The sequence below is a fragment of the Podarcis bocagei genome (assembly GCF_964188305.1).
Source record: "Podarcis bocagei genome assembly, chromosome: 11".
NCBI classification, from domain to species: Eukaryota; Metazoa; Chordata; class Lepidosauria; order Squamata; family Lacertidae; genus Podarcis; species Podarcis bocagei.
The window spans coordinates 44,799,008-44,871,096 of NC_138136.1; the positions used below are offsets into that span (position 1 = coordinate 44,799,008).

Here is a 72,089-nt window from a genome sequence, read left to right on the forward strand (position 1 = left end):
GCCAGCACCAGCGCAGTGCACGGAAACGTCATTGCCTTCTCGCTATAAAGCGGTCCCTATTTGTCTACTTGCACTTAGGGGTGCTTTCGAACTGCTAGGTGGGCAGGAGCTGGGACCGAACGACGGGAACTCACCCCACCGTGGGAATTCGAACCGCCAACCATACGATCGGCAAGTCCTAGGCACTGAGGTTTTACCCACAGCGCCACCTGAACCTAGAAACAAACAAAAGTCAGCCTAGACATAGAAGTTCCTTCCAACTTTATGACTGTAAAGAGAAAGCAGAAAGAAGTTGCTGGTAGCCTTTTTGAACAGATTTAAGTGATTTTGGTTTGGTTTATTAAAAGAAACTGATTTTTTTTAACCAAGGTCCTTTCAAAATGGCTGCAAAAAAACCGCAATGCAGTGGCAACATTGCCAATCAAGTCTTCTACCATCACATTCAAATTAAGACTTTTGAGTAAGCCAAATGCTAAAAGAGCAGCTTAATAATAATAATAAAAGACAGATATCCTAGTGGCAGCCAGATCTGTCTTAGTGAACCTAGATTTTTTTTAAAAAAATGCACCTGGAATTGTTGTTGTGCTGTTGTGCTTACTTTTGAGTAAGGATGCATAGGATTGGAACATAGGGAGTCTAACCACTCCCTAGTCATTCATTCATTCATAGAAAGATTCGGCGGTTCTAAACAGCTGCGCGATGGCCACACTTTCCCTTTCGCACCTGCCCGACGATTCGCTGGTTGGTTGCTCCTCTTGACGTCAGTCTCCCGTTATTAGTACAGCTCCAGGGCAACACCCTTCTCAAAGAACGAGGCGCTGCTTGCTGGAGCGGCCGGGCGGGGCGCAACAGAGCAAGCGGCCAGACCTCACTGCAGTGCTATTGAAGAAGCTTCTGCCTGCTGCAAGCAAACATGAGCGCCTCCGTGGCGTTGCACTCCGTTCGCCTCCTTCTCCTGCTGGTTGTTTGGGGTGTCTTGGACGTCGGGAGCAGCAGCAGCAGCAGCACTCCCGCAGGTAAGGATATTAATAATCGCTATGAATTTCTGCGGTGTTTTCTCCGGGCGGCTGGCGACCTAGGCAAACGTCCAGAAAAAAGGATGGTCGTTGCTGCGTTTCTCATCCCAAGGTGAGCAGTCACCTTGAAAAGGTTTGCTTCAAGGCAAAAAAATAAATAAAACGACGACTGTTATTTTCTCCAAACCGAGGGGGGGGGGTTAGATGGTTCAAGGAATTTTAATTTTAAACGTTCTCTTTATTTATTTACCCCAGCCCGAGTTTATTTGGCAGGAGGGGGTTCCTTTGGTGAAGGGATGTTCTGCCCGAATCTTCACTTTGCGGCATTCTAACCAGGCTCCCCCGCCCCCTGAAAGGTTAATTCCTACCTTATGACTATTAAGATTAAAAAGACACGCGTCTAAGGCGTTTCCAAACTGCATTCCCCTGGTTGTAGAATCCTTCATGTCCTGTTTTGTAAAAGCCATTGCCTTCCTAGTTTAATAAAAGGAGGAGGGGGGAAATAAGCAGGGGAGAGAGAAGTTAAGATTCCATCAGGTGGTAAAGTGGAGGCAGACAATAGTCTAGGACTGGAGATCCGTGTTGTTGGAGCAACATTACTCGTGGAATTAACTTAATAATGCCAGGATGATGGCCCATTGTTTCAGCTGTGAATGATCCTTGTGCTTTGTTTTGTGTCTGTTTGCTGCTCTGTGAATGATGTCTTACTTGCATGTCATTGCTCTCTGCTCCACTATAACCACCACCATGTGCGCACACACACACAGTTGTAAAGACACAAGAAGAGCCTTGCTGGATCAGGCCAATCCTGTTCTCCCAGTAGCCACCCAGATGCCTGTAGGAAGCGCCCCCCCCAGCAGGACATGAGTGCAACAGCACTCCCCCCCCCCACTTGTTGCCTCAAATATTTATTTAGACCATTCCTATACCGCTTCAGATATTAAACTGTCCCTAAGCAGTCTGCGGTCAACTGAAACATACAAAAATGCGCAATAAAGCCAGGAATGTGAATACACAGAGATGGAACTTCCATCTCAAACTGCCCCCTCCCCCCCACCCCACAAACAGCTCTCAGCATCCTGTCTCTCACTGTCATCAATGCTGGCTCTCACCCAAGACCCAACAAATTCACAGATTAGTGCAAGACTCACAACAGAAGAGGGTTCCTAGATCCTGCTGACGTTGCCCTAGGGACCCATCTGCACCATACAATTAAAGCAGTATCGTACTACTATAAACAGCCATGGCTTTCCCCCAAAGAATCCTGGGAGGTTAGGGGTGCTGTGAGTTGTTAAAAGGTAAAGGGACCCCTTACCATTAGGTCCAGTCGTGACCGACTTTGGGGTTGCGGCGCTCATCTCGCTTTATTGGCTGAGGGAGCCGGCGTACAGCTTCCGGGTCGTGGCCAGCATGACGAAACCGCTTCTGGCAAACCAGAGCAGCGCACTGAAATGCCGTTTACCTTCCCGCCAGAGCGGAACCTATTTATCTACTTGCACTTTGCTGTGCTTTCGAACTGCTAGGTGGGCAGGAACAGGGACTGAGCAACAGGAGCTCACCCCATCATGGGGATTCGAACCGCCGACCTTCTGATCGACAAGTCCTAGGCTCTGTGGTTTAACCCACAGCACCGTTCGGAGACCCTTATTCCCCTTGCAGAGCTGCAGTTCTCAGGGTGGTTTAAAAATTGGCCCCTCTTCCCAGAGAACTCTGAGAATTGAAGATCTGAGTGGAATAGGCTCCCCTTAACAGCTCTGTTTTAAATGTGCAGGTAGGACTCTAGTCTCCGTCTCCAGGTCCCCAACTTCACTACACATTTCAAACTATTTTAGCACTTTGAAGTCCTGTTTTGTGCACGCTGCATTAAAACCCTGTTTGGCACGATATCTGATGATTCTCCCCTCCCCGCAGTTTGCACCACAGTAAATGCAGAGGAAATGGTGTCTGTGCTTCCTGTTTGAAAGTTTGAGAGAGTGTTTTACCAAATCACACAGTGAGGATATGAAGTAAACCAGCGGACCTCTTTCATAGACTGAATTCCATTAGAATTCATGGGGTTTATAAAGTCATTATTGAAAAATATCCTTACCCCATGTTCCTTTTCTTAAAAATTGAAGTATAATCTCCTGTACAACAGACAGCAGTTTCCAACTAGAAAACAACCAGATTTTGAATTGCTAGGCGTAGGGCTGGATCCTCCAGAGTCCAGACTCACACACGTTACACCAAAGTCCTGTTACAATCATTGAGACTCTGGCTGTGTACAATCCATGCACATTAAAGCATTCAAAGCAGTTTGTTTTGCTCAAAGAATTCTGGGTAGTGTAGATCACCCCTAAGAGATATGTTAACAACCCTTTAAAAAACTACAGTGCTCATAATTCTTCGAGGGAGGGGGAATGTTTGAATGCAGCCTTAAGTTGATTTCAGTGGCAACTAAGTGCCACTCACTTAGTCTGGATCCAACCAATCCTCTCTTCAGGATTTCTGAGATGGGGTGGGATCACACATGCCTCTGATCTATTTACTGCTGAAGAGGCCAACAGGTTGTATCACTGTACTGCTGGGATCAGAAGGGTTAGAAAGATACTGAGTAGTTTTATCTGACATTTGTTACTTTTTGAAGTTGAAGCTGTGTTGCCCACCCTGAATGGACCTGGTTTCAGCTTCAGAATTCTTGATCGCCGCAGAGTTGAGTTTCCCCTCCAACAGCACTGATTAGTTGCTGTTAAATGTAGCCCAAAATTAAGCAAGTACCTTTGTACTTTGTAGTATCAAAGCTGTTCAGAAGCTCATCCGCAATCTATGTTTTATCTTAAACAGAGAAACAAAGGGACAATTTTAAATGGGGAGCAGGAATGGCCCTTCACTATGAGAAAAGGATTTTTAAGCATAGTGAACTTGGAGTCATCAAGTAAAACCACTTGGCTTCCAATTTAGGAGAGACAAATTACTTCACGCCATGGAGTATAATTTAATGTATGGAATTCACTGCCACACAATGGGGATGGCTGCTAACTTAGACAGGGTCCTGAAACAAAATGGTGTCGTGTGGAATGTGCCTGTCCAGGGTTCCAGCCAGCCAACAACCTAGCAACATCCTTGAGGATACTTCCATTTCATCTTCTCTTGTTTTCTGCTCCTGCAAAAGGTTGTCAGCATTTTGTATCCTCAATCCTTAGTGGACTGTTTGGATTCCTCTCCTTAGAGTTCTTCTCACTCCTGTGCCCCCTTCAAACCAAGCCTGCTGATCCGTTTGTACATGGATGTTGCAGTTTTGGCTACCTAAATTGTCCATGTGTGGAGAAAGATTTCTCAGTTAGTATGCAGAGTAGCTTTAAAAAGGAGACTAATGAATGAATGGTCTCTCGTTGGTTATGACTCACGATGGCTGTGTGGAAATTCCAGGTTTGATGTTTTGGAGTTTTGCAGATGCAGAAATGGGTCACCAGGTGGGGCAAAACCACTAGGCTTCCTAGCAAGTGGGTTACAGTTGCTTACTGGAAAGTAGAGGAGGTGAGGTGGAAGGAGATTGGCACAGTGCACATGCACTGGCAGAAATGTTGGATTGGCTCTGCCAGTGGGTTTGCACCATGTTGACATCCACACCACCTCTCCCTCTCAGTGAGCAACAGCAACACACCAGGCAATCAGGTGTGGTGAACCTTTGGCCTTCTAGTTTTGGATGAACTGCAACTCCTACCAGACCCAGCAAACATAACCCGTGTCCAGAGATGATGGAAGTTGTAGTTCAGTAACATCTGGAAGGTCAAAGATTGACCAGAACTTGCTTAGATGGAGCATCATCCCTCATGGAAATGGTGGGCCTCACTTTGGCCTTTTCTGGATTTTGTCAGTCTGCTTATCAGCTGTATAGCTTCACCGATATAAAATTGACTCAGTGAATACTTCATTTCTGTCCAATATCCTGCAGTGGTGGAGCAGGCAAATACCTCTTCCACAGCTAGCGGAGTTCTAGAACTGAGCTGTTTTGGGCAAAGTGATGCCACCCTACAGAAAGATTGCCTGAAATTTATGTGCTTAGTGCCTTCTTGGAGTCACTTCTCTGCTTGATGTGGTCAATCAGAAGATGGGCAATATAGGAAGATGCTGTATACAGTACTCAGTCAGACCATTGACCTCCATCTGGCCTGGTATTGTGCAAACTGGATGGCAACCCATGTCGCCAGGGTTGTAGACATGGATCTCTCCTGGGATCTCTCCTAGAGATAATACTGTGGAATTAAACCTGGAACTATTTGAACTTGAAGCATATCCTCAAAGGAGGAGGTCAGAATCAAGAATGGGGAAGAGCAGCAGCAGCAAAATTTTAGGCTCAGGCATTTAAAATGCTGTATATAGCTCTGGGATGATTAATGGATTTCTCTCACATGGCTGTTGTGGGGATGACTGCAAAGCAGCAGTGATATGGAAAGTAGGACTAAAAAGAGAGAATATACAACTCAGGTTCAGGGATGCCAACTTGAATAAAATATTTGGAGGCCCAGGTAAGCCCCACTCTCCAAGTGTCCCTATTTTCCAGGGACATCCCTGATTTAGAGAAGATGTCCTGGTTTCTGATTTGATCCTGGAATGTCCCATTTTTTCTTAGGATGTCCCTATTTACATTGGAGAAATGCTGAGGGTATGGAGGGTATGGAGTTAGCCAACCCCTGAGGCATCTGAAGGCAATCCTGTATAGGGAAGTTTAGAGTGCCTGGGGCAACCCAGTAAGATGCATGGGGTATAAATAGTAAAATGATCATTATGGAATGGGACGTCCCTATTTTCATCCGAGAAACGTTGGAGGGTATGCCTGCATAATGTGGTGCATGCACACCATTGTATGGCAATGCTCATCAACTTTGGGGGAGGCCCCCACAGCCCCTAGAGGTGGCTCCTATGTTCAGGTTCTTCACTCTTCATCTCTGCTTTATGTTGCACCAATCCTAACTGTCTTGCGCAGTGCAAACCTACATATGGCTTACTCCCAGGCAAGGGTCTAGAATTGCAACTTCAGACACTGTTCTGCAAGGCACTCTGTTCCCGCAAATATTACTACAGTACTGTTGCAGAGAATAAAGTCAGACTTGAGGCCTTGTATATTTTCAACTGAAGTAGTTCCATAGCTTATAGAACTTCAGTATTTTAGGTATACTTTTAATGGAACACAGTGGGTGACTGTGTGCAGATGTGTGCAACTGTGGCACACATACACCCCTCAACCATTTCCCTTCATAATGTACTATCATCAAGAAAGGGGATGTGGTTATGAAGAAAAGGGGACATGAGGACTAGTTAAGATAGGTTCGATCTATAGCAGGGGTCAGCAAGCTTTTTCAGCCGTGGACTGGTCCACCGTCCCTCAGACCATGGGGGGGGGGTGGACTATATTTTGATGCATTTTAAATAAAAGGACACATTCTACTCATGTAAAAACACGCTGATTCCTGGACCGTCCGCAGGCCAGATTTAGAAGGCAATCTGGCCCCTGGGCCTTAGGTTGCCTACCCCTGATCTACAGCATACATATACAGAGATATGTAGTACATATCTGTGGTATACCTGGGAATATCCTTGCCTGAAACCAGTGCATTTTTTCTGGGGGGACACAGGGGTACGCATACCCCTAAACATTTTGTGAATCTAAGTTTGGCCTCATTGAGGGGCAGTATTTCAATATGAGTAGGAAAATGAGAGTACCCCTAAACATTTTTTTTAGAAAAAAAGCACTGCCTGAACCCCTGGAGAGATGCTGCCAGTCTTTGTAGAGACAATACTGAACTAGATAGAGCAATAGTTTTATATTAGTAGCAGGCTTGACAGTACCTAGAAGGTGGAAAGATTTGAGACAACTTGCTATCCGAATGGCACCAGCTTGGAGAATTGCATTGATGGGGAAAAAGTGAGACACAAGGTGAAAAACAGGGGTGATTTTTAAAAGGCAAAAGGGAAGTTTCAAGTGACAAGGCATTTTTTAATAAAATACATAGTGTGGAAGGAACAGAACTGGCAACCACCAGCAATGCATGGCTTCCTGTGGAATGACTGTACAAGATGACACTGTCAACCCAAAAGGAGAATTCTGGTCATAAGAACAACAAATGCTTTACAGTAAAACAGATGCAGCCAATGCTCTGAACTATGTGTTACCCTCATGTTCTGGATGTTATACATTATTTTGTTCTTGTCACAAAAGCAAATTACTTTTTTTAAAAAAAGAATAGACTCATTTTAAGGGAGCTTCCTCTGAAAAAAGAATCCAGTCCCCAATTGATCTACAGCTAGCAGAGTCAGCCTGTTTCCTTAGAAGCAAGCAGGCATGAATCATTGCAGCAAAGAGCACCAGGCTGATTAATTTCTCAGTCCATTATTGACAAAGGCATTATTGGCGATGATGATCTCAGATAAGACACTGTCTTCCTTCCACTTGGGGGACATAACTGAAATGATCTCATTGGTCTGGCGTGGGCACAAACTGTTCTTTGCGGGTTGCTTAGGACAACAACACAGGCAGGAGACATTAAATGGAGAAGAGCCTCCATCCAAATGGCAAGAGGTGAATTGTTTCATCTACTGTGTGACTTTGCAAGGTTGATGTCTAAACCCTGTTAGCACACAGATTCCCCCTTGCAAAAACCAGTACAGTGGTACCTTGGGTTACAGACGCTTCAGGTTACAGACTCTGCTAACCCGGAAGTACTACCTCAGGTTAAGAACTTTGCTTCAGGGTGAGAACAGAAATTGTGCAGTGGTGGCGCAGCGACAGCGGGAGGCCCCATTACCTAAACTGGTACCTCAGGTTAAGAACAGTTTCAGGTTAAGAACGGAGCTCCAGAACGAATTAAGTTCTTAACCAGAGGTACCACAGTACAATGGTTTGATAGTCATTTAGCAACCAATGAGGAAACGGAAACAACACACATTTACCCTTTTCATTATACATTTTCCCCAGACCTGTCTTGTACGAAATATACCGTATTTTTCGCTCTATAACACGCACCAGACCATAACACGCACGTAGTTTTTAGAGGAGGAAAACAAGAAAAAAATATTCTAAACGAAATAGTGGATATGATTTTTGTGGTTCATGCTGTGGCCACAGACATGTGATCTGACAGTGAGTTTGGAGCAGCCCAATGCAAAAATCCTGAGGATCCATGTGGATCCATGCTTTGTAACCACGGAGGAGGGAAGGAAGGGGAACCATGGATCCTCTGCTCACGACTGCAGCAGATCCCCCCCGCCACCCGCAGGCATTCGCTCCATAACACGCACAGACATTTCCCCTTACTTTCTAGGAGGAAAAAAGTGAGTGTTATGGTGCAAAAAATACGGTATTTTAACAGCATGTCAGAAAATGACCCAAAATGAGATGGAAGAGGAGTATGAAGAGAGGTAGAACAGGGCAGGGAGTGTGGAACACCTGTTAGGTTTTGGAGGACTAAGCCCTGTGCACCTTGTCTTACCTTCTTCCCCGTCAACTAGCCCATGGGTAGGCAAACTAAGGCCTGGGGGCCAGATCCGGCCCAATTGCCTTCTAAATCTGGCCCGACGGCAGTCCAGGAATCAGCGTGTTTTTACATGAGTAGAATGTGCCCTTTTATTTAAAATGCATCTCTGGGTTATTTGTGGGGCTTGCCTGGTGTTCTTACATGAGTAGAATGTGTGCTTTTTAAAAAAATGCATCTCTGGGTTATTTGTGGGGCATAGGAATTTATTCTTTTTTCAAAATACAGTCTGGCCCCCCACAAGGTCTGAGGGACAGTGGACCGGCCCCCTGCTGAAAAAGTTTGCTGACCCCTGAGCTAGCCTGTTACCCTTGGATGTTGTAGGAAGACACTGTTTTGCTGGCAGTGTTGAAGTACGGCTATTAGTTGGTCATCTTCTCTACAGAAAGCAAAATGTATTGAAACAGCTCTAGGGTGGAAAGGTGTGCATGAATATCAAGGCATCCAAGAGGGTATCTATGTATTAACTGGGATTTGAATTTGCATCTTTCCAATCCTAGACTGACCCTGTATACTCTATGTTGGGGTAGTGAATCTGGTGCTCTTGAGAAGCTGTTGGACTGCAGTGCTTATCAGACCCAGCCACACACTGCCTGTGGTCAGGAATTATGGAAGTTCCAACATCTGGAGGGCACCATGATCCAGAGACCAATAAATTTAATAAACAACATCAACAAATTAGGGTGTCTTTTAGCTATTGAGCCTTCTAGTTGCCTGTAGAAACACAAAACCAAGTCAAGGGTGGGTGCTCATGAAGGGTGTAAGATGATGGCACCCATGCGTAGTAGTCCCAGGAAGTAGCTTGTGAACTTGATGCTGTCTGTTCAGAGATACCAATTTTTGACTTAAGGGTTGATACTCATTTCTCCATGGACAAAGTGTTATTAGTGGTAGCAGGGCATGTGCTGCATAGAAAGAAAGAAGCCTAAGAAGTTACCTGTACTCTCATCCCTCTAAAGCAAGGCACTTGTGACAGTTGTCTCCTTTTAGTACAGTCCTCAGGAAATGTAGAACTGCCCAGAAATAGTCTTTCAGTTCTGGGTTTTCTGTTGTTGTTTTTTTGGTGTATTTTTTTTTTGTACAGTCCTCAGGAAATGTAGAACTGCCCAGAAATAGTGTTTAAGTTCTGGGTTTTCTGTTTGTTTGTTTTTATGCTATGTTGTTGTTGTTGTTTAGTCGTTTAGTTGTATCCAGCTCTTCGTGACTCCATGGACCAGAGCACGCCAGGCACTCCTGTCTTCCGCTGCCTCCTGCAGTTTGGTCAAACTCATGTTCGTAGCTTCGAGAACACTGTCCAACCATCTCATCTTCTGTCGTCCCCTTCTCCTTGTGCCCTCAATCTTTCCCAACATCAGGGAGTCTTTTCCAGGGAGTCTTCTCGTCTCATGAGGTGGCCAAAGTATTGGAGCCTCAGCTTCACGGTCTGTCCTTCCAGTGAGCACTCAGGGCTGATTTCCTTAAGAATGGATCAGTTTGATCTCCTTGCAGTCCATGGGGCTCTCAAGAGTCTCCTCCAGCACTATAATTCAAAAGTATCAATTCTTTGGCAATCGGCCTTCTTCATGGTCCAGCTCTCACTTCCATACATCACTACTGGGAAAACCATAGCTTTAACTATACGGACCTTTGTTGGCAAGGTGATGTCTCTGCTTTTTAAGATGCTGTCTAGGTTTGTCATTGCTTTTCTCCCAAGAAGCAGGCGTCTTTTCATTTTGTGACTGCTGTCACCATCTGCAGTGATCATGGAGCCCAAGAAAGTAAAATATTTTTATGCTATAGACTTGATTTAACAGGGAGGAAGTCCTTCTTTATCATTTTCAGCCATAATTGCTAGTCATAACCATTAATCATTCACTTAAAGTACTTTAGCTCTTGCAAAGCGGCTTTCAAATTCCCTGGAATGAAGTTGTCAGGAAAAGCCAGCCGCAAGAAGGAATAGCAGGAGACTGACCTGTCCAGAACCCAGGATGTGTTCTGAATCAGTCAGGACTTGATATGACTTATATCTGCTTTTGAATCCACTTCCTTAATTTGTACATTCAGCCTAAGCTTCTTTCAGATTTACCCAGCAAAATTACAATAATATATATGGACCACCAAGTTCTTTGTTAGAATTTTGTAAAACTGCAATGAGTTTATTTCCTCTACACTTCCTTGAAGGACTTGGGGCTCATCCAGATTACCTTTATACCACACTTTCAGACACAGGTGTGCACTTTAAAAGTTCTGTGTCAGAGTGTGGCACTTTTCTCTGGAAAACCCAATTGCTGTTTGCTCCAATTCAATGGTAAAACACAGGTTTTCCCAGGAAAAGCACTAGGACAAAAAAGAAAAAGGGAAAACAGCCATTAAAATATAGCGGACCCACCGCTTAATACTACAAATTAATAATGCGGTGGATCCACTCCCGCTAAATGTCCCCAATTAAATATAGTGCACCCACCTCACGGTATACCAATTACATGAATTTCTACAATTTACCACAGATTATCTAGTGGGGGACTTGTGTGAGGGGGAAATGTAATGATTTAGAGTCCCAGGCAGGATCTAATCAACAAATGAGAAAAGCTTTATTAAACAAAAAAGTTTATCAAACAAGTGGGTCAGGAAATGCATCCCTAAACAGGTATTTAAAAAGGTAAAGGACCCCTGACAGTTAAGTCCAGTCGCAGACGACTCTGTGGTTGAGGTACTCATCTCGCTTCACAGATGAGCCAAGGGAGCCAGCGTTTGTCCACAGACAGTTTTCTGGGTCATGTGGCCAGCATGACTAAGCCATTTCTGGTGCAACGGAACACCGAAACCAGAGCAGCGCAGGGAAACACTGTTGACCTTCCCGCCAGAGCGGTACCTATTTATCTACTTGCACTTTGACATGCTTTCAAACTGCTAGGTTGGCAGGAGCTGGGACCGAGCAACGGGGCTCACCCCGTCATGGGGATTCGAACTGCCGACCTTCTGATCGGCAAGTCCAAGGCTCAGTGGTTTAGACCACAGTGCCACACTCATCAAAAAAAATATTATATCCAATATTCATTACCAGAGCCCCTGCCCTACCATTGGACAGAGTGTGGCCAGTAGTGTAGTGGAAATTCAGAAGACTGTTATTTCATGACAGTCACAGCCATTCCCCTTCTTAGATTATATAATCATCTTATATGACATAATAATAATAATAATATAATAATAATAATAATAGATGTATTGCAATGATCAATGCAGCTCTCCAGGTGTTGCCCTCCAACTGTAACTCCTATTTTCTGTCCACATTCATGGGCAAATGATTTGGAGTACTCCAATATCTTCTTTTGGAATGACTTAAGTTGCATTTTCCATGAGGCTTTGTTGCATGGAGGAGATGATGGAGGGCAAGGGTGTGGGAAGTCTGACCTGTGTGGTCCACATGGCCTACCCTGTGTCCCTAAGCTAGCCTGCTGCCCACAGGTGAGACGGAGGATGCTCTCCTGTCTCTGTAAGCTTTCATTTCCAGTCTGGTTTGCTTTTCCCTGTACATGGAATAAAGGCAGGTGCCCTGTTCATAACTTGTTGTCAAAGGATTCGGACATTTGCTCACTGTGTCTCGATGAAGGGTCCGCTCCATTCTCAGGATCCAGAAACATTTTTTTAAATAAATAAGATAAAAACAAGAATCTCGAAACTGTATCATAAAAAGAATAATTTTTTTTTTTACTCTTATTTTTTATTGTATGTAGCTGATACTTCGACAGCACAAAATCACAACCAGGAAACAACTTCCAGCAATGGAATTTTCTCTCGGGGAACTTCCACTTCAGGTAACAACCTATTATTATTTTCCAGTAGGGCTATTTTCTCATGTCTGCTGTTTCTACCAATAGTGATGACAGCACAAGATTAATCTTGTGCTGAGGGAGTTCGCACTCTAAAATATTCCAGTTATTGAGAGGAGGAAGATAAAGCTGAGGAACACCTTGTGTCTTACTTTTGCCCTGTAGGAGTCTTCTTGTCACTCATTCCAGGAGAAGCCTGTACCTTGTCATGTATTGATTGAGTTGCATTCTTCAGCCCGGGCAAGTGTACTTGGTAGCTCCACTGATAAGATTGTGTAGGCAAAACAGAAACAAGTGTTGCAGCCCCTTGTAACTTAAAAAGAGGCACGTAGCAAAATTCACAAGGCTGCAATTCACACATCCTTTAAGCTGGGGCTAGGCACATTCCCACCCTCTCCTCCTCCTCTCTTCATAAATGCAGAAAAACTAGATTTATTACCTGGGTTCTTGCTGGCATGGACATGAATCAGACCCCAGCTTTTGCACCTCTTACCCCCTACTAGGGAACCCAGGTGGCATCGGGGGGGGGGGCAGTTTCAGCAGCCTCAGACAACTACGGGCACATCTGCACCACACATATAAAGCACATGACTTCCCCCCAAAAGTCGTGGAGACTGCAATTTACCCACAGGTCTGCCAATCCCAGTGTTCTTAACAAACTACAGTTTCCACAATTCTTGAGGGGACTCATGTGCTTTATACATGTGTTGGTTGTGCTTGGATATATGATGCAGATCTGCGATATGCACCATACACTTAAAGTACATGATGTGCCCCCCCCCAAAAAAAAAATATTCCAGGAAGTGTAGTTTAAGGGTGCTGAGAATGATAGCTCTGCAAAGGGGTAAACTACAGTTTCCAGGATTCTTTGGGGGAAGAAATGTGCTGTAAATACACACAGTGCTTTTCTTTTAGAAAAAATGGTGTCAGTACTGTGTGCAGTGTACCTCTGGATATGAACGGGATCCGTTCCGGAGCCCCGTTCACATCCTGAAGCAAACGCAACCCATGTCTGCACGTGCGTGGGTCACGATTCACTGCTTCAGTGCATGCACATGACGTCATTTTGACCATCTGCGCAAGCGCAAGCGGCAAAACCCGGAAGTAACCCGTTCCGTTACTTCTGGGTCGCCACAGAGTGCAACCCGAAAGTGCTCAACCTGAAGCAACTTCAACCCGAGGTATGTCTGTACCATTGAGAACCCCCAGAATAAGAAGAAAAAATCACTGAGTATACAGTATGTGCAGCTTAAGTCTTGGCAGTACAGGAAACAATGTATTTAACAAAACAAAACTGGTCTGATTGAACTGGAGGCTACTCCTACCTGAGCCCATGCTTGCCTGCCTTACTTACAAGCATTCCAGAGGGTTGAACGCGGCTGAGTTAGGAGGATAGGAGCACAACTAGAACTAGTTGGCTCCACCTGTTGCTGGTTCTACCTGATGTTGGGCTCCCTGTCTTCCATCCTCCCAGTCCCAATGGACACTAGCCGCTGCCATTCGGTTCCATGTCAGATATCAAGCTGCTTCAGTTGCTTATCAGGCCAAAGGGCCCAGCCCAGGAAATGCTAGACGACCTGATTTGTGCTCATTGTGTCACCTAGCCTACGGTTACATTTAGGGAAGTTCCGCTGTTTATTTCTCAACTTCCTATACAGGTTTCCTGTAGTGGGTGTTTGGTGGGCTGCTGCCTTCTTGCACTGTTTTGTGGGCTTCTGGGAAGCATCTGATTGGCCAATGGTGGAAACAGGATGCTGGGCTGAAGTGGTCCCTTGCTCTGACCCAGCAGGGCTCTTCTTTTGATGCTCTGAAGCTCCATTCAGCAATCTTCCCCTCCAGAACCATCAGCCAAGGAGTCCCAACAAGCAGCAGCCTTTGAAACAACTCCTTAAAATAAAACACAGCCCTTGCTCCAAAACATTTTCTCTCATCCACAGGAAGGGAGGAGCTTTTAACACCCACACAGCCCTCCCCAGCAACTCGCATATTATATAAAAATGAAAAGGAGCCAGACCCCTGCAGTGTCGGAAGACTTTTTCATACTCCAAAATGTTTTGAAAGAATATTAGGGTGGTTTTGATTTTCAGCAACCTAGGCTTGGTCTCTGGAATGTATTCTTCCTAAATATCTCAGACCATGATCACAGCTATACAGGGCCAAGGAAAACATTACTTTAAAAGTGTTCCTGCACTTAATGTGCCCATTCTTCTGCAAGGGTCAAGACAATGGCAGGCAGGCAGGGGGCATTTAACCCTTTGTTGATATTCAAGAGTCGCCCCCCCCATGCTATTTGCATTGGGAGGAACAATCCTTGGGCTACACTGGGAATAAGTGCTGGAGAGAGGGGTTCCCCCTCCCCCCAGCATTGTGTGTTTATGTCTGTGTGCATGTCTGCATTAAGATCTCCCCCTTTGTTTTGCCATAGTCTTGATACTGCTTTTCCTCTTCCTCATGACAACTACTTACGTGTGCATTTTTTTTGGGGGGGGGGTTAATTGCCTGTTAAATGTGGTAATGCATTTCACCTTACTGTAATGCATGTGACTTTACATTGAGTTTGGCTGATAGTTGGTAGTTTAGTGTGGCCCATGGTTTGTAGAAGGGAAGTCAAATCTGCAGTGACAGCTTGTAAACGATTTTGTGATTAAAAATGTGCCCTTAGGGCACTGTTCACTTCAGATGAAGACTTCTTAAGAGTCAATTTCAAGACAGAGCAACTCCAGTTTACAGGAGCTGCTGATTGCAAAGGCCTCTAACTGAGACCCTGGAGAGCTGCAGGCAGAGTAGACCAATTGGGACCAGTGGCCTGCTCAGAATAAGGCAGCTTCCTATGTTCATTACTGTCAGAGCTGCTTCCAGATCCTAGCTCACAGAGGATCACGCTAGCCAGCGGTCACTTGTAAAAGTCTTTATTGAGTAACAGTTTCCATTCTCAAGCTGCTGCGCGCAGCTCTACGTCTTAAGGGTTAGACCGGCGAAGCTCCGTCTGAGTCTCCGCCCCCTGTGCACCAGCTTACTAACCTAGCCTTACTCCACCTTTTCCGCCTGACCGTTCTTCTCTGGGTCCCTCTGCCCCCCGTGGTCTCTTCCTTCCGGGATTCTTCTGACGCTGACCCCCCGGACCCTCCTGTCTCCTTGCGCCGGGCTTTAGGACCTGGCTCCCTTTCCGGGCTGCTTACTGCGCCACCTTCCTGTGCATTTGAACTTGGCGCGCGCGCCCAACCTTCCACTTTCCGCCTGACCGTTTCTTCGCTCCCCGATGGAGGTGTGGCCACTCCTGACTCGTGCCCTCCCCCCTGTTGTGAGCTGCCAGCGCTTGATCCCTGGCGCCCTTCCTCTTCCCTGCTCTCTGGCGGTGACGCTGGTCCCGATCTCCAACTGCTCTCCTCTGAGTCCCCTCTGGCTCTATCTTCCTGGGGTGTCCCCCTAGGCTCCCCCCTTGCCCTGGCCACTGGTGCTCCTTTCTGTGAATCTTCTGATTCACTGGAAAGACTCGGAGATCTCGGGTCGTCGTCATCACTCATCTTTTCTTCTGCCTCCTCCCCCTCGCTCTCTGTTTCCTCCCTTGCCCTTGCCTCTGCTCCTGAACCCCTGACAATTACAAAGTGCATTTCTCTCCTAGCCTTCCTCTAAGCATCACGGAATGGCATAAAAGATCTACCTTCCACTGAGTCTTCTTGGTCTTACTCCAACTCTGCATAACTCAGCTTGCCCCAACCTGGCATCCTCTAGATGTTTTGGATTATATCTGCAGCCAGCACAGTCATGGTCAATAGCCAATGTGTGGAGGAAAATAGATAGAGCATAAGGGTATCAGAAAATGAACTAGGAGGATAAGGAGATGCTCTGAGCACAATGCTGTTTTTAGTGGCAGCCCAATGTTCTTTATGAAATGTACTTCTGCTCCTGTGGTCCTTATACTTTTGATTCCATTAAAGAGTGTTAAAAGAGCAAATTAATCTTCTGCTGAATCTTGTCCTGCTCGATATGAAAATAAACCTAGTCTCAACTTTTCTTTTTGGCAGCTCCACGTTCCGTTACACAAGAGCCGATCCTGCCTTTCAAGAAGTATAATTTAACCATGAAGGGTATGTTTTCTCCTCTTAATCTTGAACATTGATTGGTAGTAGAGAAGTCATGCTAATTTGGTTTCTTTTGCGGGGGAGTGGGGGGCGGGGAACCACAAGTAAGATTCCAGCTGTCACGGCCATGGAGATAAATTTCAAAACATTGGATCCAAATTTTCTAGAGTAGCTAAAAGCTAGAGAACAAATTGAGGCAGGTGGGTGGAAACTGCTTGCATTTAAGGCTGGGCTGAGATGGACAGTCTTCATGATGATGCTTTATGGACTTCAGGGGCTCTTTTGGCAGCGTGTGTGGGTTACACAGCTAATAAATATTATTATTTGAATTTTTGCCATTAAATAAATTTACGTCAAAAAGTATGTGGATAGAAACCAAATATGTCTGACTATTTAAGTCCATAATACAAAGTACAGCTTATAGGCAGCTGTGCAGGAAGCTACAGTGAACCATGTGTGTCTGAGGCCCAGGAAGACTCCCTGAGTGAGTGCCTGAGGGCCCTGCTCCTTTCTGCCACTTACCATCTGGCCTGGGGCGGGGCCTGGGGCCTCATAAGGACTGCGTGCGGCTTGCTGCCTGCTGCCCAGGAAGACTCCCTGAGTGAGTGCTTGTGGGCCCTGCTTTTGCCACTTACCATCTGGCTTGGGGCGGGGCCTGGGGCCTCATAAGGACTGCGTGCTGCTTGCGGCCTGCTGCCCAGGAAGACTCCCTGAGTGAGTGCTTGTGGGCCCTGCTTTTGCCACTTACCATCTGGCCTGGGGCGGGGCCTGGGGCCTCATAAGGATTGCGTGCTGCTTGCTGCCTGCTGCCCAGGAAGACTCCCTGAGTGAGTGCTTGTGGGCCCTGCTTTTGCCACTTACCATCTGGCTTGGGGCAGGGCCTGGGGCCTCATAAGGACTGCGTGCTGCTTGCGGCCTGCTGCCCAGGAAGACTCCCTGAGTGAGTGCTTGTGGGCCCTGCTTTTGCCACTTACCATCTGGCTTGGGGCAGGGCCTGGGGCCTCATAAGGACTGCGTGCTGCTTGCGGCCTGCTGCCCAGGAAGACTCCCTGAGTGAGTGCTTGTGGGCCCTGCTTTTGCCACTTACCATCTGGCTTGGGGCGGGGCCTGGGGCCTCATAAGGACTGCGTGCTGCTTGCGGCCTGCTGCCCAGGAAGACTCCCTGAGTGAGTGCTTGTGGGCCCTGCTTTTGCCACTTACCATCTGGCTTGGGGCGGGGCCTGGGGCCTCACAAGGACTGCGTGCTGCTTGCTGCCTGCTGCCCAGGAAGACTCCCTGAGTGAGTGCTTGTGGGCCCTGCTTTTGCCACTTACCATCTGGCCTGGGGCGGGGCCTGAAGCCTCACAAGGACTGCGTGCTGCTTGCTGCCTGCTGCCCAGGAGGAGTCCCCTGAGTGAGTGCCTGAGGGCCCTGCTCCTCCCTGCCACTTACCACCTGGCCCGGGGCGGGGCCTGACAGGCCTCACTAGGACAGTTGTTACTGCCGGAGAGGCACAGAGTGTTTTTAAAATGTTTTTAAAAATTTTCTTTGGATTTTTTGTATGTGGGGGGTGGGGGTGGGATGGATGTTTGGTTGGGCTTGGGGAATTATTATTTTTTTTATTTTGATGTTTTTGTAATTTTTACATTTTTTTTTGTTTGTATTGTTTTATTGGTTTTGTTTGTTTGTTTAAGGTGTTATTTTGTTTTTAGGGGGAGGGTTCAGGGCTGCCGGGGAGTGGGCCCCAGCCCACAAAATGGCTGGGGCATGTTCCACAGGGGGGGATGCACTGGGACAACCGATCTCAGTGATCACGGGTAGGAGGAGGAGTTACGCTAAGACCAGACCATGTCATTACAGAGGAGGCAGGTTTAGTCGTTGTCTGAGGACTATCCCTGCCTCCGGGTCTGGTCCTGTCCGGATGGATACTAGAATCAGCAAGGGATACCCACGTGACCTGAAGGTGCTGCTGTGCAATGCCAGGTCAATGATTCGTAAGACCACTGCCATCCATGACTTGATCATGGATGGAGGATTTGACCTGGCATGTGTAACAGAGACTTGGTTGGATGAAGCAGATGGGCCTGTCCTTGCCGCTGCTTGTCCACCAGGTTTCTCTTACGCACAGCAACCCAGGTCACGTGGGCGGGGAGGGGGGGTTGCAGTGATTTTTAGGAAGTCATTAGTTTGCACCAGGCGTCCTATTGGGAAGACCCAGTTTTCTGAGTGCATGTTCTGGAAGTTGGGCAATAGGGGCAGTACAGGATTCCTTTTGGTGTACCGACCTCCCCGCTGCACCAAGGATTCCCTGCCCGAGCTGCTTCAGGTCGTGGCGGATGTTCTCCTGGAGACACCCAGCCTGGTCGTCCTAGGGGATTTTAACATCCATGCCGACACGACCTTACAAGGGGCCGCTCGGGACTTCGTGGAAAGCATGGCCTCCATGGGGCTGTCCCTGAATAAGTCTGGCCCAACCCATAGCCGTGGACATGCCTTGGACCTGGTGTTTACCTCTATGGATGTTGGTGATCTGACACTAAGTAAAAGCGAAATGAAAGAAGTGCCATGGTCAGATCACTTCCTGGTGCAACTGGACTTCTCTGCGACCCATCCCCTCTGCAGGGAGGTGGGACCAATTCGGATGGTCCGCCCCCGCCACTTAATGGATCCAAATGGTTTCCAGAGAGTGGTAGGGGATGCTTTATCCCATGTTGATGGCCTTTCAGCCGATTCCCTGGTGGCCCGCTGGAATGTGGAGTTAACCAGGGCTATTGACTGTTTGGCTCCGAAGCGCCCTCTCCGATTGCATGGAGCCCGGACAGCCCCGTGGTTTTCCACGGATCTGAGGGCAATGAAACAATCGTTGAGACGGCTAGAGCGCCGGTGGCGGATAACTCATTCCGAATCTGACCGGACACAGGTTAGAGCTCAACGTCGAGCCTACCAAGTGGCGATAGCGACGGCGAAGAAGAATTTCTTCACCGCCTCTATTGCATCTGCAGAAAACAGCAGCAGGAGACTTTTTCAGGTGGTTCACAATTTAGCGGAACCACCTGCAACATCGGGGCCCAGTACGGGCCACATGTTCTCCTGCAATGATTTTGCAAAGTTTTTTGCAGATAAAATCGCCCAGATTCGGGAAGAAGTAGACTCCACCGTGGGAGCAGAGCCGGGGCGGGAGAGTGCTAGAGTTCTGTCTAGTCAAGTTGAGTGGGATCAATTTCAACCTGTTACCTCCGAGGATGTGGACAGGCTGCTTGGACGAGTGAAACCAACCACCTGTCTCCTGGATCCTTGCCCATCCTGGCTTATAAAAGCTAGCCGGGAAGGACTGGGCGATGGGCTTCGTGGGGTGGTGAATGCTTCCCTCCGTGAGGGAGCCTTCCCAGACCCGCTGAAAGAGGCGGTTATTAAACCGCTTCTTAAAAAACCATCTTTAGATGCGGCCACGATGGCCAACTATCGCCCAGTCTCAAATCTTCCATTCCTGGGCAAGGTGATTGAGCGAGTGGTTGCTGAACAACTCCAGGCACGCCTGGAAGAAGCGGACCATTTGGATCCCTTCCAGTCGGGATTCAGGCCTCATCATGGGACTGAAACTGCCTTGGTCGCACTGGTTGATGATCTCCGGCGGGCTAGGGACAAAGGTGAGAGCTGTTTCCTAGTTCTGCTGGATCTCTCAGCGGCGTTTGATACCATCGACCATAGCATCCTTCTGGACCGTCTTGAGGGGCTGGGAGCTGGGGGCACTGTTATACAGTGGTTCCGCTCCTTCCTCCTGGGCCGTGTTCAGAAAGTGGTGGTGGGGGATGAGTGTTCAGACCCTTGGGCCCTCACTTGTGGGGTGCCTCAGGGTTCTGTCCTCTCCCCCATGCTTTTTAACATCTATATGAAGCCGCTGGGAGAGATCATCAGGAGGTTTGGGCTGGGTGTTCATCAGTATGCGGATGACACCCAGCTCTACCTCTCTTTTAAATCAGAACCAGTGAAGGCGGTGAAGGTCCTGTGTGAGTGTCTGGAGGCGGTTGGAGGATGGATGGCGGCTAACAGATTGAGGTTGAATCCTGACAAGACAGAAGTACTGTTTTTGGGGGACAGGAGGCGGGCAGGTGTGGAGGATTCCCTGGTCCTGAATGGGGTAACTGTGCCCCTGAAGGACCAGGTGCGCAGCCTGGGAGTCATTTTGGACTCACAGCTGTCCATGGAGGCACAGGTCAAATCTGTGTCCAGGGCAGCTGTTTACCAACTCCATCTGGTACGTAGGCTGAGACCCTATCTGCCTGCGGACTGTCTCGCCAGAGTGGTGCATGCTCTGGTTATCTCCCGCTTGGACTACTGCAATGCGCTCTACGTGGGGCTACCTTTGAAGGTGACGCGGAAACTACAACTAATCCAGAATGCGGCAGCTAGACTGGTGACTGGGAGCGGCCGCCGAGACCATATAACACCGGTCTTGAAAGACCTGCATTGGCTCCCAGTACGTTTCCGAGCACAATTCAAAGTGTTGGTGCTGACCTTTAAAGCCCTAAACGGCCTCGGTCCAGTATACCTGAAGGAGCGTCTCCACCCCCATCAGTCTGCCCGGACGCTGAGGTCCAGCGCCGAGGGCCTTCTGGCGGTTCCCTCACTGCGAGAAGCAAAGCTACAGGGAACCAGGCAGAGGGCCTTCTCGGTAGTGGCGCCCGCCCTGTGGAACGCCCTTCCAGCAGATGTCAAAGCGATAAACAACTACCTGACATTCAGGAGACATCTTAAGGCAGCCCTGTTCAGGGAAGTTTTTAACGTGTGACATTTTACTGTATTTCTGGTTTTTATGGAAGCCGCCCAGAGTGGCTGGGGAGGCCCAGCCAGATGGGCGGGGTATAAATAATAAATTATTATTATTATTATTATTATGAGGGTTACCCACAGAGTATTTCATTATTATATCAGACCAAGCCCTATGGTTTTGCTGCTACCCTTTTCTGAGTTGCTCCATAGGGATACATTCTTAAACCAGTTTGTCAAGTGTTTCCTTTTCTGTCGGAAAAAGAGACAGAGTTATTTTAGCGCTCCTTTTTGGTCATGCTGGGCATGGACCCTCTTACCAATGATATTTAAGCTGCTTGAGTAGCCTTTTTTTAGGCTGAACAGTCAGGGATAAATTGCTTCACATAAAATAAATACTGAGTTATTAGAGGTATTTCACAGAATTTATATGGAGGGAAATTAGTTGAACTTAACCCAGTGGAACTGTGATTCACTAAGAACATAAGAGCCTGATGGATTAGGCCAAAGGCCCATCCAGTCCAGAATCCTGTTCTCTCACAGTGACCCACCAGACATCTGTGGGAAGCCTACAAGCTGGTCATGATTGCCGCAGTGCTTTGCCCACCTGTGATTCCCAGAAACTGATATTTAGAGGCATACTGCTTTGTGGACTTCACACCAAAAGGCTTCTCTGTCTTAGTTGTCATGGACTGGTTGGATGCTGAGGAATGGCGGGAGGAACCAGCAGGTGAACCAAGGGAAGAAGGCTTAGAGCCCAGGGAGTAGTGGTGGGACAACAATGAGTGGTTAGAGGGAGAAGACTGGGAAGAGGAAGTGTTGGAAGCTGAAGACTTAACAGGGCTTAGTGAGCTGGGAGAGTCTGTAGCAGAGAGAAGTCCAGAATCGGAGGCAGAAGCTGAAGCAGGAGAGTGGGAGGAGGGAGGCCAAGAGTCAGAGATGAGTCAGGCTGGCAAAGAGGCATGGTTGTCTCTCCCTCCTGCTGTGACAAGCTCCCCTCCCCTCTTGTCTCCCAGAACCAGAAAGGTATGAACAGGACAGAGGAGAGGTTGGCTGCACAAAGGCACAGTCTCAGATTGCTTGGAAAAAAATCCTGGGGAGGAGGGGACTTTCAGTCACAGTAACTGATTTTCATGGAGTAAGACCACCAGGAATAAGCTGCTTTGCTCATTAATCAAGTCTGTTAAGATCGCGTTTTTGCCAATAAAGAGTTAACTTCAAATTTGGACTGTGATTACTGACTAGCACTCACCTGTGACGCTTGCTGATGCAAATGCCTGACTTATCTATGCACTGGGAGCATTTACTTCTAAGCAAGTCCCTGAAATTGATGGAAATGACAGTTTTAAGTGTGTTTGGTAGAACTGCAGAATGGTAGGGCTTTTCTAATGTCCTCATTGCAAAATTAATCTGGATTTCAACTAGTGTATGTGCAACCAATAGTCTGTTGTTTTTAAAAAAGTTACATAATTTCTTTTTATTTTCCATAGATTCCCCCAAAGATCCAGTGCTTAAAACCATCATTTTGCAGAGTCCAGTTGAGCTTGAACTGTTGTGTAGTTTGGTTCTTAAGCCTTCTATGGATGTGGAAGAAATTGAGGTTGTTTGGAAGAAGGAGAACGAAACAATAAAAAATGACAGAATCTTCAAGAATGAAAGCAAGAACAGCTGGTGCAGTCGACATGAGTGAGTGGCCTTTCTGATTTGCCTAGTGTATTACAGCGTTTGCAAGGAAGGAAGGTTTGATGCAGATAGGTGTATTGGCATTGCAACCCACCCAGTTGATGATCTTTCGCAGGGTATGAAAAATGATTCTGATATAAAACATTGCATTTGAAGTGAAGAGGAGAGCTTAACTATGACAGCCACAGGATGGCTACTGCAAAGGGCATCCTTGTGTCAAGTTTTTCCTTTCCATTCATGACGTGTAGTGGCATTTACATGGTGTCATAAAGACAGATGTGCCCCAGGTGGAAAAAGGGGCATGTGATCTACCAGGTCATGTTGGAGTTCAACTCCTATCACTGATTTGGCATGGCCAGTTGTTGGGGATGAAGAGATTTGTGGTCTAGTAACGACGTCGGAAGGGACGCGGGTGGCGCTGTGGGTTAAACCACAGAGCCTAGGACTTGCTGATCAGAAGGTCAGTGGTTCGAATCCCCACGATGGGGTGAGCTCCCGTTGCTCGGTCCCTGCTCCTGCCAACATAGCAGTTCGAAAGCACATCAAAGTGCAAGTAGATAAATAGGTACCGCTCCAGCGGGAAGGTAAACGGCGTTTCCGTGTGCTGCCCTGGTTCACCAGAAGCAGCTTAGTCATACTGGCCACATGACCCGGAAGCTGTACGCCGGCTCCCTCGGCCAATAAAGCGAGATGAGCGCCGCAACCCCAGAGTTGGTCACAACTGGACCTAATGGTCAGGGGTCCCTTTACCTTTACCTTTAACATCTTCAGAACCCATCCCTGATTTTAAATTTGAGAGGGGGAGATCTCAACACATGTCATTTTTGTTGGTGGCCACATAATGGGTAACTAAGTTTCACCTAATGGGTAAATATTCACTGTAAGTTCCACCTGTAGTATTTTATCTGTGGTGGTTTGTTCACACAAGATGCACTGCCCATCAATTGATCTGTTGCAGGTGCTACAGTTTGCAGTCTTCCATGAATCTGGAATATCCTTGTTTTAGCAAATTTGCCTTCACTCTCTAATTCTACTTCCAGTTTTTGCTTTGTGAAGTTAGTTCCAGCTTCTTATCACTCCTTTTTATTTTATTTTTTAAAAATAGTCATATAACATCAATTATATAATGCTTCTTCTGTTAAGGGTAAATGTCACAACAAGAGACCAACTTGGAAGCTATACTTGTGTTTATAAAACCAAACCTGAAGAAGTTAATTCTACATTTCATTTGCAAGGTAAGATCATGAAATGGTTGCTTCTTTTGTGATCCTATTTATTCATAGTGATTTATTCATAACCACAGGGTTTTATTGCCCAGCTATCACTTTCAATGAGCATTTGTGCTAATAGCAATAAAATCCCATGAAGCCAAATTGGGGGAGGGAGTTCAGCGTTTTCTTCTCTCCAAAATACTTGTTGGGTTTCACCCATCCCTGTTTATGATGCTTTGCTGATATAGAGTTAGCAGTAGAGAGATCTCATGGAAAGGTTCCATTGCCTTCCTGTCCAACTCTATCTTGTAATTGGACTTATAAAGCAAATGTGAATGCCTGTGGAAGTGGGCTTTGGTGCATCCTGGTGGACTGAGCATTGAAGAGCACTAGGACCATAATGGAAGGGAAAGGATGGTGGAGGCAAAACGTGAGAAGAGAGGGTATGGTATGTTGATTTACAGTGGTACCTCGGGTTACAAACTTAATATGTTCCAGAGGTCCGTTCTTAACCCGAAACCATTCTTAACCTGAGGTGCGCTTTCGCTAATGGGAGCTTCTGCCGCCGCTACGCGATTTCCATTCTCATCCTGAGGCAAAGTTTGTAACCCGAGATACTACTTCCAGGTTAGCGGAGTTTGTAACCTGAGGTGTTTGTAACCTGAGGTACCACTGTACTTATATTCAGGGTTAGCCACATTATTTTGCCCCCAAACCAAAAATATTTGTTTGTTTTCACGGGGAATTAAATGTATGCAATTCTTAGGCCCTCTCTCCCAAGGTGAAAGCAGCTTATAGTGATGTAAACTAGTTGAAATGAGAACAGCATGAGTCTTACATGCAGAAAAAGTTGCACCAGAAACTATCCGCATGCAGAACTATTGTAAAGGAAAACAGAAATGGGCTTCATTTATTGTGCTCTGCACTGGGCATTCTTTCTGTAATAGGTACCCCATCTTTCTGCCAAGGGGCTCAGGATGCATAAAGCCCTTCCATACTTTCTATCCTTGCAAACCTGGGAAATAGATTAGGCTGAGAGACAGTGACTGGCCCCATCTGCATTCCCCATTATGTGACATTGGCTCTTGACACCACTGACATACTTATACTTTTGCAGCAGTTTACAAGTCTAAAAACCAGTGACTCAAAGACACTAAACTATGAACACATGTAATTAAAATATGCAATCCAACAATAACAAGAATAGCAAGTTCTATAAGAAAGCATACCACTTGGAGCAAGCAGCATTTTAAAACGTTATCGTTTTATCTTTAAGATGCATACGTGAGTGTAGTACTGAATGTAATATTTTCAACTTTTTTATTATGTAGTTTGTGTGGGTTTGTTTTTTTGGGTGGGGGGTTGGACATAGCTTTGTGTTTTTAAATTTATATATTTGTTCCTGGAGTTGGAGTTCTATCTAATGTCCTGAGTTTTTGTTTTGTTTTTGTTTTTCACTTTGTTTCCCCTGCGCTCTCCTTCAAACCTGCCCAGGATTTGCAACAGTTTTTACTGATGCTTTCCCTTTTTACTGAAATGGGATTGTAAGAAAGGTACCTTGATGTAAGATGATATTTTACTGAAGATGCAAGTTGCTGAATTATTAACATGGGGCTAAATATAGAACGGATGGGACACAGTGATGGATGCCATTTAAATATTAATGATGTACTGCCGTTGTATATGCCATAACTATTTCAGATTTGAGAGCAAGTATGTTTTGAAGAACTTTCACTTGAGCTCTTAATAAATTAACCTTCAATTTGCTAGTTGTGTGGGTACTTGTGGGAAGGCAGCAGCCAAACCATCTTAAAAAGCAGCTGTTTCACAGGATTAGGATTTCATTATTGCAGAGTCAAGTTTTGCATTTAACTTGTGACCAAAGGACACCCATTCATTGGGTTTCAGTAATACTGTTTTTTGAAATATTTTTTCCAATGCTGCTGTAGCACCAAGGCAATTTCTGAACTAGATAATATCCAATAATGCACCCTTCATTTGCTGGGGTGGATCTAGACACAGGTTCAAAAGTGATAAATAAGTCAGAAGTTAAATTGTTACAACAAACGGGGGGGGGGGGGAGCCTATGTAACAATCCATATAAACTCCTTTTTGCTCTCTGGCACCAATTGGTGTGGATGTTTATAATGCATTCAAAACATATTGTGATGAATGTAGCGAAGTCTCTGGTCATTCCCAGAAGAAACCAGTTTACATGGTGCTGGCAGATATGGCCACTTCATGTGGAACTGGGGTACCTATCATGGTGTGCTCCAGATCTGCTGGGCTACAATTTTCATAATTCCTGGCCACGCTAGCTGTGGTTGAAGGAGTTATAGTCCAAAAACTCTGGACGGCACCATTTTGACTACCTGTGAGTCATGGAGACTGTTATGTATTCATTAGTCTGTGTGTGCCTGAGCTTGAGTCTGGACTAAGGATTCTGAGCCCCTGTGTTCTGATTTGATACATGATCTCCAATCACAGAACATTTCAGAATTTGGGCCATCGACCCTTAAACTCTGAGTTACGATTCGCAGCTTAGGAGTTTAGACAGCCAATCACGGTGGGAGTGGGAGTGGCCCAGGCCTCCAGAAATGTCTATAAGCAGTTGCTTTGCCCCTATTGTCCAGTTCTGTTAGTTCAACAAAGGTTCTTGCTGTTATCGCTGTGTCTTGCTTCATGGGAAACCACCTACACTTCAGAGGCTCTGCAGTGAGAAAAGTGATCAGGGGAGAGAGTAGAAAGCCCAATCTTTGTTCATCATTCTTATTGTGGAAGCTTTGTTTGTATCATGAGTATGGAATGTATTTCCCTATCCCATGCATTCTTCCTCAGAGGTCTGCTGTAGTCAACTGCAGCCTTAGGCTGTAATTTTAGACACGCCTCCTTGGGAGGTAGGTTCCATTGTATTCAATGTGTCTTCTGAGTAGATATGTATAGGATTCTGCTGGTGAGTCTTTTATTATCAAGTGAATTGAAACTGGCTTTTTATATGGTTTCCCTTGGTCTCCCATTTAGCTTCAGCTAACTTGCAAAATACATTGGTGCAGCTAGTCCTGGAGCTCCGGGCCAAAGTTGAGGACTCCACAGCCTGCTTTCCCTTCCAAATGATTGCCCAGAGAATGGCAAACAAGCTTCCTTTTAAAAACCAAGATAAAATCATTTTATAGTCATGTGGCAGCCAGCCAGACATGTACATGGTTGCAGATGTTGAGCTTAATTAATTTTACTTTTAAAAATATATCACCCTTTTTTGCAATAAAACTGTACTTGTTCTCAAATGTGTGTTGAATCTGGGCAACAGATATAAATGGTACCGTATTCTGCATAGCCTACAAGTGTTCCAGATAAACTGGGACATCTCGTTTTTTATTGCCACAGACCGGCAGCCATTTTGGTTGCTGGGATCTTGTCCAATTTTGCAGCACAAAAGTGCTTGGGGGGGCGTGATCTTGCATGGGGTCAAAAAACATGCATTTGGTGGCACTGTACTTGAAAAATAGCGCTTTGGGGGCGGGGAATTGTGGTGTGAAATTATGACAACCAAAATGGCTGCCATGCTGTCATGATAAAAAAATGGGAAGATGGCATCTGGGAAGATGGCGTCCCAGATTTTGGCTTTAAACTCTTGGAATGTATGTATTCTGTAGTCAAGACGGTGCTTTGATTTTAGTGAGTTTAAAATGTGGAGGATACATGCGCTGTGTATTTCATTTCTTATTTTAAAATCAGTGGAGGCAAACTTCTTTAAAAAACAACAACATTGAACATATCGATGCTGTTTTAAAGCATGGAATGGGGGCAGAGACTGAAGAAAAGTTAATTGTGAGCCTCATAGTTGAAGTAATACATATGGCTGTTGAAAGCTTTGTGCTGCCCCAGTAAGGCACCATTTCAAAACACAATGGGATGGCTGTGTCCATGTCATGTTCACTCTCCTCCCCACCCCACCCCCTTTTGCCTGACGCCTCCGCAGACCCAGTCGTCATCGCTTATTCTGAGCAGTGAAACAGTGCATGCTATCTAAGAAGGAGAACTTTCATTAAAACAGAGCAGCATGACAAAAGAGATCACGCTCTGCTGACAAACATTAATCAGACTGAGAAGCAGTGATGCTAATCAGATACATTTGGTTTCGTGCTTTATATGCTGAGCTCTAATTTATCGGAGAGATTAAAGCAATATGTTTTAACAGCGCTCTGCTTCTCAGTTGGCTGAACCCCTATTTACATGAAGAAAGGAAATGCAGGAAGGACATTGAATGGATTGCTTGTATTTGGCTCTTTTGAGGCCGGTTATCTTTTCCTTGCTCTGGTTCATACATCCACCTGGGAGAAATTAGCATGGTCTAGGATTGGCAGACGCCCCTTCTGTAACAATAGCAAAGATAAGGAAGTAGCAGATCCTCCAAGTGTCCCTATTTTCCAGGGACAGTTCTGGACTTAGAAGACATCCCAGTTTCTGATTTGATCCCAGAATGTCCCACTTTCCCTTAGGACGCCCCTATTTTCATCAGAGGAATGTTGGAGGGTATGGAGTTATTCATATGTGTTGTAGATCCTTGGATGCATCCTTTCACAAGTGGTCTTTACAAAAATGCTGCCTGAAGTATCACAAGTGTGTTTTGTTTTTTCCTTAGTGCCTGAACCGCATGGAAAATCTGAGCGCATAATCAGTTACGTAGGTGATTTTGTGGTCCTGGCGTGTTTGGTTGGCAGTGAAACCCACCAATATAACCCATCTTCCTGGGTTTGGTATACAAAGAATGGAAGCGAACAGGTGAAGTTCTGCTTGATAAAGGACACACACATACGTCATTCAGTACTTTTATAGAAAGCTCTCTTCAAATGCAGTCTAGAAATCGGATAAACGTTGGACACAGGGATACTCATGATGCAGAAAATACTTTCATAAAGCAATATTATTTTGAGGATTCCATTTTCTTTTGAGCCTATGGCCTAGCTTAACTGAAAATGCCTATGGCTGCTTACCTTTTACTGTACAGAGCACTGAAAAGAATAAAATCTATCGTGGCCAATGTATGCATGAAAAGAGGGCTGACTAGGCATGGCAATTGTGATTAATCTTGAATTGTTTTGTAGACAGTTGAAAGAGGATATTGGGAGACATTTAATGAATAGGGAAATGAGTCAAAGTCTCAGTAAAGAAATACACTGAAAAATGATTATACATACTCACATGATATTGCATGATCTGAAGAGCAAAAAGATTTTGATTGGTTCAGTATAATGTCATTGGATTCCATCTATTAAGATTGCTGTGATCCTTTGATTGGTGAATAGAAATCATGTGATGCTGGTAATGGGAAACTGTTTATGCTGCCAATTTGTGACTGGTGGGCTGCCCTATATTTCAGTGCTCTGTCCTGGGGATAGGAAGTTTCTGAGAACCCTGCCCTAAAGAACTTTGGGCATTGTAGGTTTATTGAGGTACCTTAACAGATTCCTACCACTAGTGCTTTTCTTCTAGAGGGAAAAAAGGTGTTGGTACTGCAAACCCTTGAGTACCTCCAGAAAAAAAGCACTGCCTACCACCTTTACTAGACTCTAGTCCCCAAAGTTTAAGTTTGTGGACTAAGTAGTAGACTGTGTCCTGGGTAGAAGAACATTTGCCCAAGGAAAACATAAGCTTGCATTCAAACCCCTGGCCCAAACTAGACTTGTGAATTGCAGCATTTCCTTTTCCCTTTCTGCTTTTCCATTGCATATTTAGTTTCCCTGTTAGGAGTATTCCATCCCCATATTTGAATTCCTACATTCTGAACTTCCAATGCTAACATGAGTCCATTTTGTGTCACCCTACTAAAGCTTGTGAACTTGTTTTTGCACCAGGTGGCTATTAATACTACTCTGATGCCAGAAAAGTACATCATTACCCAAGAACATGCCAACATGACAAAGCTGAAGATCATGGGTCTCTCTGAGGAAGATACTAGGGTTTACTCGTGTGAAGCCGTGTTTCCTCTAGGTGCAAGAAAAGGCGAAGTGTCTCTCAAAGTTCTCACCTATATGACACCCCTGAAGCCGTTTCTTGCAATAGCCGCTGAAGTTGTCCTTTTTGTTGCTGTTATTTTTGCCTATGAAGCGTGCACCAAAAAGAAAGAATTTCAAGTTGGTAAGATATAGGAGGAGCACACTTTTGCCACACACGCCTACACTACACAAATTGGATTTCTAGGGTTCGCTATAATTCTTCAGTAAAACCCAGTATACCCCAACGTGGTGCCAAACAGATGTTACTGGACTACAGCTTCCATCATCACTGATGATAGGCCATGCTGACTGGAGATAATGGGACTTGTAGTATAAAACCTCTGGAAGACACCACATTGGGAAAGGCTGGATTAACCAGTAATCTGCAATGTAAGATGATCTGAAAAGGGGCCGCAGGTTAGCCAAGCTTGCCCTAGAGAAAGAAATGACATAAATCAAATTAGATGGTATTTTCTAATGTTTAGAGGACATAGGAGCCAACTCCTAGGGGCCAAGGTCCTTTCGCTTGTCCTCCCTCCCAGTTGATGGGCATTGCCATTCAAATGGCGTGTGAGTGCCATGTCATGTGATCGATTATGTGGAGCAGGGCTTACCTGCCCTCTCAATATTTTATTAAGGTGGGGACCCCTATTAGAGGACGTATTTTCCCACTTTAGATAAGTCACAGCATTATGTAGGCAAATATTATCTTCCTCTATTTGTAAGATTCACCTTGTGCATATTTGGGCATTTTCCAAAGTGGACAAAATAATTAGCATTCGGTAATTGCTGAATGATCAGTAAGTTTTGCTCTGCCTCAGCTGTGGCTGTGACTCCCAGTGTGTTTACATTGTGCCAGTGAGAACCACTTAGACCTTAATGCACTGGCCTGCTGATTTAACATGGCACACCTGTTCTTATGCTCCTGTTAATGCAACGATGGATATGTGAAATAATCACTGGATTTTCTTTGTCTCACAGAAGAAGTTGAGAAAGAATTTGAACAGACGGAGACCCTGTAAGTAGCGATTTTATTCTGCGTTTTTATATGAATGCTTAAATAGTGTGTGATGAAAATTTAAGCAGCCTTGGCTATTGAGCTCGGTAAGTGTTGGATTGCACCCATTAATAGTGGCATTTTCAAGAAGATAAAAGTTCTGTTCTTGATTGATGCCAGTTTGTAATTAAATGTAGGAATTCCAAATGATTTAGTCCCTCACCCCCACCCCACCGTGACAGTCGCTCTCAAATTCCCAGGCAAAAAGTCTGTACATAAGAAAGGCTGTCCTGGATCATGCCAAAGGTCTATTTAGTTCAGCACTCTGCTCTCATAGTTGTCTCTAGATGCCCATGGGAAGCCCACAAAGCAGAACTTAAGTGCAGCAGAATTCTCCCCACCTGTAATTCTCAACAACCAATGTTCAAAGGCAGAGTGCCTTCAACAGTGGAGACAGAACATAGGAAGGTGACTTATATCTGCTCAGATTATTTGTCCATCTAGTGGCTTCCCAGAGTCACCAGTACAGCATCCCATCACTTCCTAGCTGATAATTTTAGTTGTGGATACCAGGGGAAGATAACTACATTGGGTGTGTTTTCTCCTAGATGGTACTATAACTCCCATAAGTCCTAGCAAGCATAGCCAATGGCCAAGGATGATAGAAGTTGTAGCTTGGCAACATCTGGAAGGCCAGAGGTTCCCTACATGCTACTAAGCTAGTCTCTTTTTCCTGACAAGAACTTCTTCATACAGCACAATTGGTATATAGAATTAACTGCAAGCTCTGCAGAATTAGATAAGATGACAGGAAGGATCTGAAACCTTCGGGACCAGAGATTCTCAGAGGACTGGAGTAAATATTTGAATTATTTGAAAAGCAATTGTAACAAACAGATTACGCTTGTATGACTGCAAGAAGTTTTGTAAGGAGGATTATGCAAAATATTGCAGAGAAGATTATGAAGAGAGCTATTAGTTAAGGATAATTAAAAGTAATAGAGAAATTAAGAAATGTAGATTAAGTGATAAAGATTGAAAAATTTTCAGATGCAGTTGATGGAAGTCCAAAATATTGTATAAGATAAGAAAATATGTTATATGATTTTTGGAAATTATTTGTAAAAATCAATTAAAAATAATATTAAAAAAGGAACTGACTGCAAGCTCATGCTCCCTAATAGATGTGTTTCAAAAAACTAATGAACAAATAGAGAGGGGAAGAGGAAAACAAACATGGGAGCTGTACATTCACTGGCCGATGGGTGGAACCAGGTTGGTCCTCCCCTTGTTATGGTGTTCTTCTGGGGCAGCGTGCTCTTCTCTGGTTGTTAGTGAAGGTTACCCACATGAAAGGTGACAACAGAAAAGTCTATCCAGAGAAAAGTCTATCCAGTATACCTGAAGGAGCGTCTCCACCTCCATCGTTCAGCCCGGACACTGAGGTCCAGCACCGAGGGCCTTCTGGCGGTTCCCTCACTACGAGAAGCCAAGTTACAGGGAACCAGGCAGAGGGCCTTCTCGGTAGTGGCGGCCTCCCTGTGGAACGCCCTCCCACCAGATGTCAAAGAGAACAACAACTACCAGACTTTTAGAAGACATCTGAAGGCAGCCCTGTTTAGGGAAGCTTTTAATGTTTGATGTATCACAGTATTTTAATATTCTTTTGGAAGCCGCCCAGAGTGGCTGGGGAAACCCAGCCAGATGGGCCGGGTATAAATAAATTATTATTATTATTATTATTATTATTATTATTATTATTATTATTATTATTATTATTATTATTATTATTAAAAGGGCAGCTCCAAACATAGGTAAAACAATGATTCGCAATGTTTACAGGCTTACGTTAATGTCACTTCTTCTGTACAGGAAAACCGAAGACAGCAATGGTGTGGAAAATAGTACCAGGCAAAGAAAGGCTTAAGTTCCTTGTGGAAGGGCGGTAAGTTCAAAGTCCACTTGAAAGCTTTGGGGACTATCACGAAATTGAGTAATAAGTACTGCTGTCTTGTTTCAGGGCCGCCTTGCAATTCCCAAATGTACAGCTTCACCCACCTTCACTGAAATGAGTAGAAAATGCTTTCAAAGAAGGGAAGGGGAAGGATTGATACTATATTATTGCAAAAGATTGTTTATGGTATGTCCTAGAAACAGGAAGTTTTAAGAGAAGTCACCATGAGGGTCAGGTAGCTACCAAAGAAACTTTGCATCGAAATGAATGGGGGCTGTGCAAGAGCACTGCTGCTGTGGGGCTGGTGAATTGTCCTCTTACTGGATGCCTACACAGCTTCAGACCTATCAAACTGACATGCATTGTGGCCAACCAAAGTTCTGATAATGCTTCTGGCTCTGGCGCTTGCTTAAGACTGCAGGAACAAGGGGCATAGATGGTGATAGACCACTCATCTTATTGTATCACACCAAAATTCTGGGCAGGAATACCATGACTGCATAATCTTGGCTGGTGATACTACAGATTTAAAAAGTGATGAGCATTAACCAGTATTTAAATTTGTATGCTGTCCTTCACCTGTAGATTTCAGAGTGATAAAAATACAAGATAACAGCACAAAATACAGAATAATAGAATAATTAATAACATAACCCCATCTTAGATCGTTTGGTACTTCTATATATAGTTATATGTGTTCTGTTCTGTTTAGATGAAAGAAACCTATTGGAAATCTGACACACTGGAAAACTTCAGGAAGATGCAAACAATGGAATCATAACTACTTGGCTTCTTTCTAGATGCTGTATATGTAAAAATAGTGCTTTAAAATGCCTTTTTAGTAATGAATGTATGAAATGATGCTGATGTCATACAAGTACAGTCTGAACCCATGTTGCTGTATGCAGTTATAATCAGTTTTACCAGTTTGGGCTTCTTGGCTACAGTAACCTGACCTTAACTTTCAGCTGTGAGTCTTAAGTATATATGAGATGCTTTTTTGTATATGAGGCTCAGCACTCACTGTAGAAGTTACTCAAGGCTTCAACTGATTGTTGTGTTAGGAAAGCAGTGCAGCAACAGACCTAATCCATACCAGCCATGAAGAAAAGATATAGCAGGTATACTGTTTGTATTTAGAATTCTACTGATAGTATGTTATCCCTTCATCCCCTTTAACCCAGAGCAGGTTTGCACAAATTGAGTCAAGATGGCAACATTTTAGCCGCTCAGAAAATTTTGTGTAGACCCAAATGCTGCTCTTAGAATCTCAAGAATCGCCCTTTTCTTTTTAGAGAAAAAATGCTTGGAGAAATCATTTTATATGTTCAGATAATAATTGAAGGGCTTGGAAACTAGACATCAAATAACAGCCCCTGCCTTTAGATTTTTTTAGTTGTGATATTTTAACCAATAGTATTGTTTTCAAATATTTACATGTAGTAATTCCAGGGTCCTGAGTTCGTCTGTCTGGCAATAGAGGTATGCTTTACATAAGTGCTGGACAGCCAAGGCAATAAGTTCTGGTAATTATGGTTATGTTACTGATTTATGACCTCACTAAAGAATTGTAAAATTACCACAAATCTCTGTATTAAGAAAAACAAAAGAACCGAGACATTTCTAAAAAAATTTTTTAAGGCAATTATCTCCCATTTCTTGGATGTGTAGCTACATATTTCTGAATCCTGAAATTAATCTTTTAACCTGTTGCACAAATGCCCACTCTGAAAATTGGGCTGATACTGGTTACATTTTGTCTGTCTTTTGATGTTCCCCAGGATTTTGTAGTAAGAAAATTATCACTAAACCTGAACAAGTAAGGTTATCAGCCTCCATCAAATCTTCAGGGTGTTCAAACTCACATGGACACTGACACAATCAAGCCGTAGTTGAGATTTCTTAAGTGACAATAGCATCCTTCACCTGAGTACCAGAATTAGGACTGTGTAGAGCCTGCCCCCTTCAGCATTAGGCATGCTTCTGACTCCACCGCCAGACTCCACCATCCAGTTTGCATGGATTGCCTTTCTTGAAAGGAGGCTATGCATAAGGAGCAGAGGCATTCTTGATGTAGACCCTGTGCCAATGATGGACACCTGCAGGTGGGACTACCAGCATGGCCCTGAGCCCAGTAGCTATGTCATCTCTGTACATTCAAACAATCCAAACCTTCCATCATGTTGCCCAGTGTAGTATAATTGTTCCAGGCTTGTCAGAAACCTGAGTATATATCATTATAGGAAGGGAAATAAGAGGCTGATTATCTAAACCTGTACAATTGCAATATGTGTGCAACTTCAGTTCTTCAAGCTCCTTCAGAGGTTAAGTCTGGGGGACAGTGTTTTCTCTTTCTGTATTCTGTGGGTATAATGTGAATTGAACTTTTATTTCATTAAGGACCAAAGTGGAAGCAGACAATATTATAAAGGATGCATAAATGTCTTTAAAAGTCTACCTGTACTACGAAATGTAAAGTCACTGGTTTTGATGAGCATTAAGGAGCAAAATGGGTAATGGTCTCTGGAGAGTTCCAGGATATTTATTTGATGCCTTAAAACTCATATGATACAAGGATTATTAAAGACCTGTGATTTCTGTACATCTCTGTGGGTATGTTTGTGTGAAAGAGAAATTATCTCATGCATGATATCCTAGAAACAAAAAAATATTTTGACAATAGAACGGTATTTATACACACACAGTTCCATATATTATATTCCATATCTATAATCCAGTTTCATCCCTTCTCACTTGTACATATATGATTTAAACTAACATTCAAATGAGGGTTGCCAAATCATAAATGTAGAGAAGAAAACTTTAAAAAACGATAGGTGCCCCTCCCCCGCACAGTCTTTTGCACCGAATGAAGTCTTCTCTCAAGTTCAAACCTTAACAACCTTGCAGCTGGTTCAGTTCCGCAGTTTATGATCTCATGTCTTCTAGCACACGCCTGTACTTCAGGCAAATAAAGCTCTAAATAACAGGAGAACCTCTGCTGCTTAATGGTGACATCGGAGGGTTTTCAGAAGGCAAAGTGCTTTTGCACTCAGCCCCTCCCTGCCTCCTACATTCCATGCTGGAGCAAGAGCAAGGTACCGAGACGATCTGCGAGTGAAGCCCATCTTGCAAGGATAATTACCCTCAATCATCCTTGTTTTTCCTTTGCCAATGATCTCCTGCTGTCGTGGGAGCTGCCTCCATTAAGGGGAACTGGAACCAGAACCGGAAGCCAAAGAACAGCACTTTTAGTGTAGAAGATTAAATTTTGTAATTGTATACTGGCTTACTGAGGAGTAGGCTCATTTAACTTGATGGGTTTACTTTTGAATAGTCATGTACAAGATTGCTCTGATAATTTCTTAATAAAATAAGTAAAACTCTTTCGTAAAAACAAGTCAGTTAAGTTGCTGTATATAAACGTTAACTCTTAAACTGTCAGAAATTCCACAAAACTCTGTAAAAACAATCCAGCAAGGGATTAGAAGTACAATGAGTGCATGTACAGACTATATGCAGGAAATGTACAAGGAAAGGTGGCAACATGCAGAGTGTCTCCCCTGATGCCCCCCGGCACCCTATACAGTGGCGCCTTGTGTTACATACCACCCCCCTTACGAATGCTTTGGGTTATGCACTCCGCTAACCTGGAAGTAGATGCCCTTTGTCGCAAACTTTGCCCTCGGATGCGAGCGGAAGTCGAGCTCCGGCAGCGTGGCAGCAGCGGGAGGCACCATTAACGAAAGCGCGCCTCATGTTATGAGCAGTTTCCAGTTAAGAATGGACCTCCAGAACCAATTGAGTTCATAACCAGAGGTACCACTGTATCTTATTCAGGTCCTGCCAGCAGAATCCCACAGAGGGACTCCTGTTAATGCAATGGGTCTCTCTCCCATCATCTTTCCCCTCTCCCCACCCCATGTGCCCCCTTGCACCCACCTAATTGGTTCAGGGTAGGGGGGTAAGGAGAATAATGGATGTGGGGGGAGAAGGCAGTTGGTTCTATCATGCTTGTGCTTTTGGAGTGATCTGCGCAAAGCTGTGTTGAGTTCCTCCCATTGTAGCTAAGTTAAAGTATGTGTAATTTAAATAGTAAACACTTACAGTTCCCCTGTCTACTACACCTGGCCATGTCTTCTGCTGTCTTTAGATTGTAAGCCCCTTGGTGTGTAGCTACCTGTCATACCCGTTTCTTGCAAAGGAACCATGTACATGAAGGAGAATGACTTGCAGAGCTTCATCCATATGCCAGTGTTGATGTGCACCCAAAGCCTTGGTTAGGAAATCAGCAAAGAAAACTTTGATATCTCTCTCTCCTTCCTCCCCAATCAACACTGCCAACAAAAGGCTACTTGAGCACATTGGCATCAAGGACAAACTTTTCTAGGTTTAATACATGAAGAAGTTCCAAAGGACCCCACACCCCAGTTTCTTCTCTTTATCAAATTGATACGGATTCCAAATACAGGGGTACCTCGGGTTAAGAACTTAATTCATTCCGGAGGTCCGTTCTTAACCTGAAACTGTCCTCAACCTGAAGCAGCACTTTAGCTAATGGGGCCTCCTGCTGCCGCCGCGCTGCTGCCTTGTGATTTCTGTTCTCATCCTGAAGCAAAGTTCTTAACCCGAGGTACTATTTCTGGGTTAGCGGAGTCTGTAACCTGAAGCGTCTGTAACCCGAGGTACCACTGTAAAGTGAAATAATAGTTAAAACAATTGGCAAATGTTGGTGACATTGCAAATAAATTATGTAATCTAGCTATAAGTGGAGAAACATCATTTGATTTATATTCCCCATTCCATGGATCTTGAGAGAAGCTTTTGTAGAAGCTGAACAGAGAACAACGAAGTAGAAATGGCTGTTTTGACCTTTGAGAGGAATCTGAAGTGTGAAAGAAAAAGCAAACAGGAAAAGAATAATATTTCATTTACAAGTCATGCTGGACAAGCAAGTAGCTGATTGTGTTGTCAGCAGGAGAAAATTGATATCCTCATCGGATGAAGTTTTTTTAAAAAACAACAACAAGGAAATGAGTTTAATGATTTTTGGGTTAATCTACAGCAGTTTAAAACTTAAGTAAAAACACACTATACAACTGAAAAGGTGAACCAAACAGATGGATAGATCCCTAAACATCGATTGATACAAATGTCTTTGGTCAAAATTATTGTTGCTACAACCTCCTCTTCCTCTCTTAGGTTAACTATCTGAGAGGCAGTTATAATAGAAGAAAAAATCATTTTATTGGTTATGTTGACCAAAATGTATATAAGGATTTTAAAATCTATACCCCAATTTTCTGCCTGTATATGTTCACTTTGCCATTAATGGATGGCAAAGTGAACAGAAGGACTCCCATGTTGTTAAATCTTGCTGCAGGTCTCATTGTATAAGATCTAATCCAAAAATGTGAAAGATAATCTATAATAAAGGATGGAATATAAAACTACAAAAGAAACCTTATTCTCCTGCAGATTTAGGAACTGGATTCTGAAGTGAAATCCTACCTTTTTACAACCTTGAGTTCCCTTTTTTCTTTGTTGGAAACTTTAGCTACTAGGAAAGGAATACCACTGGGCATTTTTCCAGATTGGCAGGTCTGGAGTTACATAAACCTCTGTTTTCCCTTGAGTGTGATAAAAGACAAAGAAACTGGACAAGCCTAATGAAATGGCTACAACAAGTGTGCCAAGTGAAAGGCAGGAAACACTGTGAAATAGTGTCTGAATTTTTCAAAATAAAAACTGGCCATTACAATTCACCATGGTTTTTCACTTGGGCTGTTCATACATCTGCCTCCATCGGCATGCCACTGGCATCAACATGAAACCAATCTAAGGCCCCAGTTGTACTTTATAAAGCACTGTCGTACAAACTGTTACGGCTTTCCAAAATTACTTCACAGTAAGGGCAATATCTGTTAGGAGAGCTTGCAGCTTGGGTGAGTGAGATTGAAATGATCAATTACAATTTCTAGAGTTCAGAGGCTTTATTCATGCAAGAGCATAGAATCAGACTGGTTGGAAGGCACCTTGAAGGTCATTTAGTCCAACCCCCTTCAATGCAGCAATCTCAACTATATTATACTTGACAGATGGCCATCCAACCTCTGCTTAAAAACCTTCAGTGAAGGATAGTCCATCACCTGTCATGGGAGTCTGTTTCACTATCTTGGCAGGAGCCATTTACAGGATGACTGGAGATGAAAGAGAAAATAGTAGACACCTTATCTCAACAAGTTGGGAGAGAACAACAAAATGGGCCAGGTTTTAGGGCTGCAGACAATGGCTACCAAGCAAGAGCTGACTAGGTTACTAGACAAACAGTGCCCTCATGTGGTTTAAAGTAACACACACATTAGCTGGAAGTTTGGGAGAAAGGAAATTCATTTGTTTTCTGCCCCAATGGAACTATGTAGGATCGGGTGGGATGGGGAGCTGTCCCAACCATGAATAACCTTGAGCCATGTGGATCAGGTGGCAAATTGGGAGAGGGAGGGTTTTGCATTTCCCTTTCTACAGACCCCAGTGCTGCCACCCCTCCCACTGCTATGGTCCCTCTTGCAATACTGCCACTGCTCTATCCTATCCTGACCCTTTCCTCAAAACATGGAGCCCTGCCAGGGCTGCTGCCATTAACAGCTGGAGTAAAAAGAGGTGAGATGGTCTGCCTTCCTCATGTGGCACCACTTGTTGTGCTGGTCCTGAGACAAAGCCACTGTTGCCACTGCTGCTGCAATCCAGGTAAGGGAGGCTGTGGTGGCAATGGGGTGGCACAACAGCAGCGGCAGGGTGTCCCTTTTCGCTACATGAATATAGGAGCTATTCTAGAGTATTAAACCCCTGTATATTCTAATTCAGGAAGCTTGACATAAGAGAGGCTTTCAGGAACATTTTAACTGTAACTGTCAGGTTAGTGGAACAGAAAACAGGACAGGTTCAAAGAGTGAGAGAGCATCCTTTGATTACAAAGGTGATGTCAACAAGTTCCAGGTGGCTTTGTGGTTAAGACAAGTCAGCGAAAACAGGATGCGGTGCTGAAAACCTCCTGAAACAATCTGTTGTCATTTGGGACAAGGGTAATAATGTTACTAGCCAATGGTTTTGCCTGGTTTTGGCATAAAATTAATAATAATAATTGGTGCAATACTGAGGGTATAAAAGGTTAAAAAAAGCACATGGAGAGCTGGTTCCCAGCCACTTCTGAAACATCCAGCCATGGGAGTCATCCGTTCTACTTTGCTAGCAATCTTGTAAGTGCTTAATTCTATTTCCCTTGTAGGAAAGGCTGTGCAATGAATGTGTTTGGGCACTTTATTTACTAGCTAGAAAGAATACAATTAGCATTGAACCATCTGTGTGTTGATGGTTTATTACTGGTTCAGCTGATGTCTGCTAATCCTCCCAGCCCATAGGTTTGGGGAATTGCTGTTTGTTTGTGAGCTGTGACACCTTTGGAGCTTTTGAATGTTCAATATTTTAAAGAGCATTCATAGGAAGAGAATTGCGTGCATTTATTTCCATTGATCGCAGCTAACAATTGTAAACCTGTCAGAATCAGGTAGTTGAATTCAGCCTCTACTGTTTATGTCTGGTACTGTATATTATGATGCAGGTATAGAGATTTCGAAATGCTGTGCAATTTCCTCATTGACCAGAAGATGTCGGTCTCCTACCATGATTTGGAGTGCTCCCTCTTTCTCAGGCTTGAATGGTTTCCTTTTAAAAGAAAGGGAAGTAAGTATGTTTCTATATTTCATAAAATTTATACACTGCTTGGTTGGTTGGTTTTTTGAAAAAGAAAAGCTCAAAGCAGTTTACAAAAAGATAAAAGGATAAAATTATCAAGAAAATAATCAATTATTAAGAAAAATTAACAAAAAATAATTTAAGAGTTTCCAAAAGCTAACGTATGAATAGACTAAGAACAGATTAAAACTCACACCAGCATTCTAAACATCTGGGTAGGCTTGTCTAAACAGTACAGTGGTACCTCGGGTTACAGATGCTTCAGGTTACAGACTCCCCATACCCAGAAATAGTACCTCAGGTTAAGAACTTTGCTTCAGGATGAGAACAGAAATCGCACAGCGGCGGCATAGGAGGCCCCATTAGCTAAAGTCTTGCCTCAGGTTAAGAACAGTTTCAGGTTAAGAACAGACTTCCAGAAGAAATTAAGTTCTTAACCTGAGGTACCACTGTAATATTTGGAGAAAAGAGTACAGTGAAAGCAGCTGCCTGATATCAACAGGCAGGGAATGCTGCCACACTAAAAAAAATCAAGAAGTGTCAAAAATAGATAACTGCAATGAATGTCTATAAATATTATAACCAGAGGTGAACATGCATGCTGGCTGGATTTTTAATTTAAAAAAAAAAACAGGCTTTTAAGTCACTTCAATTGAGTTGGTCTGTAAATAAATGACTCTGTGTGTTCTCATTCATGTCTGTGTCATATCCAAAAGTGGAATGGGCAAAGTGGAGGATTACTCAAATGGGATCCTCCTTAATCAGGGTCCTGGTTGCGCTCAGGCCCGTGGGGTGGGTTGTTGCTAGGTGTGGCCCAAGCCCTAACTGTAAGGCCCTGGGATCACGCAAGGCTGTTTTGGCCAATCAGGGCGAGTGGCGTGATTCCCGGGGCCTATAGAATCTGGGGGTCGTGGATCTCGTCTAATGTCTGCTTGAGGACCATGCCAGGACCACAGGAACCCCAGGGTAAGCTTCAGTTGATCTTCATCGATGTTGCTCCCTCGTTTGGTGTTTACCCTTTCAGACTACCAGCCAGAGAGGCAGGAGTCAGTTATAGCCTGTTGCCAATGCCTAAGCCAATACCACTCACTTTGCTGTAATTAATAAAGTTGTGGCCTAAATTTTGCCCAGTAACTTAAACAAAAGTTATGTGTCAGTGTGAAGTTATTTAGAGGGGAAGGGCTTGGGGTCTCAAAGCGCAAACGAATTGATTTTTGGGGTGTTTGCTCTCCTAAGGGTGAAGCCTTACTGCCTTCCCAGTGTTGTTGATTTGTGATCCTGGGAGAAGGATACTGGATGTATTGGAAGCAATGGACTCTACATGCTAGGCGGCAGCTACCCCTTCTCTTTTGGGTTTTGTTGATTTGTTTTTAAGGCACAGAAATAGGGGCATCATTGAATCAGGATGCATTGAAAATAAGCTACTAGCATGGCCCCCTCTCACTGCCTACGGGGGAATTTTTGTTTTATTATTCCAGCATGACTTTATTCTGATTTTATAGTTCTACCTGGTTTTTAACTTTTGTGTTGACTTACTTGTACACTGCTTAGAGGTGACTGCGATTAAGCGGCATATAAATTGCCAAAAGAAATATAATGAATATATCCCCCAAACAGTGAAGAAGTATGTGACACAAAGGCAGCGAGGGATATAGTTTGGGAGAAAAGGAGTGGTATGGGGAGAATCCCAATGGCCAGGCACAGAAGTCTTGAACTTCCCCACCCTTGTCCTAGGCAAAGATCAGAGCAGATTAGGTTGGGATCAATTGCAACTTGACTTTCAGCCTTGGTTAAAAATAGCAGCAAACATTTTGAGGGAGCACCCAAAATCTCTTGTTGCTCCACCAAGTCACCCCTGCTCCCAAGTGATTGTGCTAGCTATAGCCTTGATCTACTGAGCACTGCAGCCTTGTTATTAACATATTACTGCTAATTAGTGTTTTAGGCTGATGGAGGTGGCGGGGGCGGGGATTTTCCTTTACAAAAAAAATAGATGGGCATTTTCTCTCTGAAAACTAATTCAGATTTCTGTAGACATCACACCAGGCATTTAGCATATATATAATGGGACACGGGTGGCACTGTGGGTTAAACCACAGAGCCTAGGACTTGCTGATCAGAAGGTCGGTGGTTCGAATCCCCACGACCAGGCGAGCTCCCGTTGCTTGGTCCCTGCTCCTGCCAACCTAGCAGTTTGAAAGCACGACAAAGTGCAAGGAGATAAATAGGTACCACTCCTGTGGGAAGGTAAACGGCATTTTTGTGTGCTGCTCTGGTTCGCCAGAAGCGGCTTAGTCATGCTGGCCACATGATGCGGAAGCTGTCTGCAGACAAACGCCAGCTCCCTTGGCCAATAAAGCGAGATGAGCGCCGCAACCCCAGAGTCGGTCACGACTGGACCTAATGGTCAGGGGTCCCTTTACCTTTTAAAGGGTTTTCAACCAGCACTGAAGAGAACCTAGTTCTTTTGAGTTTAAAAGATGCTGACTGTTTTAGAGGGCAAAAATTTGGTTGCATAAATGAAAACTTTTCTGTTATCTTTTTTAAAAAAATCAAATCCTGCTTTGTCTTTGCTGAGTGTCTATGATCAACCTTTGCACAGTCCTTTTCAATAGTCTAGCCACAGATTTATGAAGTATACACTGCATACACAAACATTCTCCGTAAACTTATAAGACTTTTCTTCTGTCTGATGGCAAGCGACCCACAACAGGCCTTTGTCATTTTCGAGTGAGCCATTAATTTTAGCTGACAGACCTGAAGGCAGGATAGGAATTTATGCTCATCCTGTAAGCCACCTCTTTCAGCTGACTTAACTAAAGAAATCACTTTAATTTCTGCTGTCTTATCCCATTTGCCCAGAAGCTCTGAACAATGTCCCTTTGCAAAGCAGCCTAGAGTCTTGCATGCAAATGTTTTGGACGGCTCTTCTGTGTCTGCCCACCCTGATAAGCCAATTAATATTTTGTCACTCTCACTGGCAATTACAGGAGGGTGATTTATTGAAAGAAATCAGGAGTTACTTGCCTGCTTAGATCATCTTCATTGACTTTGGGTCATTGTTTGGTTCCCGAGGAAAAAGAATTTGGACGATGATTAAAGGCCTTCTGGTGACCTTATCATGGTACATACCACTTTCATTGATTATAATGAGCTCCGGTGACTTATACCTCAAAAGGCCTCTGCTGCGTATCATAATGTTGGTTCAAAAGTGTTATTAGAAGGATTGAATGAGGCATTTCAGTCTGTATCCCCTATTCCTATTAGTGTTTGGTGACTGGATTACAAGGGTGAGAGAGTAAGCAAGTTCTCTCCTTCCCCCCACTGACAGAAAGTAGTATCTGAGCTGGCCAGACATCACATTCATCTGTACTTGGGATGCCCTTGAACACTGAATGATGGTTCAGTGCAGGGCCGGCCCAAGGCATTTTGCTGCCTGAGGTGAACCAGAAAACGATGTCCCTCTGTTGGGAGTCATGGAATTGTAGTTTGTGCTTGGATAGGGAATATCATTCTTAGGGACCAAATGCAGTCTCCAGGCCTCTCAGCCAAGGCTCTGCACTTCTGCCTTGCACCCTCTTTGAGTATGTTTGAAGGACTGAAATGTGCCTTTGAATGGAAAAGAGGTACTATGGTGGTGGGAGAGGGCTCATCTCACTCCTCTTCTTCACCACCCCACAAACAAGACTCCTCTTTCCGACAGAGCTCTCTGTCACCTTTGCACCATGGCTGGAGACTGAAGCTGCTCTCTTGCAAAGCTGGGAGCCTGCCTATCAGAAGGCAGATGCACGCACAGTGTGGTACCTGAACAGGACTCTTGTGTGTTTGTGGTTTAATAGAGGCAAGGAAACGAAGATGCCATGAAATGGGGAGAAGAAATGGTGTGGTGAACAAGGGGGTTTCATCCAAGGTCATTTTTCACCAAACCAGTCCCACCTGCCCCACACTTGACATCATATGCCACATCAAGTGTGGGGCTGGCAGAGAAACAGCTGGATTGGCTGTGCAGATGATTTCCTTATAGAAAGCAGGTTTAAATTCAGCACCCATCAGCTGGAGAGTTCCCCACATTAAGCCTTGATTTGAAATGAACGAAACCATGATTTGAAACCACGAAAGCTGTGGTTTGAAATGAATTTCCAACTATGTGAAAAGGAAACCCTGGTTTGTTTAAACCAGGGTTGGAGAACCTCGGCCCTTGGTGCTCCAAACATTGTTGAACTCCAACTCCCATCAGCCCCAGCAAGCATAGCCAATGGCCAAATATGATAGGCAAGTAGTCCAGCACCATCTGGGTGGCCACATGATTTAAACCATGGTTAATGCTGCTTCCAATGAAGTTGTTTAATCATTTGGCAAAGAAGGAATTTCCTCTCGGGTGGGATGAAGCAGCAAGACAACAGCTTTATGTGCGCACTGACCACAAGGCTTGGTAATATGTCTATACCAGCTGGGATAAAGATCTCTATTCAGAAGACTTGCCAGTGCCAAAACAATGGAGAATGTGCATTTTCTAAATGTCAAAGAACAGAGTAGCAACGTGATTCTTAATTATGCCATCTGTGCCACACATTTAAAAACAAAGTTAAACAGATTTAGATGCCTCAAATAAAAGCAAAGGATGGCAAAGGAACCGTTTTATAAGGGGATATTTTGTTTTGTTTTCCCCTTGGGCAACCAAAAAGGAAATTGTCTCTTTTAATCTAATAAATCCCTGCATGGACGCCTGGGGGCAGTAAATCTTCACATTCTGCAAGTCTAATTCCTGCTGCTTCAACTCTCCAAGCAGAGACAGTTATTGGAACAGTACAAGGAACATAATAAGAAATTATTTTTGCTTGAGGATAAAGCACCGCAGGGTTTCAAAACATTGCTAAATTAGGCCCAATGGCCCCATTATTTGCCATTTGTATTTGGTATTTACATAAATGTGTCACATTTATGTAGTAGGTGGGAATTCTTTTTTACAGAAAGTGTTTGGAGGGTTTGGGCTGTATTTAGGATGCTAAAAGAACAGGAATTTCATAAGAACTGAAGTTATTCTGCACATTAGAATGATGTGGGGCAAAGTCATCATTATGTGGCAGGCCTGCACATTGTTTAGACTCGAAGCTATGTTGTTGTTGGGTGATTTTTGTGGATGAATGCTTTTAGTATATTTGTTTCTTTTTAGTGGATTTTGATGGTATATTTTGTATGCTGTTGTCCTTGTAAATTGCTTTGGGACTGTTAAGTGCCGCATCAGTTGAATAAATGGAATTCAATTGAACAAGGCTCACAGGACAACGTGGTACCTTTCCTGACTCAGAAATTGTCCCAGCTTTCCCCTTCTCTATATGGATACCAAATGCATATGGATACCATATGAATCACTCCTAAAGGCCACTCTCCAAAACACTGATGTCCCCCCTTGGCATGGAGTCTGGTGGTCAGATGCTCAACCCTTCCTTACAAATGAGAACCCCCACTGGCTCAAGATTCTCAGTCAAGTGGAATCATGTGCATGTGTCATGGACTAGTTGGACACAGAGGAATAGTGGGAGTAACCAGCTAGGGTTACTAATGGAAGAAGGTTCAGAACCCAGGCAGTGGTGGTGGGACAACAATGACTGGTCAGAAGGAGAAGACTGGGAAGAGAAGGTGTCAGAAGCTGAGGAAGTAACATGGCTTAGTGTGCAGGGAGAGTCTGTGGCAGAGAGTAGTCCAGAATCAGAGGCAGAAGCAGAAGCAGAAGGGTGGGAGGAGAAAGGCCAAGAGACAGAGATGAGCCAGGCTAGTGAAGAGTCACAGGAGTCTCCCCCTCCTGCTGTGACATGCTCCAATTCCCCCCTTGCCTCTCAGAACCAGAAGAGGCATAAAAAGGGAGGAGGAAAGATTGGAGATGTGCTGACACAGTCACCAATTGCTTGGGAGAAAACTCTGGAGAGGAGGGGACTGTGGGGAGGAAAGTTTGATTTAAAAACAAAACAAAACTTGTTGTTGATTATCTGCTCTGTGATACCTCAGTGACCCATTTCTGTGGTAGAATCTATTCCATACATACCCCATGGTTAACATATAGTATAACTCTCTTCTGGGACGCAGGTGTCGCTGTGGCCTAAACCACAGAGCCTAAGGCTTGCTGATCAGAAGGTCAGCAGTTTGAATCCCCGCGACGGGGTGAGCTCTCGTTGCTCAGTCCCAGACTGCCAACCTAGCAGTTTGAAAGCACATCAAAGTGCAAGTAGATAAATAGCGGGAAGGTAAACGGCATTTCTGTGCGCTGCTCTGGTTTCACCAGAAGCGGCTTAGTCATTCTGGCCACATGACTCAGAAAAACTGTCTGCGGACAAACGCTGGCTCCCTCGGCCAGTAAAGCAAGATGAGAGCCGCAACCCCAGAGTCATTCGCGACTGGACTTAACTGTCAGGGGTCCTTTACCTGTTTATAGCCCTCTTCAGTTAATAGACATGTAAAAGTGGGCCACATGTTTCATTATCTTCTTTGGTGATCACTCATGGTCAAGTAAGATTGTCTTCCATGAACACAGTCTTAACGGTGTGTCTATAGGGGACTGTGGAGGCCAATTCTGGATCCACATGTCCTTCCACAGTGGGGACGTAGGTTTCCAGGTGGGAGTTGATCATGATGGGGGTTTGCCAAATGTTCTTTCCTATTAGCACGTTTCTCCAAGGCCACGACACCTTTGGTAAAGGCTGTTCTCCAACTATCTCTCTTCTACCCTTAAGAGCAACTGGGTCATCAAATCAGTCTTCTTACAGTTAACAGGAACCAAAACAAAGTCTTTTATTAGTTAAGACGGAAAATCCTGATGGAATTTATTTGATTGCTTCCAAACAAACACACATTCCACAACAGCTTGGCTGCCATCACCATCAGCTGACAAGGTACCAATTTCCCTCTGATAATAAATTCTTCTGCAAACACCCAAGGGCGGCAGACTTTTATTATCTGCAGTTGCAGCTTATGTCCCTCATTCTGTTTGAAAGAAATATATGGGCCCTTCAAAAGCAAGATGACATTTTGTTATTATCCCCCATTTCTCATACATAGCACGAAGGAGCTTTTATGCTCTGTGAAATGCACCAGCGCTGATATTATTAAAATGGAATGGAACTTTAGGATGAGTAGTTTTAGGGCATAAGTTATCACATTAGAGACCATGTCTCTGCTGCCATTTATTTAGGAGTGCAGAAAGGCTCCTTAGGTGTAATCCATGTCACATTTTGCCATTGGGGGTGGGTGGGGAGGCAGAAATTAATCTGTTAAGTGAGGGATCTGGAATCTGTGGTCCATCAGATCTTGTTGGACTGCAACTCCTAGCAGCCCCAGCCACCATGGCCAAAGGTCAGGGAGTTGTAATCCAGCAAGAGCTGGAGGGCTGCCTTTCTTAGATGAACCAGCGTGGTGTAGGACAGTGGTTCCCCAATTTCCCACCTCCCATCTAGCACTTCAAAATTGTGGAGGTTCTTCGCAGACCACTTAAAGGTCAGAAAATTTATCCCTCTCATTTTAATGTTTCACTTCTAACATGGGCTAAAACCAGGGCCGGATTTAGGTTGGATGAGGCCCTAAGCCACTGAAGATAATGGGGCCCTTTATCTGTCCAGCTGTCCTTTGTCAACAACAAATTGCCGCTTTTTGTTCTTGAATATATGCTATATGGTAATTTATGGACTTAATAGGTATCAAAAGCCATTTGCACATAACAAAATATGTATTTTATCAAAGTAATTGTTGAGCTGAAATACAATTAAGAAGTATATTAATAATGAAATACAGTTAAGAAGAAGTTTATTAACAGTGAAATAATTATTAAGCTCTAACTTAAAATGATTGGGGGGCCATTACGTACATCACAGGAGCTTACACAACACAAAACACTGTTGCTGTGTGAAGGTTTTATTTTATTTGTTTTTTATCTTATATTTTGGAAATGTACATCCAGTATTTTTCCCCTTTAGATTTCTTTGGGACCCCCAAGAGAGTGGGGCCCTAAGATATAGCTTGTTTAGCTTATACGTAAATCCAGCACTGGCTAAAACATATTGTGTTTGCCTTCCGGTAAACAGAATTTTCATCAACACAGCATATCTATTAAAAGTAACTGAAGAACAAATGTTGTTTGTTTTCTCTCTTTCCTCACTTTTGAAACTTGTACCTTAAATACTTCTGTGTGTGTTTTCATAATGCTATGCAGAAATTCACTGAAAACATATTTTGAAGCAAATATATTCTAACTTCTTCAGCAAAGCTGAATCTGAAGCTAGATGAAGTTTTTCCCCTTGATGTTGATATTTGACGTTTGCAATGGGTTTTTTTTTAAGCTCGGAAAGTGGTACAATTTATCTATTTTTGGGCTTTGCAGTGAACGTTTTAAATAAACATTCTGGCGTGCCCTTTTGGACCTTTGCTGATACTTGTTTCACTTTGCTTGGGCACAAATGTAAAAATTGGCATCAGATACCATGCGCATCATGGAGGTTGTGTTAAGAAAGAATGAAAAAGAAAGAAAGAAAGAAAGAAAGAAAGAAAGAAAGAAAGAAAGAAAGAAAGAAAGAAAGAAAGAAAGAAGTCCACACACAACAAAAACCTCCTGAATACTCATTTTAAGAAATCTACTAATATATCGTACCTTTATTCTAAATCAGGGTGCACAATTGGGTGCTCATACCCTACAAGGTTTGTAATGCTGAGAGATAGCGGCTGGGTCAAGATCACCCAGTAAGCTTGGTCACTGTGCCGTGATGACTATCTACTGCCTCCCTGGCCAGAGACAGTGTATTTCTGAGTACCATTTGCTGGAAAGAGCAGGAGTAGGTCCTGCTTTCAGGCTTCCTATCTGGTTGGCCACTGTGAGAACCAAATGCTGGACCACTGGCCTGATCCAACAGGCTCTTCTTAGATTAAGGGATTGGAACCAGGGTCTCTCTGATCTCAGCCAAGTGCAGGGAGCGGGGGTTGATATACTTCTTTTGGAGCCCCTATATTGCAATGATGTTTCTGTATGCTATCAGTGCTTCCCCACTCAGTTCCTGCTTTGGCAGCATTTTCCCCTTCCTCCAGGCTATTGCATGTGCATCTTCTATGACTGGTCACAGGAGCAATACCAGCCAGTTGGTGGTCACATGGTATAAAAGACAACTTTGTAACACTACACAACTGAGCAGATTTTTTCAGGCTTAAGAAAATGCTTTTGCTTGGGGGGGGGGATGTAATTAATATACAGATATAACCACAGAGCCTAGGGCTTGCTGATCAGAAGGTCAGCAGTTCGAATCCCCGTGACGGGGTGAGCTCCCGTTGCTCTGTCCCTGCTCCTGCCCACCTAGCAGTTTGAAAGCACATCAAAGTGCAAGTAGATAAATAGGTACCGCTCCAGCGGGAAGGTAAACGGCATTTCCGTGTGCTGCTGTGGTTCGCCAGAAGCGGCTTAGTCATGCTGGCCACATGACCTGGAAGCTGTACGCCAGCTCCCTCGGCCAATAAAGCAAGATGAGCGCCGCAACCCCAGAGTCGGTCACGACTGGACCTAATGGTCAGGGGTCCCTTTACCCTTTACCTTTATATTAATTTAAGACCAAATGATTATTGTGGCAATGATTATTGTGTGAGAGCCCTCAAAGGAGAGGATGCTTTTCAATCCCACCAAACATGCTTTAAAAAAGTCATCACCCCCCACCCCAATTCTGCTCAGCCCTAGTTGTGTTGCTCTCTGCTTTGGCTCAGCAGTCTTCATAACAAACAGGAGCCCACAAATTTGAGAACCTGGCATGTCCATTGTCACAAGGTAAACAAGAAGTCACCCCAAACCCCGGGCATCTTAACCATTTCATGTAACACAGCCTACATTCAATACCATTATCTATTCATTATTCCTACCTTGAAATGTGGTCAGAGGGAGGAAATTCTTAGGTCTGAGTTATGACTGTATGACAGCTCTGAGCTGTGAAAGCTTTGAGGCAGCACATTTTTCTTAATTCCATGTTAAAGGATTATGTCAAAGTGGCCGGACTTTCTTTCACAAATCCTACTGAAGTCAAGCAAATGTGTCTACACTTGGAACTTGCCAAAGAACAGGTCTCTTTCATTTACATGTGTTTAGATAGAGTGAGGATCTTAGTTTGAGGCATGCAGGGTGCAGCCTTTGGGCATGGATTTCCAAGGAGAAATTCTCCCACAGCATCTGCTTCAGAAACAGGGTTGCTTCTGCCCCAGGAGGGCTATCAGTCTCCACTCCGCTGCCTATTTGTATTAGATTACAAGTGAGATTTATATTGCCCACTGATTCAGCCATGTACACTGTATTTGGCAATCTGCTCTGGCCTACATCAACCGTGCGATAAAACTGATCTATGCACTGAACTCTGGTAAGTAAGGTTGCCAGCTGGCACACTGATTTATGTGAACCTGCTTCAGCGTTTATAAAGCGTTGAAGGGTGGAGGGGGAGGAAAATTTACTTACTTATTTGCAGATTTATTTATTTAATACATTTATATGCCATCTTAAAAGCATCTTAAAAAGCAGAGACATCACCTTGCCAACAAAAGTCCCTAGCTCAGCCTTCATGAGGCATTTTTGTGAGGGGGTTTCCCCTTTAAGCTGCTTCTTGGGAGAAAAGCAATGACAAACCTAGACAGCATCTTAAAAAGCAGAAACATCACCTTGCCAACAAAGGTCCGTATAGTTAAAGCTATGGTTTTCCCAGTAGTGATGTATGGAAGTGAGAGCTGGACCATAAAGAAGGCTGATCGCCGAAGAATTGATGCTTTTGAATTATGGTGCTGGAGGAGACTCTTGAGAGTCCCATGGACTGCAAGAAGATCAAACCTCTCCATTCTTAAGGAAATCAGCCCTGAGAGCTCACTGGAAGGACAGATCCTGAAGCTGAGACTCCAATACTTTAGCCAATACTTCTTCTGAGAAGAGAAGACTCCCTGGAAAAGACCCTGATGTTGGGAAAGATGGAGGGCACAAGGAGAAGGGGATGACAGAGGATGAGATGGTTGGATAGTGTTCTCGAAGCTACCAGCATGAGTTTGACCAAACTGTGGGAGGCAGTGGAAGACAGGAGTGCCTGGCGTGCTCTGGTCCATGGGGTCACGAAGAGTCGGACACGACTAAACGACTAAACAACAACAACAACAATGCCACCTTTTCCCTGGAGCATATGAAGTTGCCTTATACTGGGTCATTGATCCATCTTGCTCAGTATTGTCTATCCTGACTAGCTGCTGCTCTCTAGGGTTTCATGCAGGAGTCTCTCCAGCCCCACCTGGAGATATCGGGATTAAACATCGGACCTTCAGCATGCAAGGCAGATGTCCTACCACTGAGCTATGGCCCTTGTCGCCCCCTTTTATCCTCACAACAACCCTGTGAGGTAGGTTAGGCTGAGAAACATTGACTGGCCCAGGGCCACCCAGTGAGTATCACAACTGAGTGAGGATTTGAACCCTGATCTTCCAGGTCCTAGTCTTAGTCTTCTATCCATTACAGCATACAGTCATACCTTGGTTATCAAACGGAATCCATTCTGGAAGTCCACCCAACTTCCGAAAACATTCAAAAACCAAGGTGTGGCTTCCAATCAGCTGCAGGAGCTTCCTGCACTCAATCAGAAGCCACAGAAGCTGTGTCGGACATTCGGCTTCCAAAAAAAGTTCGCAAACCGGAACACTCACTTTAGTTCAGGAGCCAAAATGTTCAAGTGACAAGTTTTTCGAGAACCAAGGTACGACTGTACTGCTTTACAAGCCAAATTACCAAACTGCATAGGAAAATAAACTAAGGTAAAATGCAACAGATGACAAATTCAGTAAACAAACAAACAAACAAACAAAAAACAACAAGCACATGTCTGTGATTTTATGGAATTATTCTTCCATAAATTATTCTTCCATAAAATGACTGGGTCCCACGTCTGTGGTCCCACTGTTGCAGCAATGTTTACTGAGGCTGTTGCACGGACGCTATTTCCCAGTTGGTGTCGTAGCACAGTCTGTTTCTGAGCAGGTGCTCAGACCAGCGTGAGCCTCAGAATTCCTTTTAAAACTACTGAGCTTCCACCAAGGTGACAGTAACTTTTAAAAAACCAACATAAATTAAATCATCTGCCCATCTGCTGCAGGGAACTGGTGGATCAACAGGTAACATCAGAGCCAGCCAACAGGTTGCAGTAGAAATGAATGCCAAATATTTGCACTGTTGAATCTGCTGTGTTACCGTTGCACCATTCCCACAAATTACCCTGCCATAACAATTACCCTGTTTATGCATTACTCACATGTAGGGCAATCATGAGTGGGAGCAAGAATCGGGGGGTTATGTCCATGCCCATGGTCTCTACACTGAGTGCAAATGTCTGGAATATAGTCACTACTTGAGAGCACCTGTGGATATGTAGGGTCTCCAAATAATCTGGACACCCATTTGTGCAGACATAGCACACCCGCAGGAGCAGGATTCTTTACTTGGGTGGGAGGAGAGGAGGGAAGAGAAGGGAAGGGAAGGGAAGGGAAGGTGAAGGTGTAAATCTTGGAGGAATCTATAGCTCCCCAGTTGTTATTGGACTCTAACTCCCAAGCAGCCCCAGGCAGCATGACAAATGGACAGGGGAGAGAGGTGTCATGGTCCAACAGTGTCTAGAAGGTCACAGGTTAGCCACTCCTACCATTAAGGGTCTGAGCATCAATTGAAACACTTTAAATCACCACCTATCTTATGGTGCACCACCTGGCATACACCTAAACATGAGCAAGCTTAATAGTGACAAAAGTGGCACATTATTCTTGATAGATTGAACATTCCTGCCACCGTAATTGCTTGATGCAGAAGAACTCGGTCCTAAAGATTCCTTTCTCTTCACTGCACCGTCTGCGTTCTTGAAAAATGAAAGAAGAGAAAATGATGCAGGAAATGGAGTTACATAACGACATTATTTGCAGTGTAAGTGTGCCAAACCAACACATACGACACTAAGATGAAACTGGATGACTAACAGCACAATCCAAGATGTGCCTACTCAAGGGGGGAGCGGGGAGTCCCACGGTGCTTCCAGATGGCCTGGTTATTGAGCATTCATTCTGATTTGTTTGCAAGGAGGTCAGATGATGCCAGCTACATAATAATGTCAGTATTCAGTATGATTTGATCATGGGGAGGCTAGGTGATGTTGCATCAAGGCAAATGCTAGCCTACACTATACAGTACATTGCCATGTCAGTTTCCTTATCTCAAAGGGCCTGATCTTTTTTTTGGGGGGGGAGCCAGGTTTGGTCTGCAAGACTTCACAAACAGTGTTGTTTGTGCAAACTGCACTAATGTGCAATTGAATCCCACCTAAAAAATAATGGCAGTCTGGAAGCACCACCACTTAGTCCAATGGGGCTTGCTCTCAGATAATTGTTTTGGAGAAAGAGGTTTGGGAGACATATCCTTACTCTCTTGTAACAGAATTAAGCATAGCAGTGATTGCTCCAAACACATTCAAACTTGGATAGATTGTCATTTGCCCACATCCACCTTTAAACAAACATTTCATACAGAAATACTTAGGCTAGAATAAATCACAGACATTGAGTTTTACAAAAAAAAAAAGTGAAGATGTTACTCACAGAGTTTCCAGAAGTTACATCAAACAAATCTCCATTTGCTGGCAGTAAAATAAAGATGAAAAAAGCTTCCAAATGACTTAAAAGAAAGAACGTGGTTTCTTTACAAAAAGGACCATGCAATATTTGGGTTAGCAAAGATGCAGACTATAAAACTACCTTTTAGAGAGATTTAGGTCACTTTCAGTGCCCCATTGCTACATGGCTTTTTGCTTGTTTCAGAAAGCCTGAAGAGAAAAGAGGGGCTAAGCCACACCCACTGGCAACTTGAGACCAGCGCTCCAGTTAATCCTTTCATGCATGCAAGTGTGAGTCAGTAACTGTATATTACAATCAAGTGTGTATAGGACTGAAGCCTAAATGTGTTTAATAAACAGGTATTTATGTTTTAGGGACGCGGGTGGCGCTGTGGGTTAAACCACAGAGCCTAGGACTTGACGATCAGAAGGTCGGTGGTTCAAATCCCTGCAACGGGGTGAGCTCCCGTTGCTCGGTCCCTGCTCCTGCCAACCTAGCAGTTTGAAAGCACGTCAAAATGCAAGTAGATAAATAGGTACCACTTCGGCGGGAAGGTAAACGGCATTTCCGTGCACTGCTCTGGTTCGCCAGAAGCAGCTAAGTCATGCTGGCCACATGACCCGGAAGCTGTACGCCGGCTCCCTCGGCCAGTAAAGCGAGATGAGTGTCGCAACCCCAGAGTCAGTCACAACTGGACCTAATGGTCAGGGGTCCCTTTACCTTTTATTTATGTTCTTAAAGGCAGTGCAGCAAAACTGGCAAGCGGGAGTTGGACACGTTGACAATTCGCTTCTCTTTGTATCTAACAAGGCATACACTATCCCTGTTGTCAGGCAGGAAGTAGTTAAATAAAAAGGAGTTCAGCTGACCACATCCATACAGCTGTGTTAAAGAAGTTGCTGATCTCAGGGAGAAAGTGCACTTCTTTTTGTACAAACTGGGGAAAGTGACTGCTGGGCTTAATCAGCAGTCTTTGCAGCAGTCTAGGGAGAGAAGTCTCCCATCTCATTAGGGCAAGACATACCTACAGTGAACTGAAGCGCTCTGATCAGAACTAAGTTAACTGGACTGTGGAGCAGGGAGAGTCAGTCTCCAATTGTGTAGAAATATAGGATGTTGTGGAAATGAAGAAATGTGGAGGCCCTGAAAAAAATAACCATAATTGGGATAATCATAAAACTATCCATAAAGCTGATCATCAAAAAACATAATTTATCTGAGGGGTGTTCACATGTTACATTCGAGGTGTGCAATCTGTCCACACGTGTAGACAAATAGTTGAGTTGTACGCTTGTATACTTATCATCGTATAGCGCTCAACAAGTGTAGTCAGTGCACCTGTATATACAATGGCTGACCTGTAAGATTTTACCAGTGTCCGGATTAGCTACTGCATCAATTTCTTTAATATCAAAAATAGTAGTGGCTTTGAGCCAATTCCCCAGGAGTCTCACAACTGCTACACACTGACTCTAATAATAAAATACACAATACACACCGAAACAGCTCCTCACCCAGACAGATTGTGCAATTCAAATACAATAGTGGGAATGGTTCTGACTTCTACTGAGTTTATTTTTAGCTGTCCTTGCTTTGGAATCTGGACTTTGGGGATAGATAGCATTTGGCTTGCTAAAAGATGCTATCTCTCGCTACGTATTGGATAAGAATCACTGATGAATCACACAGAAGCCAGCTGAAATTATTCATGAGCCCCACTTACATGGAAATGCACTCATTGTATGATCTCGCTGACTGCTGTTAGTTTTTTTAGTGCTGGATCCCAGTATGAAGATGGTTTTTTTCACTCAGATTGTAAGAAACAAAATTAGGCTAAAATGTGAGTAACAAACAAGCATCATACCCTCTGTTTCCTGTGTGCAGACTGTGATTGTAACCTTTGTAGCCCAAATGGCATCAGACATGCATAAGAGCTTCTGTAATGCCAAGGTTTGCAGGAGTTGTTGTTGTTTAGTCATTTAGTCGTGTCCGACTCTTCGTGACCCCATGGACCAGAGCACGCCAGGCACTCCTGTCTTCCACTGCCTCCCACAGTTTGGTCAAACTCATGCTGGTAGCTTCGAGAACACTATCCAACCATCTCATCCTCTGTCATCCCCTTCTCCTTGTGCCCTCCATCTTTCCCAACATCAGGGTCTTTTCCAGGGAGTCTTCTCTTCTCATAAGGTGGCTAAAGTATTGGAGTCTCAGCTTCAGGATCTGTCCTTCCAGTGAGCTCTCAGGGCTGATTTCCTTAAGAATGGAGAGGTTTGATCTTCTTGCAGTCCATGGGACTCTCAAGAGTCTCCTCCAGCACCATAATTCAAAAGCATTAATTCTTCGGCGATCAGCCTTCTTTATGGTCCAGTTCTCACTTCCATACATCACTACTGGGAAAACCATAGCTTTAACTATACGGACCTTTGTTGGCAAGGTGATGTTTCTGCTTTTTAAGATGCTGTCTAGGTTTGTCATTGCTTTTCTCCCAAGAAGCAGCTTAAAGGGGAAACCCCCTCACAAAAATGCCTCATGAAGGCTGAGCACGCTGACTGACAGGGGGCGGAGTCACTGACAACCATCAATCAGACTCCCATGACACCCATGGGAGTCTGATTGATAAGCGCTGTTGTAAATATTCTATCAGTCTATATATATATTAGAAATATTCCCAAGATTCTCCTCCCTGGAATTTCTCTACTGTTTTTGCAGTTCTGAATTGCTAGTCTTGTTTCCAACTGAGACCAGAGGCCAGAGCGCCTCTTTTGATCTCAGCATTCCAGCTATCTTGGCATCTGGTATGATGCATTCTGAGATGAGCTGGCTGAAGTTCTTTTGTTAAGCATCAGTATGTTTTACAAGTTGAGCCTACACAGTCAGAAGCAAGCATCACTATGTTCAAGGGAGCTTATTCCCAGGAAACTATGCATAGATTGCTGGTTCTAATAAATTGTGCATTAATCAATGTACCACTGCTTTTTCCTCCTTTGTGTGCATGTGAATAACAATGCATCAACACAGCTGGCTGTATTTTTGGACTCTTCTTGGGGGCATAGTGATGGGGGCTGTCAAGATGAGCCCCTGAACTTCAAAATTTGCCACTGGCAACAATGCAATCCATGGAACAAAATCAATCAACATTGCACACTGCCACCACAGCCTTGAAAGCAGAAGCAATTTGCTCGCACTGGGTGTCGAGGCAAGAGGGCATCACAGGGAGCACTCCAAAATGATGTAAAATGGAAGGTGAGAGGTGGGGGTGGGCATTGCCAAAATTTGGCATCACACAAGAAACCACTGAAATTTGAGAGCCCAAAGTCAGCTACTGTTGAAAGTGCATGTGTGAACTGACACTGAGTTTCTGCTTCACTTTGCAAGCAAATGGTATGAAAAAACAGAAACTGGGATATATTTATTTAGAACAACAAATATATTGTCACTCCAAATGAAAGGGGTGTGTGTGTATGTACAGCTAATATGCTCAGTATGCCCTTGCGTATTGCAAAGATCAGCCATTTTGAGCAAGCTGGTTTTCAAGATAGCTTGTCTGCCACCCTTGATTTTATTATTGAGGAATACTTAATATATTTCTAGGGACCACAAGCTTCCAGAGAAGGTTGGCATGGGATGAACCTACATAATTCGCACATCACAGATTTCCTGTGTACAGATATTACAGCAGTAGGAAAATTGGAAACTGGCTTCTATCAAGTCAGGCCATTGATCAATGTAGCTCACTATTGTCTACAATGATTGGCAGTGGCTCTCCAAGGTTTCAGGCATGAGTTTTTCCCAGCCCTTTCTGGAGATGCCAGGGATTGATCTTCTGATTTGTGAAGCATGATTCTAGCCGTATAGCCATTCCCCACTGAAGGAACTGAACCTGTAAAGTGACTGAATCAGGTAGAAGCAATTCCCCAGTGAATAGGGCTAAACTCAAATTGGTAGGCTAAGTTAAAATCATGTAGTGAAGATAGATTTTGAAATTGTATATATCTACATTGAGATAGATGACAGATAGATATACACTGGTGATGACTTTGTCACTGATTTGTAGTGTAATGCCTATCTGATCTTGTCTATCGTTCCCATTCTTCTATAAATATACAGATATATACAAGAAAACAAAATAAATGTTTCCAAGAACCTGAGGGTTCACTGGGATATAACCACTGTGCATGCTTAGAGTTCATTGAACAGTGGTGAAGTTTTTTGGGTTATTGTTGTTTATTGGCCGGGGAGACACAATCAGAGTTTTATTTTTATACTTCTGCAAAACTTGAGGTTTCCCTAAGCTGCTGACCCCTCTCAATATGGGGGATGCCATTTTGGCGATGTAAACAACAGCGCTCATTCCAGAACACTGAAATCAGAGAGAATGATAACTGAGATTATTTTGATGCAAAGAAACTGTTCATACTGAAATGGAGTCAGGAGAAATCAAAGGAATCCTGCCTGCTATATTCATGTATGCAACGAATTCTGCCTCTGATGAGAAGCTACAGGCATGCAAGCATGTGGACCTGAGGAAAAAGAGGAAGAAAAACAGCATTTTGATGAAGAACTGGGTGTGCACATTAAAGGTTTCCAGTAGACAGCAAGTTCTGAGGCTGCCAGCTATTTTGTTTATATGAAACAAACCGGAGACAGATTCTTTGTTCCCTGTTTTGACAGTTGGGGATGAGAAGTAAGAAAACAGCAATATCATGATCTGGAGGATCTGTAAAATAGTGTGGTCCCTTTCACTTTTAGGTTAAGCAATGCAGTGTTATGCAATTTTGGTACTCCCCAAGTTCCTGCAATTAAGCTATATTGACTTTAGCCCTCTTCAAGCTTTTCTCTCCTTTGATCGCAGCAGGAGACAGTGGGGCCATGTACGCTCAACAGTGTAGGAATGGCACCAGCCCCATTCCTGCACTGCTGACATTCTTGCACTGTTGACTTCCACGCACTCTTGCACTGTAAGGGGAAGGTCCAAATGCACGCAAGCTGTCTCCATAAACTGGAACCCTGAACGTTCCCTTCCATAAGATTCTAGTCCACAGGGACAACCCATGTGTATTGGGTAGGCTTCCCCCTTCAGATATTCCAACACACTGACAAAATAGGGAAGGGACCTGTGACTGAAAGTGCATGGAGAGAAACCTCTGAAGCACGTTAATAAGTATAATAATTCTAATGTAAACAGTTACACTGGCGCGCGTGCACACACACACACACACACACACACACACATATTGAAGCCAGTATCTTTATTTATAGAGCAGAAAAGGCCCAAGCTATTTTCTAACATGAAAAGCACAACTCTAACTGCACACTGTTAAGTTGTGGGCGAACATATCAGACGACACAGCGATTCTTCCAAAGCAGCTCTTTATTTGCAAGCTGGAACAGAACTGAACTGAGGAGCTCAGTCAGCCTGCTTATATAGAGCTCGACTAGAATGCAACAGTAACCATTTTCTGTAACTAGCCAATCACTGAACATCACTTTCGAGCCTTCATTTGCATAACTATCTACAGTATCCCCCTGCTGGCCCAGAGTGAGAACTTCAGTACATAACACACATCCTGCAAAGTACTGGGTGTGCACACTGGTGGTCTGTCAGAAAACTAGCAGAAAACTAGCAGTTTGGCAAGAAGCAAGTTCACTAAATCCAGCCAGCAAAAACAGCTGATTAGTGCAAACACCAGCTTTCTGTGGTCAGTGGCAAAGCTGCATGCTCTGCTACTGGGGGCGGAGAGCAGACAGGGGTGTGGCTGGCACCCCTGAGGGGGCATGATGTGCCCCTGGGGTGTGTGGTGCGCATCCCAGGGGCATGACACACTGCCCGCAAGAGTGTGGCACGCTGCCCGCAGGCGTGTGGCGTGCGTTCTGGGGGCGTGACAGGGTTGTGGCACCTGGCACATGGGGTGTGCAGTGTGTCTCCGGGAAGGCCGCCACAATGGCACCCTACCAGAATAGTGGTGCCGGGGGCGGTCCGCTCCCTCTGCACTCCCATTCCTCTGCCAGTGCGTGTGATGCTGTTTTGGCTACATGAGGACTGGCACTCAATTCAGAAATTCAGAAATGGATGTAACAAGCTCTCCATTCCATTCTTGCTCCCCCATCTCAGGGTTTCAATTTGCTCAAAAAAAAGTCAGCCAGCATTGTGTGCTCCCTGAGTATGCTGTCTTGCCTGGCTGTGTTGGTTTCCCCCCTTCATTCAAGGTTTTTTTCGGGGGGGGGGGTTGAGTTGCTCAATCCCAGCAACATTAAAGCCTGGGGTTTCTCTATCGATTTCTATGAGCAGCTCTTACTTCTGCTCCTGGGCACATTTAAAAATAGCTTTTCAGTGTGAACTGGAGAATGACCTATACAGACAATGATATGGCTTGTTTGTTGATTGGTTCTCATCTCTAAGCCTTTTATGTGTATGCTTCTCTTCTTCAGTCCTCCTATTTCTGCTGTTCCATTCAATTGCCCCTTCCACCCAGTTACCAGTGCTCTCTTAGTAGCCAGTCAGCATTCACACTCATTCGTCACCTTATTCCCCACTTTCTCATAATGAATTTTAATAATTCTGCAAGCCTCAAGATTATCCCTGAGTCAGCTGATAGCTCTGTCATGGCTGTTGTGAACATAAGTGATGGCACTTCATGATAAACTAAGGATTTACAATCTCCTCATGGGGAAATATCTGCTCTCAGTGTGCAGGCTCTCAGGAACTGGGTTTTTGATAATGATGCTATTCAAGAGAGAGAACCCACTGTTCATGCTTGTTTTATCCTCTTGGTGACCTCATACCAAGGGGCCATTCAAGGCCCCATTATTCTGAGACACTGACCGTTTCACAGCTTTGCAGGGATTTCACAGAACTTAGGTTTCAGCAGATGCCCTCAGCATCTTTGGATGGGAGGTACCTTGGAATCCCAATTATAGAACGGAAAGTTATTTCCAACTGTAATCAGTATGTAGTCGTTCAGATCCTCCAGTAGCACAAAGGTAGGGAGTAGCTCAGCATAGGGATCTCTGCTATGGGCTATATGGCAGTTGCAGAGTTTGCTTATCAAGGGCTTTTTGGACCCCTTAAAAGAACAAAGTTGAGATCACCATAGCAAATAATATTGCTCAATTACATTACATTTAACACGGCATAACTAAAGTTAATTTTATAGATATATTTTAATACATTTATGCCTTGAACCAGCTTAGTGATGTTTTCCTTCAGCTTGAGTAAGAACTGGAGCTGGCAAACCAAGTTCTTCCCCCAGAAAAAAAATCACAATGCATTTATGCTGGAAATGCAAAGAAAAGGAAGGTACTTTCTATCATATGTGGTGGACCTGTCCCAAGGTAAAAGACTTCTGGGAAAATATTTATAATGAATTTTTAAAAATGATGAAATATACATTTATAAAGAAACCAGAGGCCTTTCTTCTTGGAATATTAGGTCCTGAATTGCCCAAGAAAGATGTAAAGGTATTTTTGTATGCCACAACTGCTGCTCGAATTTTAATAGCCAAAAAGTGGAAAACACAAGAATTACCAACTGTGGAAGAATGGCAGATGAAGATGATGGACTTTATGGAGCTAGCTGAACTCACTGGGAGAATCTGCAACCAGAAAGAAGAGGAATATCAAGAAGATTGGAAGAAATTTAAAGGCTGTTTGAATAAATACTGTAATATTAAAGATTAGAAGTTACTTGAAAGTACAAAATAGGCCTTGGTCCAAATTAGGATTTAATTAAATAAATGAGATATAGAACGTTAAGAAAAGTTAAGAAATTTGTGGCAGAATCCGAGACCAGGGAGAAGAGTCGGTGGAAGAAGATTGGAAAAAGTTTAAAGATTATTTACAGAAATTACAAGGAAATTCAGATGGAAGAGATTTGAGGAATTCTAGTAATATGTTAGGAAATTGGAAGTTTAATTATCTAATTAATTTTTATTGTCTATGTGTCTGTGGTTATATCTTTTGTTATTATCTGTTTTATTTGTTTTATCTGTTTTATTTCTCTTTTTTTCTTTTTCATTTTTGTTTCATTGGTTTTTTAGTATGTGTTGTATTTGTATGAAACTTAATAAATATTATTGGGGGGGAGAAGGGGGAAAAAAAGAAAAAAAATCACAATGCAACTCTTTCCCCACCCCAAGTCCAGCTAAAAACCCCCCAGACTCTGACTGCACCACCACTTCTTTTCCCCATTATCTACCATACGGACATAAGAAAAACTTGCTGCAAACCCATCTAGCCTAGCATTTCTGATCTCACAGTGACCAAACACCTACATCACCTTCTTACTGCAACCATACCTTCCTGTGTTGAACACATTTGAATGCATTTGGTCAAACACATTTAGAACCCTCTCTGTGATCAGGAACCCTATGTAGGAACAGCACTTCTGCCTCCATTCTGTGGAACACACTTAATGTGCACACATTCTTCTGAACACAGAACACAGTCTGAGCCTGCAATTTTCTGCTCACCTGGGAGTAAGCCCCACCAAACAATGGGACATACTTCTAAGCTAACATGTATAGGATTGGGCTCTCTTGTCAATTAAGTCTATAGCTGAGTTTTTATTTATTTATTGGAATAACTGACCCTGAAGATTCATAATTTTTGTCCAATTAAATTAAGATGCAGCATTCATCAGTAATGATCGACATCTCCATGTTTGCACATAGAGTTTTCCATACAGGCAGGGTGTGTGGGGTGTGTGGAAGGAGACATAGAAAGACAGTAATAATGTGTTGCATGCTACCATACTGGGGAGCGCATGACATAATTATGCAGAATTATAATTAGAATAATTGGAAAAGCAGAGTCAATCTTACTCTCTCTGTAAGCTTCCTAATCAAACTGTCATTTTATTTGTAAATACAGTGAGGCTTCAATCCTAACTCTACTTGCCTGCTAGTAAGTCATTGAATTAAATAGATTTTATTTCTGACTTTTCGACGTATGGTAACAGCCATATAAATTGGCTGCAATCTGCAGGATTGTAGCCCAGTTTTTAAGTGCATCACTGGTTTAATCATTGTAGTTATGCAGGCTGATGGCAGCAACAGCATTTGTTCAGGATAAATATTGATTATCTCTCCTTTTTCATCTCTATGAATGCAGGGTAAGCTTGAGATCCTGTTACATAAACTAATCGGCCTCCGTCCAGCAAGCATCCGTGTTCACCCCTTTCTTTTTCCTACTCTGTATTTTTATCTTTTTCTTTTCATGGAAAGTTACACTGCTTTTAAAAAAAAAAATAATGGGAAAATATGACACAAAACTGATTATATTCTCAAAGAAATAACACATCCGATGCACAGATTAGATATAAATTACAATAAAGGGGGGGGGAATCAAGGACAGAATGGAGGGAAACGTTGGGGGAAGATAAAAGAAGCATTGCATATAATTGTTGCAGGAATACAGCATAATATAGACTAATATACAATTCAAAGTGTTGGTGCTGATGTTTAAAGCCCTAAACTGCTTTGGCTCTGTGTACCTGAAGGTCCAGCACCAAGGGCCTTCTGGAGGTTCCTTCACTGAAAGAAGTGGTTGCGGGGAACCAGGCAGAAGGCCTTCTTGGTAATGGTGCCCGCCCTGTGGAACACCCTTCCATCAGATGTCAAGGAAATAAACAACTATTTGACTTTTAGAAGACATCTGAAGGCAGCCCTGTTTAGGGAAGTTTGTAATGTTTGATGTTTTATTGTTTTAAAAATTCTATTGGTAGCCACCTAGAGTGCCTGGGGAAGCCCAGCCAGATGGGCAGGGTAATAACAACAACAACAACAACAACAACAACAACAACAACAACAACAACAACAACAACGAAGAAGAAGAAGAAGAAGAAGAAGAAGAAGAAGAAGAAGAAGAAGAAGAAGAAGAAGAAGAAGAAGTCGTCTATAGCAGGGGTAGCCAACATGGTGCCCTCTAGATGCTGTTGGACTCCATTCCCATAGTACAACAACATCTGAGGGCACCACATTTGCCATCCATTGAACATAGCTGGAATTAGTTCTGAGCAAATATGGGGTGCATAGGATTGCACTCAGGAGCAGCCCAAGGTATTTTGTTGCCTTAGGCAAAGGACAGTGTGGCCCGACTGCACTAGCTGCCATTCTGTTTCCGGGCACAATTCAAAGTGTTGGTTTTGACCTATAAAGCCTCAGATGACTCAGGACTGCAGTACCTCAAGGACCACTTCTCTCCATAATGAACTGACCTGGGCCCTGCACTCATCACCTGAGGCCCTTCTTTGTGTACCTCCTCCACAAGAGATCCAGAGAGTGGTAACATGAGAACGGGCCCTTTCTGTGGTGGCTCCCCATTTGTGGAACGCTCTCCCTAGTGAGGCTTACATGGTGCCTTCCTAGCATAACTTTACATCCCAGGTGAAAACATTCCTCTATGACCAGGCTGATTAAACAATCTTTGGCATTTTAAATGTTTTGTTGTTTTTGTTTGCTTATTGTTATTACGTTATGTGTGTGTGTGTATATATATATATATATGCTTTCGTAGATTTTCACGGGTACAGGAATGTAGGTTTTGGTGTCTTCGGGTGTCTTCCCGTGTAAGAGTTGGGGTGTCTAGGCGACGTTTCGACGAGGTCTCACTCGTCATCTTCAGGCTGGTGCTTTCGGCTTCTTGTTACTGGAACAGAGCAGGATCTCAGTGTTTGAGTTCCTATAAATACTGTTGAGGGGGTGTGGTGTATAGCCTCCAACGTTCTGGGCAGAGAGGAAGTTCCCAGGTTAGTGTGCCTTTTCTTCTTTTGTTCATTAATTACTTGAGGGATATCTTGAGAGATTTCTTGAGTGATATTCTGAGTACCATTTAGGAGGGTCATTAGGTGTGAATTAGTTGCTAAAGCTTTCGTGTCTTGACCTCTTGAGCTTGTGAAGAGTTTTTCTGAGAAGATGGCTGTACTGCACTTAGTTGTGCTCTGGCTTGGCTTCGTGTATAGGGGCGAGCTGTGGTTTTGTGCCCTGTGCCAGCCAGATCTGTGTAGGGATTGCAGGGGGGTGCAGCATCCGGAGGTGCCACTATGGTTTGGCTACTGGATGGTGTCTGTAATTTATCTGTGGAGAGGGTCTGGGTTTGGGTCTGGTGTGGTTGATTGGAGATGGCGTTCTGTGTGCCTCTGGTTCTGGTGTCGGTTTTTGTGGGGAGGGCTAATTTCCAGATGTCTGGCAGGCGGGACGTGTCGTCACGCTTGTTCATGTTGTGAGGGTGTTTCTCTATCTCGATGGCTTCCATGATTATTCTCTTGTGGTGATGTTCCATGTTAAAGAGCAATTTGGAGTCTGCAAAATTAATTTCGTGTCCTGTTTCTTTCATGTGTTGGTAAAGAGAGGAAGTTTTTTCTTCTTTTTTGACGGCATTCTTGTGTTCTGCGATACGTGCATTTATTCGTCTGTTTGTTTGTCCAATGTACGTGGCTGGGCAGACTTTGCAGGGTATTTCATAGACCCCTTGGTTTTCTAACTGGATTTTATCTTTGGGGTTTCTGAGGATATTGGCTATTTTTTGGTTGGTGCAAAAGGCTGTTTTGATATTGTGTTTATGGAGGATTTTGCTAATTTATCTGTAGTGCCCTTGATATAAGGAAGGAGGGCCATGCCATTGTTTTCTTCTGTGTCTTGGTTTTTGGGGGGTGTTTCTTTTTGGATTAGTTTCGTAACCCTGTTTTGCTGGTATCCGTTGGCGATTAACACATTTGAGAGATTCTGTAACTCAGTTGTCAAGTGGTCTTTGTCAGCCAGGCGTTTGGTTCTGGAGATGAGAGTCTTGGCTACGGAGTTTATTTGTGCAGGGTGGTGGTGTGATTGTGCATGTAAGTAGCGGTTGGTGTGTGTTTTTTTCCGGTAGATAGTGTGTCCTAGGGAGCCATCAGGTTTTTTGTAGATTAGGACGTCAAGGAAGGGAAGTTGGTTGTTGGCTTCTATTTCCATAGTGAATTGTATTTTGGGGTGTAGGCTGTTGAGATGTGTGAGGAAGCTATCTAGTTTTTCCTTCCCGTGTGGCCAAATTACAAAGGTGTCGTCAACATATCTGAGCCAAAGTTTGGGTTTGTGTTCTGACTTGTCTAAAGCATTGGTTTCAAAGTGTTCCATGTACAGATTTGCGATGACCGGTGAGAGGGGTGATCCCATAGGTGCTCCTTCTATCTGTTTGTATCTTTGTCCATTGTGGATGAAGTACGTGTTGGTTAGGCAGTGGTTGGTCAGGTCCAGGATGTATTCGGGGGGATTGTATTTGTTTTGAATGGCTGTCAAGGCTTCATTAATGGGCACTTGTGTGAAGAGAGATACAACATCGAAGCTCACAAGTAGGTCATCGGGATGTAGGTTTTGCTTCTTTATTGTTTCTATGAACTGGAAGGAGTTTGTAACGTGTGAAGCGATAGATTCTGCATAGGGCTGAAGTTGCTTAGCGAGAAATTTAGCGAGATTTTGTAGAGGTGAGCCTATGGAGCTGACTATTGGTCTGAGTGGTGTTCCTTCTTTGTGTATCTTGGGGAGACCGTAGAGTTTGGGGCATCTGGATGATTTTTCTCTGGGGATGATTCTTAGCTGGATTTCTTCACTGATAGGAGAGGCTTTTATTTTGGATTTGGTGGTTTTTTCCAGATAGGTGGTGGGATCTGTTTTTATAGGTTGGTAGGTAGGGTCTTGGAGTAGATTTGATAGTTTTGCTTGGTAGTCCGATGTGTTCATCACAACAGTGGCATTACCTTTGTCTGCTGGGAGAATGATTATGTTGTTGTCTTTCCTCAGGTTGGTGAGTGCTTTCTGTTCTTCTTTGTGTAAATTGCTTCTGGGTGGTTTGCTGGAGCAGAGGATGTTGGTGACTTCAAGTCTGATTTTATTGGCTTCATCTGGGTTGATTTTGGTTAGGCTAGCTTCGACTCCGCATATGATGTTTTCCGTGGGGATGCGTCTCGGGGCGACTGCAAAGTTGAAACCTTTGGAGAGTACTTTGGTTTCAGTTGAGGTGAGGATCCTGTCTGATATGTTATGTACTGTTTGTTTCATGGGTTGTTGTGGAGGGTGGCTGGGCTTCTGGCGTTTCTCTAGTTTGTGGAGTTTGTTGGTGTGTATGTCTGTCTTATGTGAGGACTCTGTTTCAGCTCTCCAAACGGCTAGTTGTTTGCATTTGTCCCAGAGTGCAGGGTGGATTTTGTTACAGAGTTTGAGGTGAAGAGTGAGCAGATCTTTGTTGGTTTGGTTTAGTAGGTATCTTTTCTTATGTAGTTCGTTTCTGATTAGGGATAGTTCAGTTCGTACCAAGCAAAACTATCAAATCTACTCCAAGACCCTACCTACCAACCTATAAAAACAGATCCCACCACCTATCTGGAAAAAACCACCAAATCCAAAATAAAAGCCTCTCCTATCAGTGAAGAAATCCAGCTAAGAATCATCCCCAGAGAAAAATCATCCAGATGCCCCAAACTCTACGGTCTCCCCAAGATACACAAAGAAGGAACACCACTCAGACCAATAGTCAGCTCCATAGGCTCACCTCTACAAAATCTCGCTAAATTTCTCGCTAAGCAACTTCAGCCCTATGCAGAATCTATCGCTTCACACGTTACAAACTCCTTCCAGTTCATAGAAACAATAAAGAAGCAAAACCTACATCCCGATGACCTACTTGTGAGCTTCGATGTTGTATCTCTCTTCACACAAGTGCCCATTAATGAAGCCTTGACAGCCATTCAAAACAAATACAATCCCCCCGAATACATCCTGGACCTGACCAACCACTGCCTAACCAACACGTACTTCATCCACAATGGACAAAGATACAAACAGATAGAAGGAGCACCTATGGGATCACCCCTCTCACCGGTCATCGCAAATCTGTACATGGAACACTTTGAAACCAATGCTTTAGACAAGTCAGAACACAAACCCAAACTTTGGCTCAGATATGTTGACGACACCTTTGTAATTTGGCCACACGGGAAGGAAAAACTAGATAGCTTCCTCACACATCTCAACAGCCTACACCCCAAAATACAATTCACTATGGAAATAGAAGCCAACAACCAACTTCCCTTCCTTGACGTCCTAATCTACAAAAAACCTGATGGCTCCCTAGGACACACTATCTACCGGAAAAAAACACACACCAACCGCTACTTACATGCACAATCACACCACCACCCTGCACAAATAAACTCCGTAGCCAAGACTCTCATCTCCAGAACCAAACGCCTGGCTGACAAAGACCACTTGACAACTGAGTTACAGAATCTCTCAAATGTGTTAATCGCCAACGGATACCAGCAAAACAGGGTTACGAAGCTAATCCAAAAAGAAACACCCCCCAAAAACCAAGACACAGAAGAAAACAATGGCATGGCCCTCCTTCCTTATATCAAGGGCACTACAGATAAAATTAGCAAAATCCTCCATAAACACAATATCAAAACAGCCTTTTGCACCAACCAAAAAATAGCCAATATCCTCAGAAACCCAAAAGATAAAATCCAGTTAGAAAACCAAGGGGTCTATGAAATACCCTGCAAAGTCTGCCCAGCCACGTACATTGGACAAACAAACAGACGAATAAATGCACGTATCGCAGAACACAAGAATGCCGTCAAAAAAGAAGAAAAAACTTCCTCTCTTTACCAACACATGAAAGAAACAGGACACGAAATTAATTTTGCAGATTCCAAATTGCTCTTTAACATGGAACATCACCACAAGAGAATAATCATGGAAGCCATCGAGATAGAGAAACACCCTCACAACATGAACAAGCGTGACGACACGTCCCGCCTGCCAGACATCTGGAAATTAGCCCTCCCCACAAAAACCGACACCAGAACCAGAGGCACACAGAACGCCATCTCCAATCAACCACACCAGACCCAAACCCAGACCCTCTCCACAGATAAATTACAGACACCATCCAGTAGCCAAACCATAGTGGCACCTCCGGATGCTGCACCCCCCTGCAATCCCTACACAGATCTGGCTGGCACAGGGCACAAAACCACAGCTCGCCCCTATACACGAAGCCAAGCCAGAGCACAACTAAGTGCAGTACAGCCATCTTCTCAGAAAAACTCTTTACAAGGTCAAGAGGTCAAGACACGAAAGCTTTAGCAACTAATCCACACCTAATGACCCTCCTAAGTGGTACTCAGAATATCACTCAAGTAATCACTCAAGATATCCCTCAAGTAATTAATGAACAAAAGAAGAAAAGGCACATTAACCTAGGAACTTCCTCTCTGCCCAGAACGTTGGAGGCTATACACCACACCCCCTCAACAGTATTTATAGGAACTCAAACACTGAGATCCTGCTCTGTTCTAGTAACAAGAAGCCGAAAGCACCAGTCTGAAGATGACGAGTGAGACCTCGTCGAAACGTCGCCTAGACACCCCAACTCTTACACGGGAAGACACCCGAAGACACCAAAACCTACATATATATATATATATATATATATATATATATATATATATATATATATATATGCTTTCGTAGATTTTCACGGGTACAGGAATGTAGGTTTTGGTGTCTTCGGGTGTCTTCCCGTGTAAGAGTTGGGGTGTCTAGGCGACGTTTCGACGAGGTCTCACTCGTCGAAACGTCGCCTAGACACCCCAACTCTTACACGGGAAGACACCCGAAGACACCAAAACCTACATATATATATATATATATATATATATATATATATATATATATATATATATATAGTAAACCATCCTGTGATATTTGGATAAAGGACGGTATATAAAATTAATTGATTAATTAATTAATTATTAATAATAATAATCTGGCATCCATTCCATTTGCAGACTCTGACTGGGCTGGCGGCTGAATCTTAATTCAGCACTAGCAATGGGACAGCGCCCTTCACCTTTGCCTGGAGGCAGTGTGCTAGTTTAGGTGGTTCATGACGAGCTCAGTAGTTCCGATCTCCAACAGAGGGAAACATCCATGGAGCTCTGGATAAATAGCTGGTGTGGGGGTGCGCATGCACACGCACACACATGCACACACTGTTCTTCAGCATCTGCCTCCTGAGGCGACTTCCTTATTCTTCCTTGATCGCAACCTGCATCTTCAAATCTGGCACCTGCATAAAAGATGAAAGACATGAACTAGATATTGGGGGAGGACGGCAGCTGTTTTTGCAATCCATATAGATTCCCCCTCTTCCTCTAAAAAGGTAGGTGATTCCTCATCAACAATAAATACTTTTTGACTAATACACACCTTATCCAAGGCAAGGGAGGCTGTTCCATTAGAGCAAATGGGGCAATGCCCCACCACCTTCAGGCAAGCCCACCTGCCAGCCTACTTACTTAAAACCAGCCCAGGGTGGTAGTACCGCCTATCAGCTTCCTCCTCCTTAGGCCACATTCACACACTATGATGCCACTTTAAGCAGTCGTGGCTCCCCCCACTAGCAAAGAATTCTGGGCTCTGTGGTTTGTTAAGGGTGCTGAGAGCTATTAGTAAAGGTAAAGGGACCCCTGACCATTAGGTCCAGTCGTGGCCGACTCTGGGGTTGCGGCACTCATCTTGCTTTATTGGCTGAGGGAGCCGGCGTACAGCTTCTGGGTCATGTGGCCAGCCTGACTAAGCCGCTTCTGGCGAACCAGAGCAGCGCATGGAAACGCTGTTTACCTTCCTGCCAGAGCGGTACCTATTTATCTACTTGCACTTTGACGTGTTTTCGAACTGCTAGGTTGGCAGGAGCAGGGACCGAGCAACGGGAGCTCACCCAGGTGTGGGGATTTGATCCGCTGACCTTTTGATCAGCAAGTCCTAGGCTCTGTGGTTTAACCCACAGCGCCACCCGCGTCCCTGTGAGAGCTATTGGGAGACCCCTATTTTGTTCCCGGAGCTACAGTTTCCAGTGCGGTTTGACAATCAATCCTTTTTCACAGGGGCATCTGAGAATTGTAGCTTTGCAAAGGGAATAGGGGTCTCCTGACAATTCTCAGCAGCCTTAACAAACTACAGCTCCCAGAACTCTTTCGAAGAAGTCCTTGTATAACTCAGCAGGGAGGCGAAAGTGGTCAAATTAGATTTAGTTAGCTCAGACTGACATTGGCTCCACCTGCCTCCCTCCTTGCCAGTCCCAATGAGCACCGATCACTACTGAGTGAAGGAGCTGTCCTACTTATAGCTTGTTCTAAAACAGGCAGTTGAGGCTGGAGTACGAAACATAGTTACCTGGGAGTAAGCCCCACAGACCTCAGTAAGTTCCAGTTACAGATAGGTAGCCGTGTTGGTCTGCCATAGTCAAAATAAAAAATTCCTTCCAGTAGCACCTTAAAGACCAACTAAGTTAGTTCTTGGTATGAGCTTTCGTGTGCATGCACACTTCTTCAGATACACTGAAACAGAAGTTGCCAGATCCTTCTATATAGTGAGAAGGTGGGGAGGGGTCGTTAAGAGTCGTTAAGAGTCGTCAGCAGGCTCATCTCAGCTATCTGCCAATCACCCATTCCCACCACCCTTCTGAGTAATACCCCTCCCCACCTTCTCACTATATAGAAGGATCTGGCAACTTCTGTTTCAGTGTATCTGAAGAAGTGTGCATGCACACGAAAGCTCATACCAAGAACTAACTTAGTTGGTCTTTAAGGTGCTACTGGAAGGAATTTTTTTATTTAGACCTCAGTAAGACATTTTAAAGTATGCATGCCTAGGCTTTCACTGTAAA

At 44.1% G+C, this 72,089-nt stretch overlaps 1 protein-coding gene across 3 annotated transcripts; it reads left to right on the top strand.

Moving 5' to 3' along the window:
• The first annotated feature begins 817 nt into the window (after window positions 1–817).
• Window positions 818–35,607, top strand: EMB (embigin). Of its 3 annotated transcripts, none has more exons than XM_081213144.1 (10): window positions 818–1,016; window positions 12,241–12,321; window positions 16,362–16,424; window positions 22,655–22,850; window positions 23,991–24,082; window positions 28,701–28,840; window positions 29,914–30,196; window positions 31,036–31,072; window positions 32,924–32,996; window positions 33,718–35,607. In XM_081213144.1, exons 1-9 carry the CDS (start codon window positions 914–916, stop codon window positions 32,976–32,978), a joined length of 1,050 nt encoding a protein of 349 aa, XP_081069270.1. In that variant the 5' UTR covers window positions 818–913; the 3' UTR covers window positions 32,979–32,996; window positions 33,718–35,607. The 3 variants fall into 3 exon arrangements, with proteins under 3 accessions (XP_081069270.1, XP_081069271.1, XP_081069272.1); XM_081213145.1 differs by having other exon boundaries at window positions 31,039–31,072; XM_081213146.1 differs by lacking the exon at window positions 12,241–12,321.
• Window positions 35,608–72,089: the final 36,482 nt, after the last annotated feature.

Excerpts from the sequence above, each read along its gene's own strand:
- EMB (XM_081213144.1), top strand. The coding sequence starts at position 914 with ATGAGCGCCTCCGTGGCGTTGCACTCCGTTCGCCTCCTTCTCCTGCTG. Across the intron at positions 22,851-23,990 it reads AGCTGGTGCAGTCGACATGA|GGTAAATGTCACAACAAGAG; the intron begins GTGAGTGGCCTT and ends TCTTCTGTTAAG. Across the intron at positions 31,073-32,923 it reads TTTGAACAGACGGAGACCCT|GAAAACCGAAGACAGCAATG; the intron begins GTAAGTAGCGAT and ends TCTTCTGTACAG.